Source organism: Pristis pectinata, chromosome 27 (genome assembly GCF_009764475.1).
Source record: "Pristis pectinata isolate sPriPec2 chromosome 27, sPriPec2.1.pri, whole genome shotgun sequence".
NCBI lineage: Eukaryota > Metazoa > Chordata > Chondrichthyes > Rhinopristiformes > Pristidae > Pristis > Pristis pectinata.
The window spans coordinates 20,673,224-20,734,171 of NC_067431.1; the positions used below are offsets into that span (position 1 = coordinate 20,673,224).

Consider the following 60,948-nt stretch of genomic DNA (forward strand, 5'->3'; position numbering starts at 1 on the left):
TTAGACACTGAGTCCACCCTGTGTGCCATGTTGTAAAGGTCAGTGCGAGCCTGCAGCTGCACTCGTCACTCTTGGCAAATTCATCTTGCTTTACTCGATGGAGCCACACCGGGCCATGATTTAAAAGGAAATGCTACGTTGCTGTACACCTAATGGGTGTCATGTTCAAAGACAAACCCGGGTAGCAATTTAACTCTTTCCATCAGCCTGTTTTGCTCAAATTAGAGTATGCAATCTATTATCTCAGTTTTTGTTGAGTGTCTGCCCAGGCATTCTGAAATGGGGCTTAATCCCCCAATCTCCTGAGTCAGAAGCAGATGTCCTTGCACTGAGTTTTAATGATGGGTTCATGATCCACTTGAGTAAAGTATCTACACTAGGACTCTCATGTGGTAGTAGGAGACTGCTGTGCTGTCAGGGATGCCACCTTTTAGATGACACATTAAACTGAGGCCGTCTTGGCAGACACTATTCGAAGAAGCCCTTCTCAGAATCCTCCCAATTATTTATCCTCCACCAAATGACAACCTTCTCCTTATCACTTTGCTGTGCTGAAATTGGCTATTAAATTTCCTATATCATGACAGTAAATACATTTCTAAAGTCCTTCACTGACTGTAGAATGCTTTGAGATATTCTAAGGCTATGATGGGTTTTAGAAACTTAATGCTTCTTTCTAATAATAAGCATCAAGTATGAAATGTTGACCAATTGACTGCAGGCTCTCAAAGCTCTGTCTTTTAGACCAGCTCGTTCTTTAGTCAGGATCTAACATATTGCTGGTTAATCAAAACAGCCAATAGCATTTCTCGATGTTCATTGAAGAACCAAAATTGTGCATTTGAAATTAATTGGAATTATCCAATTCAAAACCAACCAACAATTCATTCAAAACCAACGAATAAAAAGACCTCTCACTCAAATTGGTGTAAATTAACTTAATAATACCACTTGATATCAACTAATGAGTTGGAAGTAGGACTCACCTTGACTGCTTTCTTTTCAAGACACTGCAAGGCCTCACTCCTTTTCAACTATCTCTCATTCTACAACCACAGGGATGTCTGCACTCCCTCATTCTGGTTTCATGCACTTTGCTCAGTTTCATCTTCCTGCCACTGGCAGCCATGTCTGAACGCTAACCTCTGGTTTTCTTTCCTAAACCTCCCCACCTCCATCTTTCGATTCTCTTTCAAAAATAATCCCTAAAACAAATAACTTTCAACCAAAGTTTTAATCACCGATCCAAATAGCTCCTCGTGTTTCTCAGTATCAAATCTTGTGAAATGCATTGCAATTTACTTTCTTAAAAAATATACTTTATTGATAATGTAAAGTAAGTGCAATCAGGAAATGTCTTTCTCTACATTCACTGTACCATCAACTCAATGCATTCGCTTACAATATGTCAACATCATTCTTGTTATGCTTTAAATGATACACCTGTGAAACGTTTGAGAGGCTGTTCTTCAGGGTCCAGTGGCAACAGGACCCAAGGCTGTGCTCCTTCCACACAGAGCCATCAGCTGAATGCCTTGTATGAAAGCAAGTTACTGTTGATAAAGGAGGAAAGGAAGGAGTCACAGCAGTCATTTCACTTCACAGCAAAAGAATCATCATAAACTAGAATTCATGATCAAAGTATACGACTGTCTCTTGGTAGATAGTCTTACTTACCCAGCAAAATGTAATGAGCAGGGGATGGTTACACTGTAGAAATTATGTATGCAAGATCCTGGCTCAGCTGTGATTGACAGAGCCAGTTATCTCTATTCTGACCAGAACTATTGCTAACACCATTAAGCCCTATTAATAAATAGCCAGCAACATGTTAAATGGTTGAAATTACATTGAATGGTGTTAGTTAGACTGTTAATGCAAAAGTTCATGAGTCCTAATCTAAGTCTCTACCAGTGGTTCTGGGTCTGTTTACAGTCGACAGGCACAGTAGTGGAGGGGTTAGCATAACACTATTACAGTGCCAGTGACCTGGGTTCAATTCCGGCTGCTGGTTGTAAGGAGTTTGTATGTTCTCCCTGTGCCTGCGTGGGTTTCCTCCGGGAGCTCCGGTTTCCTCCCACATTCCAAAGACATATGGGTTAGGAAGTTGTGGGCATGCTATGTTGATGCTGGAAGTGTGGCAACATTTGTGGGCTGCCCCCAGAACACACTACGCAAAAGATGCATTTCACTGTGTGCTTCGATGTGCATGTGACTAATAAAGAAATCGTCTACTTCTCCAGAGCTATCATTGTTTCTTGTAAACTAGGATCATTGAGGTTTGTTTTTATCCCCAGCAGTGAGGCTCTGCAATTTGCTCTCTGTGTGAATGTGAGGCAGAGCCCACAAATTGTTCTCTTTGGAATTATGCATCCTGTTTAGTTATTACAATATTTATTTCAATGATGGGATGGATAAAAAAACAAGGTTAATGCAAGTTAAGTGGTTAAAGATTAGCTTTTAATGGTCCTCTGCATTGAAAGGAAGACGTTTTTTGTCCACCATAATCCAAAGATAAAACTCTCGCACATCACATGTTAGAATTGTCTGTCATTCCTGTGGCCAACAGCATCACAAACAATTGAAGTAACATTGAAGGGTATTGGTTACAGTTGTCCTAAAGCATTACGCTGATATCTAAAATGCTTTTTTCTGACTTAAATGCCTCTTCAAGTTTGGCATCTTTGCAGACTTGATCACTTTCCATTGAGTTTCTGTGTTGCAGTCATTTAAATTCGAAACTATAGTCACCTTGGAATCAACCCCTAGAATATCACAACTGGTGTTGCCTCCCACTCTTTTGTATGGACCTTACTAAGTTCAGGACCAACACATCATTGTACTTCTATTTGGTTGTCATTTTCTCAAAGAAATCAGGATTGTTGGCAAGGTACACTCAACCCCATTTTGGCCATTTATTTACATTGGGCCAAAGCTAATTGGAGACCAGGCCAGTAAGTCATAAAGGGGTGGGGTTGTGGGGGAGCACAGATTCTGGATGTCAGACCAACAATGGGGTGGGGCAGCTTTGCAAAGATTCCTTCCCAATGTTGAAACCAGCTACTGACAAACACAGGGATGGATGTGTTGTAATCCTGTTTGCACTTCACAATCTCCTCTGAATTACAGCAGATGTGATACATTCAGAGTTAATTCCATGAAGTAATCTTTGGCAACTTTCCTTTAATTGCATTATCAGTGCAGTGTATGGAAATTAGTTAATGCACGCATCAGATGGAGAATCAATGAGTAGCTATGCAGGTTATTAATGTGAGTCATAAATAAAATTATGACATCCCTACATGGATAATGGCATTTTGATGCCTTCCTTTGGTTTGGGGTTTGATTTATATCACTTCTTTTTGCTGAGTACTGCTTGCTTTCTTATGATTCTGTCTGATGAGGGTCATAATTTCAATATATATGCTGATCCTGAAGAGAAGATGATTGGACCCCAAAACTATCTCAAGCCTTTAAAACTCCTTAAGTCTCAGATAATGTGTTACTTGTTGGAGAAATATGGACAAGTAGGGAGAACGGTGAGGATTTCAGATAAATGGGTATTGGAGCAAGGGCCTTTACTGAAATTGTAGAATAAATGTTTTCGGATTCTCCACAGTTATAACAATGAGATCTTAAATCACCTTTTACACTGCATAACTTGCTGTTTAACATTTACATAAACTGGCAAGAAGATAAGCTTCTGCCATATTTCCTTTCAGACCCTTGATGGTATTGCAAGACCAACAGATTTCATTATGGTCCCAATGGTCCCAACAGTACAAAGACCAGCATGCTGTGCACTGTCTTCAATATCAGAAGCTAGGGTTGAGAGATTTGGTGGGACAGAAGAAAATGGTGGGTAGCTGCTGGGTGGATTTGCAAAATAAGGTCCTGAGGAATACAGTGAGAGGTTCTTTGGTGGGGAATAAGATCAATGAAGAACGAAAACATTGGAACTAATTTCTTTTCTGATTTTCTAAAATATTCTTAGCCAGACTCAACTCCTTTCATTTGTTTATGCTCCAAATTCCTTAATATTCTTCCTTAATAGAAATCTATCAATCTGTCTAAATGCCTGTTTCCAATCCTGTATTTAGATTATTCAGGAATTGGGCAGAGTTTAAAGAAATACAATTGAAGAAGCCTGCAGAATATGAACTTACCAAGCACAATTTAGGGGGTCTTATTGGAAACAAAACCAGAAAATGCTGGAAATGCTCACCACGTCAGGCAGTGCCCATGAAGAGAGAGAATCAACGTTTCAGGCTGGTTACAGGAAAAGTGAGAAAACAATTGTGTTTTAAATGGGAGTAAGGGGAGGGGATGTAGAGAACAGATTGAATATCAATGATAGGGTGTTAGACCAAAGTTGTCAATGTAATCATTAAATACTAGCAGTTAGAGACAGAAGAGAAACAAAAAAAAACAAATTGAGACCGAAACATCAAGCAAAATAAATGGCTGGTCATCTGAAGTTATTGAATTCAATATTGAGCCCCAAGGACTGCAACGTGCTCAGTCAGAGGATGGGGTGTTCCTTAAGCTTACATTGGGCATCACTGGAACAGGGTGGAAGGCCAAAGTGAGTGGGTCAGAAATAAAGGGAGAGGTGACTGGAAGCTCAGTGTCACCCTTACAGAATGGAGATGTCCTGCGAAAGTGGTCACCAATCTGCACTGGTTTCTCCAATGTAGAACGGTGTAGTTCTACCTCCTAGAAGTTACCATTCTTCATGTCCTTAGCACTTGAGCTCCTGCTTCTAGGCTGCCAATGGGTGAAGAGACAAAGCCCTATGTTAAACTGCAGAACACTTATACTGTTCCATTTTCTTGTATTGACTTTTGTCACTGTAAGAGTTGCCTGTCTGATCATTTTTTTGCAGTCCAGCTTGTGCATCAGCAAAGGTAAATCAGGGAGTATGTACGTCTGAACAGAGGCAAAACTGCTTTTTAATAGAGAACGTGTTATAACGTATACTGGGGATGTGATGCAGAACAGTTTGCTTTCTTTTCTTCTCTCTTACTCTCTCTCTCCTCCTTTCCCTTTCTCTCTCACTTCCTTTCTACCGTTATCAGGCAGGGATGAATAGCAGGCTGGAGACTTGATCCCGTTAACCATCTTGACAGCTCCATTATTAAAGTGTTGATGAGAACAATGTTCCAGTACAGGCTTATTATAAAAACGTACAAAGCATACTCAAATCAAATTACTTTTCAATCACAGTGTTACTGGGTGGGAGTTCAATGTCACTATAATTGTCTAGATTCCTTGACATAGTTTTTTTCCCGGTTCTTTCTGTCCTCTATTTGAGCCATTGTAATTTTAAATTTTACTTACAGCGTGGTAACAGGCCCTTCCAGCCCAACGAGTCCGCGCCACCCATTTTAAACCCCCAAATTAACCTACCCGTACATCTTTAGAATGTGGGAGGAAACCGGAGCGCCTGGAGGAAACCCACGCAGACACGAGAGAACGCACAAACTCCTTACAGACAGCGACGGGAATTGAACCCCGATCGCTGGTGCTGTAATAGCGTCGCACTAACCGCTACGCTACCGTGCCGCCGGGTCTCTCATAACAACCAGCATTTCCTGTGGTGTTTTTTACAATATCAAAATGTTCCAATGTGCTTTAGTTCCAATGAAAGCCAATAAAGCTCAGTTGCTATTGTAATATAGCAGCTTCAGCTGTCAGTTTGCTCACAACAAGCTCCTACAAAAAGAATTGAAATAAATGATCAGAAACAAATTATTTGATAGGGGCATAGAAAAGATGGATTGTCACAGTCTTCCCCCCAAGGTAGGTGGGTATATGGAACAAGCCGCCAGAGGAGGTGGTAGAGGCAGGTACAATCACAGCGTTGAAAAGACATTTGGACAGGTCCATGGATAGGAAAGGTTTAGACGGATATGGGCCAAATGCAGGGAAATGGGACTAGTTCAGGAAAACACCTGGGTCAGCATGAATGTTGGGCCGAAGGGCCTGTTTCCATGCTATATAACTCTATATAATTATTGCCTTTTGTGGGAAAAACAGGGAATATGTTTTAATGACATTGGTTGAAGGCTAAGTATGGGCCATAATGTTGAAGAGCTTGCTGTGCTTCAAACAGTCTCATGGGATCACTCAGAGCAGGGGGACAAAGGCTCAGTTTTAAATCTCATCCAGAAAGAGCACCTCCAACAGTGCAGCACTTCCCTGTTCTGTCACTGGAGCACCAGCCTAGATTTTGTGTTGAAACTTCTGAGAGCTGCCCCAAGTGTTTCACAGGAGTACAATCAGACAACGTTTGACACCAGTCCAAAGAAGAAATCATTACAGGAGCAACTTGGTGAAAGAGGTAGGATTTAAGGAGGCACATGTGGAGGTGAGAATGTTGCAGAGAGTGTGTTTGGTTAAAATTAGGAAGGTGGAAACCTGGAACTGAACTGTGTGGCAGTATTTATGCACAGACTTAATCTCAACACATTCAGCAATAGGATGGCAGTGGTGCAATTAGTAGAACTGCTGCCTCACAGCTCCAGTGATTCAGGTTCAGTCCTGACCTCCGGTGCTGTTTGCGTGGAGTTTGCCTTTTCTCTCTGTGACTGTGTGCATTTCCACTGGTGCTCCCACATCCCAAAGACATGTAGGTTGGTGGGTTAATTGGTCGCTGCAAACTGCCTCCAGTGTGTAGGCAAGTGGTACAACCTGGGGGGAGTTGATGGGAACGTGGAAAGAATAAAATGGATTAGGCTAGGGTAGGTAAAATGGATACTTGACGGTCAGCATGGATTTGCTTTTCCAGAGTGGCCTGTTTCCATGCTGCATCTCTCTATGATTCTAACATCTACAACAGTTTCTCCAACAGGAGGACAAAAGCCGGCTATAACTGAGCATTTCATCCCCCCTGTAAGGTATGTAGTGTGCGTACATTCAGTGAAGGTAGGATCAGGCTGGTTCAATATGCTCACAACCCTCTGCATCCCCATGCAGTCCTCGTGATGGTCACTGGTGAGACTCAGTGAGGAATGCAAAACAGTTGCAATTTTAAACGGTGACTGTATCCAAGGTCAGGTGGTGCCTTTGAGGGATGAGGAGACCAAACTGGTGACAGTAAGAAAATAAATTCCAAACACCACGAAGATTTATTTCAATCACATTTACTTTATTTTTAACTATGTTACAACTAACAGGTATCCAGAATCCCTGACAATCCTCTCATATAACTCTGGCAATACTGAAAACCTCCCAAAGGGGAAAACACCATGAAAAAGATATAAAAACTTCATCATTTCTCAAATGCAACCCAACTTGCTCAGCAAAGTAATTTGTAGTGGGTCAGTCCAGTAAGGAAGGTGACTGTTATGGGTGTGATCACAAGCTCGCTCTGGAGAAACTCATTCACAATTTTGCGAGCAATCGGAGGGGAGAGATATCTCATCGCTGTATCTCATCGCTGTATGTACATCGTCATGGGCAGTCACAGGGAGGGTTACACCACTGACAGAAGAGGAGGTTTATTGGATTACCTTACTCATCCAGGAAAGGGGGCTTACCAGCTGCTCTGGGATTGTCCTGGAATCTCCAGATTCATCTGCTGTCCAGTGTTAAAAATAACGGCCAACAGTCTCGTATCGACTAGTTGGATAATCTGAAGGGTTTTGTTTTCCAATGGGATGAAAGAAGGTGGGCAATTGTGAGGATGGATGTGTTAGGCACCGATGGAGGGGACATAGGGAGTGGCTAGCCAAGTTACAGATCATGTGATGAAGCCTCCTAAACTACGTGAATGCAAAGTGAAGTTAAAGTGCACGTCAGATTGATGTCAGGATCAAAAGCTGAGCCCAACTTGCCTCCAAATTATCTCTCGCCATTTGGACGATGGTCACATTCCCAGTCAGAGTTAGACCAACAGCAGACTGAAACAGGAACAGCAAACCCATTTTAAAAAAAATGATGTCCGGCTAGGAATAAATTCAGGGCCTGGACATGGAAGACTGATAACAGGGACTTAAGCAAACAGTGTTGGAAGTTTAAACATTAGTTGAAACACCAAACCTTGAAGGAGCAATCCAAGTGCAGCAGTGCAAGGAAGGTGAAAGGCCTGTAGACTAGTAACGGACCTCAGCAGTGTTAATCTAGACATGCTGGCGTGACACAAAGCATCATGGGAATGAGACATTGCCATGGTGAAGCAGAAGGTGGCTGGGGTGAATATTGTACAGAAACTCCAATGGGGGTCAGAAACATGGAGTTGCCATCTCTGGTTTGATGACAATACATTCTGATCACAACATTTGATATAATATAATACCTGACAATGTGATGGTGGATCACATGACAATTTATTAAATAATCAAATATTAACTCTATTCACTTTGAAATTGTTTCTCTCTGTACCTCAATAGCCATGTGTGGAGCACTATCCTATAGATTAATAGGCCTTGGTTAAAGGACCCTGCTCCTCACTGCCCTCTTATCTCAACCAGCTCAGCACCTTTCCCTCTTTCCTTACTCTTTACCCTTCACTGTTTGTCCATGGTCAGATCATCAGGTTTCACTTGCCTCCTTCCTGACTTCCCTGCTGGGAACTACTCCCACTCACCATGCTGTTCCTTCTGTCCCTCGTGGTTGATGAAAAGTCTCTGACCCGAAACATTAACTCTGTTTCTCTTTCCTGATTTGCTGAGTGTTTCCAGCACTTTCTGGTTTTGTTTCAGATTTCCAGCATCTGCAGTTTTTTAGTTCCCACAATAAAGCTTCTCTTTCCCAGTCCCTCCAAGCTCACATTCTCATCTCCCCAAGGTCCTGTTCCCCATCTCCCTCTAACCCCAATCTGCTTCTTCCTCTTCCCCAGTCTCCCTTCCTCCCCTTCTTACTCTGTTCCTCAGATAACAGGACCTGTGACCCTCCCAGATTGTTGTGGCTCTCAGAGAGCTATAACTTTGAACAGTTCCCAGAGCCTAGCTCAGCGGCTCAGGCTGGGAAGAGTCATAGAATCATAGTCATACCGCACAGAAACAGGCCCTTCAGCCCACTGAGTCTGCACCATCAAACACGCATTTACATTAATCCTTCACTAACCCCATTTTATTCTTCCCACATTCCCATCAACTCTCCCCTTCGCCCCACCACCCCTGAGATTCCACACACACCTACATAATCTGGGCAATTTGCAGTAGCCAATTAACCTACCAACCCACACATCTTTGGGATATGGAAGGAAACCGGAGCACCCAGGGGAAACCCATGCAGTCACAGGGAGAACATGTAAACTCCACACAAACAGCACTGGAGGTCACAACTGGACCCAGATCGTTGGAATGTGAGGCAGCAGTTGTGCTAACCAGGCCACCCAAATTTATAATGAGTGCCCATTTGACCTGATTCTGACTCCTGATGCCGTGGCTGTGAGTCGAGCCATTATTCACAGGGCCTTACCTCAGTGTTTGTTGCCCACTTTCAGTGACCTACATCACCAGTTATCTGGGCTATTGGAAATAGTGCCCAGGATAGACACACATGAATTGAAAACTCCAGGTCATTTTGGGAAGGTTAGGAGCCCTACCAGGAAACCTCGTGTCAGCCCCAGTGTTTAGAATAACATTTTTATTCCGTTTGTTGGCAGTTTGGGACTTCAACTTGTGCTCACAGTTACAAAGTTTTTTTTCTTTTATGTATGAAAATAAATCCTCTTCCAGTCCATAGCAAGCTCAATTTCTAACCACAGAATTACCCCACATTTGGCACACAGGAACTGGATTAAAAACTAGGCCATTTTGTGCTGTACAAAACCAATGTGTCGGGAATGTTCCCTGCCACTGATTGGCAGACATGTTGTAACTACCTCCTTCCAAGGGGGAAAGACATTAGAAGATATTTCACAATGATCCAGTCAAAGCCTCCATCTTGAGAATTCTCCTGATCTTGGATTAATTGTCAAGAAGTATCTCATGATGTATTCAGGATTCCTCAGGCACACCCAACCAAGAGATTGGAGTCTCCCAAATCATTACAATGGATATTTTGAGGCATTATTCTTTTCTTAAAAAAAAACACATACCTTCAGCAACTTTAACTGAACCTGTCTGTTGAAAAATGTATGGGATTGGTTGTAACACTGGTTTTTATATCACATGTGATTTTACTCACTACTGAAGGACAGAATCAGGTGCGAATGTAAAGATGACAATCCACCTTATCTGGTGAGACTCCTACCCAACAACACTGTGGGATCACCTACAACAGCAGGACTACAGCGGTTCACGAAAGCAGCTCACCAACAACTTCTCAAGGACAATAAGAGAAGGGTAATAAATGCTGGCCTTGCTGGCAATGCTAACCTCGCAAACAATGAATCAGAAAAACAGCTACATTAATAGTCCCCTGAATGAATAATGAAGCATGGGCAATTAGCCTGAGTGTACGTTATTTTTACCAGTAATGTGCCACCTAGCCATTGACGCTTAATTAAAGCATGCACAGTTAACACCCCGAGTTATAATTCACCACACTCATATGGAACTTGACATGACAATTAGCACTGTATTTACGCCAATGGTGTGAAGCTAGTGCTCGCATTGAATGCTGCCATGTTTAGTGGTATCACCTGCACACAGCTTGGAGGTTGATGGCATGCACAATGAATCTAACGCAGTTTCGCGGCACAGCAGAAGGTGCGCACTTCAGCGCTCGTGTTTAATGTGAAGCAGCATGGAGGAGAATCAGTAATATCCCATAAAGCATGAAGACCACCAGTTGTCAGCAGGGGCAGGTCATCCTCAGCCATGTTTCACCGTCCCTAGTGCCGTCTGCAAAAAACAAAACTCAGTAGGAACAAAGCTGCAAGGAATTTGAACCTCAATGCCAGAAACAATTTTACATCAAGTTTTCTGCTTCATCATTGGTTTACGATCAGCAGGAGGGAGTAAACAAGCTTTTACATGAATTTAGGACTTGGACCCTCAAACTCGCTCCACCCTTTAGTTAAATTGTGGCTGATCTGAATGTAACCTCAACGCTGCATTCCCATCTATCCACGGTAACTTCTACCTCCCTTTCAGAAAAAGTTCCAAAGATGTATGATCGTCTGAGAGAAAAATAGTTGCCTCATCCCACTTTTAAATGGGTGACACCTTATTGCTAAACTTTGACCCCTAGTTCCAGATTCTCCCACAAGAGAAAACATCCTCTTCACATCCACTCTGTCAAGATCCTTCAGGATCTTATTTGTTTCAATCATTTCCCCTCTAACTCTTCTAAACTCAGGCAGATATAATCTTATCCTATCCAACCTTTCCTCATAAGTAGACCCACCCATTCCAGGTCTTTGTCCAGTAAACCTTCTCTGGACTGCTTCCAACATGTTAACATTCTTCCTTATATAATGAGACCAATATTGTGCACAGTACTCCAGATGTGGTCTCCTCCACGTCCGATGTAACTGAAGGATAATCTCCCTACTTTTGGATTCAGTTCCCCAAACAATGAATAATATCATTGTTATATAATTCCTAATTACTTACAATACCTGCATACTTACTGAATCATGGACTAGATCCCTCTGCAATCTCTCACCATTTAAATAAGATAGTTCTTTTCTCACATTTTCCTTTATACTTCGTTTGCCTGATCATTGCCTCACTTAATCTGTCTATATTCCTTGCAATCTCCTCATGTCCTCCTCACAAATTACTTTCCTACATATCCATCTGCCATTAGCAAGTTTAGCAACTATATCTTTGGTGCCTTCATCCAAGTCATTTGCATAAATTGAAAAAAGTTAAAATCCCAGCCCCAATTCCTTGGCAGACCACTTGTTATATCTTGTCAACTAGAAAAAGACCCATTGACACCAACACTCCATTTCATGTTAACCAACCAATCTTTTATCTGCACCAATCTGTCAACTGCACTGTGAGCTTCCATTTTCTGTAATAAGCTTTGCTGTGACATCTTATCAAATGCATTCTGAAAATCTAAGTATAGTACATCTACCATTTCTCCTTTGTCTGCAATGCATATTACTTTTTCAAAGAACAATGAACTGGTCAAATGTAACTTCCCTTTCATAAAACCATGTTGACTTTGCCTGATTACCTTGAATTTTTTCTAAATGCCACGGCATTAACACCATACTTTTCACACCAAAGTTATGAAGGGTATAAACAGAGTGTTACGGACTCAGTGAAAGTCCCTTTAAGATAGAGAGTGTGTGTGTATGTGTGTGTGGGGCGTGCTTACGTCAATAGAAGATAAAGGACGTAATGACGTTGTTGAAGAAGTCAGAAGAAGAAGAAGGAGAGAGAGAGAGAAGGGAGAGAGACACCAGCCTGCTTGTTTTCTCTATCGATGGATGAGAAACAATAACTGTGTTTGCCACTGAAATCCATGTATGGAAGTTGGAAGTAATCCGGTGGAGTTCACTTTGTTGCTGACCTGTAGAAGGAAACAGGTATTTGTGTGTGGACGACCACGGTTCGGATGCTTTTCGGGGTGAGGAAGTCACTACCGAGTAAACACTGAAGTGTCGTTTAGGTTCCATCGTGGAACATTTGGATTTCGTATGTACTCTCTCTATGTTTTTCTACATCTACATCTTATCTTCAGACAACGGTGGTTGTTGAAGAAGCCCTTGCTCATGTTTCACCTTATGGCTTGCGGAACTGAACTTTAAGAACCATTCAGGAACTGGGAGTTTTGGACTTTGTCACACACACACACACGACGAGTTTAGTTTTGGGGTTAACGTTCGAGGTTTAACATTTTTGAATTCTAACATACTAACATTTTTACTTTTATTTTACGTATTATCATAAGTAGTGATTAATAAAATAGTTTTTAACACTAAATCATGCTCAGTGTGTTTCTTTTGTTGCTGGTTTGTGACAAGAGTAAATGCAAGTAGGCTCTTTCCACCTAGATTAAGTGAGTTAAGTGCAAGAGGACATGGCTTTAGGGTGAAAGGGGAAAGATTTAGGGGAACATTAGGGAGAACTTCTTCACTCAGAGTGGTGGGAGTGTGGAACGAGAATAAATTGGATAGATACATGGATGGGAGAGGTCTGGAGGGTTATGGACTGGGTGCAGGTCAACGGGACTAGTGGAATAAAGATTCGGCACAGACTAGAAGGGCCAAATGGCCTGTTTTCTGTGCTGTAGTTTTCTATGGTTCTACCAACCTCCCATTAGCAGTGTGATAATAACAATCAGATCATCTGCTTTTAGTCATATTGTTTGAGGGATATATATTGGTCTGTTATCAGGGTGAACTCCTCCACTTTTCATCAAAATAGTGTTCTGGGATCTTTTAGAACCACCCAAGCTTCATATTGGATTCCAGTAAGAAGCTTGACACCATCCAAGACAAAGCAGCCTGCTTGATTGACTCTCCATCCACCACCCAAAATGCTCATTCTGTCCGCTGCTTGCAGATCATGGCTGCAAGGTGTAGCATCTACAAAATGCACTGCAGCTACTCAGCTAGGTTGCTCTGCTAGGTTGTTCTAACGACTTCTTAAACTTGGGAACTCTACTGTCAACTACAAAGGCAGCAAACACCTGGGAACACCATGATCTGCTGATTTCTCTTCCGGTCATGCACTGTCCTGACTTGGAAATATAGTACCATTTCTTCCTTGTTGTTGGGTCTAAATCCTGCATTTCTAACACCTCAGAGCACTGTGAGATTATCATTACCTGAAGGACTGTGGTGGGTGAAGAAGATAGCTCACCACCACGTTCTCAAGGGCAATTAGGGATGGACAGTAAATACTAACCTTATCAACCACACCACATCCAATAAAATAAATCAAATATCTGGAGTGAGCCTTGAACCTGAGCCCCAGCTGACTCAATGATCCTTACTTTTCCTCTTCTTCCTGATTGCCTTCCCCATCTGTTTTTTCCTTCCTCCTCTGTTTTCTGATCTTCCGATTGATTATCCTGTTTCTTTTTCCTTCTCACGCACTTCACAATAACTAAAATTAGAATGACGACGGCGAGGAATCCACCCACGGAGGCGCCGATGATTACGGCGACGGTGGAGTCGCGCTCAGGAGCCACTGAAAGAGAGAGCACGGGTTAGGAACAGTCTACCTCTTTAGGCAGTCGGCATGAATATGGTAGCATTAGTGGACCTTTTCCCTATAGATAGAAGGCTGCGGAGGATATAAATATTTAAGGAGGGAGTAGATATTTTTTTTAAAGTTCATGGAATTGAGAGCTGTGGGGAAATGGTTCTAAAAAGGAGTTGAGGCCTGGGGCAGACCAGCCATGATCTTATTGAATGGTGGGACAGGTTGAAGGGGCCAAGTGACTTACTCCTGCTCCTATTTACTCGTGCCTTTTTTTTAAAGGAAGAAGCTGCCTTGGAGTTCCTAAATATCCACTCCCACCCCCACAGGCACACGTGTTGGTTTCCCTCTCTCTGTGGAAGGGATAAAATGGGATTAGCATGGATAAGTGTTAGATGGTTGATGTAGATTCAGTGGGCCAAAGAGCCTGTTTCCATGCTGTGTGACTCTGTGACAATGGCAAATGGTGGAAATGTGGAGAGAGATTGGCTCTGAAGGGTGAGAGTTTGGAGATGAAGTGACGAAGACAACTTTTTTTTTGACAATACCTTCCGTGACCACACTCAGATGGATGGTTCCCAATCCTTTGTGCCGGTCAGGAGGGTTCAAGACGTAACACCTGTAAACGCCCTCGTCACTGGTCTGGATGTCATGAATAGTGACAGAGACGTCATTCTTTTCAAGGTTCCCTGACCACTCCACCCGACCCCAGAAGCGGTCTGTCTTGGAGATGATGACTCGCCGACGGAACTGGACAAACTACAGAAGAAAAGAGAAGAAGGTCGGTGTTTGTGCCTGGAAACAAGATGCTGGGATCTGGAGTAAAAAAAAACAATCTGCTGAACTAACTCAATGGGTCAAGCAGCATCTGTGGAGGCAAAGGGATGGCCAACGTTTTGGGTCAGAACCCTGCATCAGGACTGAGATGTAGAGGGAAGATAGCCAGTGTAGCGAAGTGAGGGATGAGACAGAAGCTGGTAAATTAGCTTGTTTGTGCCTATTTGCTAAACTCATTAATTCTTCAGTAGAATTGCTCGGGGACATCCAGTGGATGTGGTGTATTTGGATTTTCAGAAGCTTCCAATGAGGTACCACACTGGAGACCCATCAACGAGGTTAGAGGATAAGGAGTTTGGGGTAATATACTGATATGCATGGTGAATTGATTATTGGACAGAAAACAAAAAGTGAGGGAATAAATGGATCGTTGTCATGGTGCCCGGTTCTGACTAGTGGTGTACTGCAGGGATTGATGCTTAGACCCCAGCTATTCACCATGTATATAGTTCCAAGTTTGCTGATGACAGTAAACTGGTTGGGATTGTGAGGAGGGAGGAGGTTGCAAAGTGTGTTCAACAGGATATAGACAAGCTGAGTGAGTAATCAATAACATAACAGATGCAATAAATATGGGGAAACATGAAAACATCTGCTTTGGTGCGCAAAACAGAGACACAGGTGAAAGATTAGGTGTCGTTGATATTCAAAGGGACCAAAGCATTCTTGTACTGAAAGCCAACATGCAGATGCAGCAAGTGATTCAGAAGTGGTATGTTGGCATTTATTTCATGAAGACTTGAGTAAAGGTGTTTTACTGCAAGTATATGGGTCTTAGCAAGACCACACCTGAGATAATGTCTACAATTTTGGTCTCCTTACGTAAAAGGATATATTTGTAAAAGTGGGAGCGCAGTGAAGATTCAGTAGACTAACTCCAGGGAATGGTGGGTCCCTGATCTCATTGAAGTTTACTGATTAGTTATAGGGCTTGACAGATTAGATGCAGGGAGGACATTTTCCCTCTGGAATCAGAGTCACAGTCACAAAATAAGGAGTAGGAGATCAGGATTAAGATGAAGATGTTAATTCATGCAGGGTTGGTGAATTTTTGGAATTCCCTACCCTGGAGTGCTGTGAAAGTTTATTCATTAACTTCACTCAAGTCAGAGGCCCCAGGGCCCAAATGTCCCAATCCTGCTCTTATTTTTTATGTTCTCTGCTTAGGAAGTTTGTTCCAACCTTATGGTCTGAATTGATCTGAAACTCTGCTGCCCGCATCCCAACTTCTACCCTATCATCTTTGGTGCTTGCTGTCTCTACATCAACTCCCTGCCCAGCCAAACCTTGATTTAAAAAGTCACATCTTTGTTTTCAAATTCCCTATGATCCTGATCCTCCCACTCTTCGGAACCCCCTCTGAAAAACCTCTCCTATTCCAAATACTTGGGTATCTATGATTTTACTCACCATTGGTTTATCTTGCTCATCCCTATCTTTCCCTCACAACTCTGTTAAGTTAAAAATAAGTCCTTAAAAGCTAGTCTTTGGCCAAGCATTTGGCCACCTATCCCAGCTGGCAGGATAAGGTGCACTGCCCAAAATGTGAAAGCCTGACCTCATTGGCCCTCTGGATAGGGACTAGGCCTCAGGGTATGTACTGAAAAGGTCCCATCCATGAAATACCCTCGCCAGGAGCAGACCGTCACCTCTTTCAAAGTTTTCATTGAATTTAACAGTTTTCACATACGTCTGACAGTCAGAGACCTTAAAAAAACTTTTAGAATTGAAATAATTAATAAATTTAAATTATTTCCTTGCTAAAAACATTAATAATGTTAGAAATAATTAAGAATATTAAACTAAGGCAAAATAATTAAACAAGTGTTTTGATTTCCTCTCCCTTCCCAATCTGCGGACATCTCCACTAAAATCAGTGGAGCCTCGGATCCTGTGCTTGGTCTCAACTGGAAATCCCAGTCAGACTTAGGCCTGTCACTGGGCTCCCTGATAATCCACTTGTGGCGAATGGTGTCAGGTTTGACCCGGCAATCAGTCAGTGTGTGCCACCTACAACGGAACCACCTACAACAGTCAACAGTCAAGATTCAGCTCAACAATTTCTCAGGAGCCTCGGTGTCCAATCTGGTCTGATAAGCAACTGACAACAATTTACTACATTAAAGGTGTTTTATAAATATAAATCATATTGGTGAGGAAATTCCACAGTTGACCTCTGAGATTCTGTAGACAAGGTCACACTGAGACATCTCTCCTTTTTATCTCAGTGCATTAAATATCTGACCTCTGCTCCCTGCCTCAACTTTGGCTTAGAGCCTGTTCTCAACACGCTGCTGTATCGATCCCAGACGATATACAATAACTTGAATTGATATTCAAACCTTCATTTGGTAAAAAGTTCAATAATGATACAAAAAATAGCACCACACTAATAAAGGGGACATTAGGACAGATGAACAGCAGCTTGGTCACATTCCTTTGGCGACTCGTTGCAAGCTGCTCTCTACACATCTACTCATTACCCTTACTATAATCGTTACCTCAATGCACTCTGTACTAACTCAGTGTAACTGCACTGTGTAATGAATTGACCTGTACGATCGGTATGGAAGACAAGTTTTTCACTGTACCTCGGTACAAGTGACAATAATAAACCAATTCCAATATATTTCATTTATTCACTCACAGGAAGTAGACATTGTCGGCAATACCAGCAACTTTTGTCCATCCCTTATTGCCCCTGAACTGGGGAGTCAGTTAGAATTCACCACATGGGCTTGACAGAGTAAGGTCTTGGTCCAGTGGTAAGGAGGTCCACACACACACACACACACACACACACACACACACACACACACACACACACACACACACACACACACACAGGATCTCACCTACTGTATATTCTTGGCCGCCACCTCTCAACCCCGCCAACCTGCTTCAGACCGTTTTCCCTCAGTCTTCCTACTCCCCTCCCTTTACTACTTCCCTCAGTCTCCTGCTCTCCTTCCCCTCAGCTCCCTCGTCCTTCACTCAGTCTGTGCCCCCAGCCCTCTTCCTTTTCCTTTCTGATCTTCCCCTCTCCCACATCCCACTCTCCATGAGTGAGGTTGTCCAATGACCACTGAAGCTCTTTGAGGCCCATCTGGGCCCAGCAGCCATGTCAACCAAAGCCTGTGGCCTAGCCCAGAGCCTCCTGAGCCTCTCCCAAAAACCCTCAGGAGAATGTTCATCTTCTTGCAGTCTCCTGGTGCTCAGTGTGTGGGTTAGTGGGTCGTGGTGCATCATTTCCCATCTAATATAGGTGGATTCATCCCAAGGAAGTGCAGCGTTGGTAACCATGGTTCATACGCAACCACAATGCATGTTTTTGTCACGAATCTAATTAGATGAACCAACAACTCACAACTTGGACATAGTTACTAATCCAGAGGCCTGAACTAAGAGCAAACTGAGTTCAGATCCCATCAGGGTGACGCAGTGGTTCAGCTGCTGCCTCACAGCTCCAGTGACCCGGATTTGATCCTGACCTCTGGCACTGTCTGTGTGGAATTTGCATGTTCTCCCTGTGACGTGATGGGTTTCCCCCGGGCACGCCAGTTTCCTCCCACATCCCCAAAAATCTGTGGGGTTGACAGGTTAATTGGCTGCTGTAAATTGCATCTAGTGTGTAGGTGAGAGGTAGAATCTGGGGAGAGTTGATGGAAATGTGGGGAGAACAGAATGGGTTGGGGTAGGATTAGTGTAAAAATGGGCACTCGATGTTCTGCATGAATTTGGTGGGCTCAATGGCCTGTTTCCCTGCAGTATCTCCCTATGACTCCATGAGCTTGCGAACAAAATTCGATAAATGTGGATTTAAGTAGCTAGTAACAGCAACAGTGACTGGGAAACTACCCGCTTTCTGCAAAGTTCCATCTGGTTCACTGATATCCATTGAGGAATGAAATTAGTGTCGTTACCTGGTCTGGGTCTGTATGTGACTCCAGACCCACAGTAATGTGGTCGACTCTTTTGAAAGTGGCTTGGTAGGTAAAAGCAAAATAAAACCTGCAGATGCTGGAAATCTGAAGTAAAAACAGAAAATGCTAGAAAATATTAACAGGTCAGGCAGCATCTGTGGAAAGAGAAACAGTTAATATTTCAGGTCTGGGCCGCTTCATCAGTTAGTCCAAGTAACAGAAAGGGCAGGGGAGGGAAATGAGTGGACGAAAGTGAACTTCTGTGATTAAGATAAGACAAGATAAGATTTCTTTATTAGTCACATGTACATCGAAACACACTGTGAAATACATCTTTTGTGTAGAGTGTTCTGGGGGCAGCCCGCAAGTGTTGCCATGCTTCCCTTGCCAACATAGCATGCCCACAACTTCCTAATCCATACGTCTTTGGAATGTGGAAGGAAACCGGAGCACCCGGAGGAAACCCACGCAGACACGGGGAGAACGTACAAACTCCTTACAGACAGTGGCCGGAATTGAACCTGGGTTGCTGGTGCTGTAATAACGTTACACTAACCGCTACACTACCGTGCCTGCCCCTAGGATTAAGCTCCTTTGTGTAATGTGTTGCTAATGTTGTAAAGTCTAAGTAATGCCTTGCAGGCCAGATTGTACAAATGGAAGGAAAAGGAAAAATAGGAAGGCAGGCAAAAATGGCTAGTCCAGTCCTGACAGAAGCAGAAAGGTAGAGCAAGTTATCTAAAGTTGGAGAATTCAACTCTGAGCCCTGCAGGCTGCAAGGTGCCCAGACGGAAGATGAGGTGTTGTTGCTCAGGCTTGCATTGGGCCTCATTGTAACAGTGCAGAAGACTACAGAGAGGGAGATCAGAGTGGGAGTAGGACAGTGAATCAAAGTGGCAGGAAACCAGCAGCTCAGGGAATCTACAGTGGACTGAGTTCAGGCGCCCCACAGAGTGATCACCCAATCAATGTTTGGTTTCACTTAGCAAGTCTCTCAGTTCAGGAAGCAATTCAGAATGAGCAATAAATTGCCTGTTTCCATGCTCCATGAGTCTATGTGTACATCTCTGTGTTTTAATTTTGGCTATATGACATCCTCTGAATAATAAAGAAATTACATACATTTCACCAGAGAAGTAGGGCATTTTGATGGTGCTGGCTTCATGACATTTTTAGTTCATTTGCTAATACACGATGAGATTGTTCCTATGGTGAAATATTTCATATTCTTTATCTTTTAAAACTTTATATTTCTTCTCTTATGTTTAACAATCTTACCAAATTCTTCATCTGGTGGGATAATCTCTTTCAGTCTTGAAACCAGTAATAGATATTCACTTAATCTTTTGACTCACAAGCAAGAACTGATCAACTGAAGCCCAGAGCACATCACCAGTAATTAAACATATTGCTAAGATTATATGTTGATATTAACGTCCTTTTATCACCAATTTTACTAGGATGAAATAGTAAAGTTTGGCAGCGAATTAGGAGGAGATGCATAACAGATTTCTGTTAGTTCCTTTTACAAATCACTTACAATTTCAAGAATTGGTTAGCAGGAAATTTTCACCAACCCATTTATTACTGGACAGAGTGAACACAGGAATTCTTGACATCTAACTGGGCATAACGTTGATTCAGCTGAAGGAACAATGCAGCTCTCAATCCAGGTGTCTTTCAGTTAGTTTTCAGTCATTTTAAGTGGTTACTGGATTCAGTAATCTGTCCCACTCTGTCTCACTGATTAAGACATCAATGTTTACTATTTAGCCCTTTTGAATCGAACAGTGAACCATAAAAGACAGAACACTTACTAGATCTTCTGTGCAGTTTTCACATTCCTGATAGGTCCAGTTTAAGGTGAAGTGCTTGTCATTGACGTCGTAACAAGAGTTGAAGGTGCAGGTCAATTTGGCTGATGTCCCATTCAGCTTGACAACATTGGGTGTAACCATGACCTCCATCCCAGATCCAAGGCGGACTACAGGGAGGGGAAGGAAAACAAGCCATCAGAAACCAAATGTCTCTTCTTATGTTTCCTAACTGCAGAACAAAGACAGCTTTCTCAATGAAGAGGAGATTTGAGTGACAGTTTAATTATAAGGTTGTTAACATCCTTTCAAATTATTTGAAGCTGGAACATGTTAATTATCTTAAATTAGCCAATCTGTAAAATCTGCCCCCAAACGCTACGCCATCAGGTTGCAGATCTCCCAGGACTGGAGTTGGCAGAAATGTTCCTTGCTCTCATCGCATGCTCCAGGTCTGTCTACACTTCCCACTGCCTTGGGAAGGCAGCCAACATAATCAAGGACCCCCCCCCCCCCCCCCCCCCCCCCCCCCCGGTCATTCTCTCTTTTCCCCTCTCCTGTTGGGCAGGAGATACAACAGCTTGAGATCATGTATGACCAGGCTCAAGGACAGCTTCTATCCCGCAGTTATCAGACTCTTGAACAGACCTCATCTATGTTAAAAGATGAACTCTTGATTTATCAATCTACCTCATTGTGGCCCTTGCCCTTCATTTGTCTACCAGCATTGCACTTTCTCTGTAACTGCAACACTTTATTCTGCATTCTGTTTTCATTTTACTCCTTCGAAGTACTTAGGATCTGTCTGGATAGCACACAAACAAAAGCTTTTCACTGGATTTTGGTATATGTGACAACAATTTACCAGTTACCAAGTAATTAACCAGCTTTTCCCCATCTTGTGGCATGATAAGCCATGTTACAGGATAGTCTAGTGATGGGGCTCCTTTCAAAGCAGATCCTTATGGCAAGGCAACAATGATTTTCCTCTGTATTGTCTCTTTAAATGTTCTCTAAAGACCCCTAAGGTATTTCACTTGGGGAAATAACTGAGCCATATAATGTGATTATTAGGTCTGATGACAAATGTTTGTTTACTTTATAAGTAGGAGAGAGAAGCAGCAATGACTGGAGAGATTAGTCTCTTCAAGGGATCTGGTTGGTAGATCACTCTTCTTGAAAAGGCCTCTGGCATCATCAGCCCTGACAATGCAGGTTCCCTTCAGCTGCCTGAACTGCACCAGTTTCTCTGCTCCTGTCATCTTGCAGTTGTGCCTTTTTCCTTTGCAGCTCTATTTGCATATTGCTGCACTTTAAAAAAAATCTATATTTCCAAACGCTGCATCAATCAGAGGCCAATGCAGCGAGCTGGATTGCTGACTCTGCACGACTCTTACTGAATGATGCTAAGTTGGGCCTATCCCAGGGGATGCTGCAACAGAACAGGATCCACTTCTCACAAAATATTTAAAGGAATCGCATCCTGCCTTTCAGCTCCTCCTGTTCAATTTGTAACTTCTCGATGAACAGGGCTTCAGAAAAGAGTTTTTTTTTCCAGGAGAGACCGAGGGGAGATTCTGGCAATGTTCATGCTCTTGTGAAGCAGAAAAAGTGAAAGATCAAGGACTTTGGATGAGCAGGTCTCATATCATCTGCAATGCTACTCTTAAGCCTAGGAATGTCCTTAACGAGCTAAGTATTGGAACCTTGTGTTCACACAACCTGAAAGGCTGTAGATGCACTTCATAGACGATTCGTTTTGTAATCCAGGGAAGTATGGACAAATAAAAGACGGTGCCAGGCAAAGCAGTATAAAGGACCTTAGGTAATGGATTATCCGTAACTGGGAGAATGGAGCTGGCCGAGAGTTAAGAGCAATTCTCTGTGAAGACACATGGGCTGTTCTCAACACTCATTCAAAAAGTGAATGCACAATAAGGAAACCACAGGAAATTATTTGAATGATGAAATACTGTCACAATCCACTTCCATGTCTGCTGGACTAAGAACCAGTCGATGGAGTCAATTGAACACGGAAACCTTCCTCCCAGGGAATGATGTCTACACTGAAAGCTGAGTCACAGAACAAATGGACTCACTTTCCTCTCGTCTTCCCTTCCTGTGCTGTCAGAACAGTCTCTGCTGACTGTAGAAAATTAAGTAAGTCGAAAGAATCCATTGCCGATGTCCTTGTCCTTAAATAAGTGGACAGCAGAAATGCCAAGGTAGGTGGAGGCACTGCCGAAAAGGCTAAAATGTCATTGATAATAAATACATAAAAAAAAGTTGTTAAGTTTTGTTGCAGTGATCTCTTAACCAATGATCTGTCTGGATGCTATCCTATTGGCTTGTTTCACAGAACATCATGACAGAGATTTCAACTCATAATCAAGTGTGGTACTGGGGTAATGAGGGACTGTAGCATCATCAGAGTTAATACGGAGGGATTACAGGGAACAGGGGTTTGATTTCAGGGAACTATGTACTTGTACCTCAAGGTCTTGCTGTTCAGTAATGCTCTCCAGGGCCCTGCCATTCACTGTGTATGCGGAAGGAAGTTATAGAAGGAGCGTCTGAGGGTGCTGTTCCCTCCCTGGAGACACTTGATGGGACAATGTAGAAGGGTGGCACAGCTGGTAAACCAGCTGCCTCACAGCTCAAACAGCCTCGGTTCAATCCTGACCTCTGTGTGGAGTTTGCAATGTTCTCCCAGGTTTCCTCCGGGTGCTCCAGCTTCCCCCACGTCCTTAAAATGTGCAGGTTGGTAGGTTAATTGGCCCCTGTAAATTGTCCCTAGTGCATAGATGAGTGGTGGGGTGTTGTTGGGAATGTGGGGAGAATAAAAATGGGATGGGATAGGACAAGGATAAATGGGTGGTTGGCGGTCAGTGCAGACTCGATGGGCTGAAGGTCCTGTTTCCTGCATCACTCTATGACCTAATGCTCCACAGATCTCCTCCAGTCCTTCTCTATCCAACCCTCCAGGAAATCCCCTGTTCCAGTTCCCCTCGAATATTCATTCTTCCTTTTATGCCATTCAGCTTCAGGTAGTGATTTGCCCTTTCTCACCACGTTCTGAGTAATAGATTTTCTCCACAATTTTATTCTGGAATTATTAATATTTATCTTATCTTAATGCCCACTAATTCTGGTTACCATCACTATGGATAAATCTCTGGGTCCACTTATCAAATCCCATACAATTTTAGGGATATTTACTTGGCCAACAATTAGCATTTCCTAGGAGTATTTAATGGGACTGGAGGGAGTGATTCTTGGTTAGGGCTTGGGTTAGGGTTCTGCTTGTGAGGAGGGTGGAGCTTGTGAGTGGAGTATGGTGAATGAGAGTGAATGAGAGGAGAAATGGGGAGCGGGGCTGGGGGTGAGTGAGCTTGGTGCAGGGGATGAGAGAGAGGGAGAATCCGAATGTGCAAGGAGGCAAGAGTGTGGAAGGGAGTGATAATGTGTGAGAATAGGAGTGGTGTCATAGAGTTATACAGCACAGAAACAGGCCCTTCGGCCCAACTCATCCATGCCGACCAAGATGCCCATTTGCCGGCATTTGGCCCATATCCCTTTAAACATTTCCTATCCACGTCCCTGTTCTTCATCTGAATGCAGAAAGTGAAAAAAAGAGCAGAAAGCAAGTGATCAGCTGCATTGAGCCTGGTTTTAAGGAGCCTGCAGAAGAGTGAGCTATCATATTCCAGACACAAGCACGTACACATCACTGAACGTCTGGTGAAGAGTCTCCCGTATGTTCCTGCAACTGGGTTCCCCTGCATTGTTATCTAGCTTCCCCTGATTCCACTGACTGCCTGAATTATTTCCCATGGGAGCAAGTTCCACACTCTCAACACTCGCTGGATAAGGAATTGTTCCTAATTATACTTATCGGTGATTACCTTATATTTAGGGCCACAGACATATCTGGGAGCATTGCCAAGTGCAGACTAAGACAACTTTCACATTGCAGGAGCAGCCTCTAATTGGCCCACTGGTATTGAATGCTCACATATGATTTGGAACCTCTGGTTTACTGGTCTCAAGCACAGGCTTGAGTCTGAGTTGGGGGCAGGTAACCCAGATTGCACAGAAAGGACCCAGAGTTTCAGCAATTTTCATAAATAACCAGAAACTCCAGGACAAACCCAGACCTGGTTCCACTTCAAACCACCAGATCTGAACTCCCCAAAATCTCTCAGTCAACTTTATCCAACTTATTCATAATCAAAAAGATCTCTATCAAGTCAATCCTTAGTTTTACCCCAGGGTGCTCTGGGCAACAATATAGGGATCCAGTCTGTACATCATCCTAGCAATAGAGAAGAAGGGAATAGATCTAGAGTAAAGGAGCTTGTGAATATGATAGGGTGAATTTTTAGGGCAGTACAGTGGTGCAGCTCGTAGAGCCACTGCCTTACGGTGCCAGAGACCTGGGTTCAATCCTGACTTTGGGTGCTATCTGTGTGGAGTTTGCACATTCTCCCTGTGACCGTGTGAGGTTCCCCTGGGCGCTCCAGTTTCCTCCCACCTCCCAAAGACCTGCAGGATGGTAGGTTAATTAGCCGCAGTAAATTACCCCTGGTGGGCAGGTAAGTGGTAGAATCTGGAGAGAGTTGATTAGAATGTGGAATGAATAAACAATGGGATTAATGTAGAACTAGTGTAAATGAGTGGTTGATGGTTGGCACAGACTCAGTGGGCCGAAGGGCCTGTTTCCATGCTGCATGTTTCTATGACTCTATGACTGTAGGGGGGAGAAAATCCTTGGGAGAGAGAGATGGTGGGAGTGAGTGTGGTGGAGAATAGGAGGGAAGGGGGCAAATTAAGTCTGGTGGAGTGAGAGAGGAAACGTAGCGAATGTAGTGGAGACTGGTAGGTAGCAAAAGTGGAAACATGAGACTGAGAGTTGGAGCAAAGGTAGGGGAGTGAAGATGTGACGATTAAAGGAGGTGGGTGGCATGGAGGGAGAGAACCTGGGGCAGGAGCACAGGGGCCGTGGGGGATGTGAGACTGAACATGGGGTGCAACTGAGTTCAGAGGGAATGGAGAGGGAGGGAGGGAGAGAGGGTCAAAGCAACCTCCCCGTATTCTGCTAACCTTTCTGTTCCTGCTTATCTCCCTCCAGCAGCAGTCTCTACCTTCACCCTCCCCTCCCCCCTCCCTGACCCCATCTTCCTCTTTTTTTTCTCTGCATCAATCACCCACCTGCCTGTGGGTCCCAACTCCACCTCTCCCTCTCCCCTACCTGGTTCAATCTGCGCATCATCTAACCCCCTCCCTCCCAGTCTACCAATCATCTCCGTCTCACCACTCCCCTTCCCCTCTTTACATTGGCCATCTCCCCTCTCCACTCTCAGTCCTGATGCATGGTCTTGACATGAAGCATTGAGAATTCCTTCCCACCACCACCACCCCCCCCACAGATGCTGCTCGACCCACTGAGTTCCTCCAGCAGATTGCTTGTTGCTTCAGATTCAAAGCATCTGCAGTCTCTTGTGTCCTCCCTCATTCTGTGGCTAAGCTCCAATGCATTAGCAATCAGCGTTTATTTTTTGATTTCAGCATTGAACTAATTATATCTACATCCTGTTTATGTAATAAAAGCAATGGCAAGTGTTTCACTTGAGAGAGCCTGGGGTGGGGGCAGGAAGTTGTAAAGTTCAGCACGGAGCAAGTGAATTCCTTGTCCAGCGAGTCTCTGCCATTGAAGGCAGCGTCTTTTAAACACAGAAGTCTGGGTGAAGGGTTTGGCTGATCACATGGGACCTGCAATGATGTAAAAAGAACAAGTAACTGAGCTCGAGTTTTAAAAACCTGAAGCAGAAGGGGTAGCACCAATGTTGATAACTGTACTCCATTATCCATCTGTTCCCTACCTATCAATGTAACTGGGTCACCCTCAGACCTCCTGTGTTTTAGTGACAGCTCTCCCCATCACATCGCTATAACTGGGCTTCCCTCTTTGTCTGTAACTGGAACCTTCTGTGGTGACTGTGGTCCCCTGCACGTCTCATAAAACTGGATCCCTCTGTTCCCCTGTGACTGGGACACCATATTTGCTGCTACAGCATATAGTAACTGTGTCCATAAAAGTTGTACTACCATCAAATGGTTATACAGTATTAGCAAGCATTCAGAATTGGTAGGTGAGGGGATATTGCGCTGATGGCAGATGACCACATCACAGGCTCCCGAGCGGATCAGAAATAATCTTGTAACATGATTCATCAAGAACCTACAGAATGTGACAAGGGGGTATCTTATTTAAAGAAGATACAGCTACAGATGATATTACAATCCAAGCAATATGCTGCTGCTGCTTGTCACTAAACTTGTTTATTATCATCCCTTGGTCTCTTTCCATGAATCTTACTAGATCCCGGTATTTCATAGTAACTAATTCTGCTGTGTCTATAACTGGGTCCCCACGTGACTATGTAATGGGGTTCCACTCTGTGACTGTAACTGGTCTCCCTGATTATGCAGCTGTTCCCTTCTCTGTGTCTCTCCATCTGCATAAATAATTAATTTCATTGTTTTTATTGCTTCCTTATGTTGGTGTGAATGATGGAATCCAGAATTACCGATAACGCCATCAAAAACATACCGACAATTTTCTCTTCACCTCTTGCTCTTGAGCTTCACTCTTCCTGGGCCAACATTCCACAAGAACTGCCCACCTCCACAGCTTCATCCAAGAAGCCAACCCTTGGACAATAAGTGCGGATGGGAAATTCCACTCTGCGGGTCATCACCCAAACGGATCTAGTCCTGAGGCAAGGATATTCATATCTCCAGTCAGAAAGAGCCAAATTTGGTAAGATTGATGGCCAATCTTACTTTCTTTTTTTTTTGAATATTCATTTTTTGGTATCCAAGTAAAACCAGAAATTATTTCCCAGCCCTAAGTACCTTTCAGGTGTTTTCCCAAGTTGTCTTCCTAAACATGGTCTTCTCCAATTACTATTGGCAAGGGAGTTCCATGACTTGGATCCAGCAACAATGAAAGAATGATGTACAACTTGGATGGGGATTTGGAGGTAGTGATTTCCAGAGTGCCGGAAACCCTTCTTGTTGTAGAGGTCACAGGTTTAGAAGGTGCTGATGGAGTAGCCCAGCTGAGTAAGTGCAGAGCATTTTGTAGAGGATACAAATGACAGCAACTATGTGCTGCTGGTGGAGGGAATGAATCTTTGGGCTGAGGGTGGTGGAATCTACCAAGCGGAGGGCTTTCTCCTGGATGTTGCTAAACTCTCTGAGAGCTGTTCTCATCCAGGTAAGTGGAGTGTATTCCATCGCACTCCTCTGACTTGTGCATTCTCGGTGGTGGAAAGACTTTAGGGTGTCAGGAAGCGAGTCACTCGCCACAGATTACCAGGACTTTAACCTGCTCTTATACTTACCATGTTTATGTGGCTGGTGTAGTTGACCCCAGGATGTTGATGTTGATGGACTCAGCGATTGTAATGGCTTTGAATTGTGGGTGATTAGATACTTTCTGATTTGAGATGGCCATCGATACCTGCCACATATCAGCCCATTGCTGAATATTGTCCAGATTTTTCTGCCCACAGTCATGAGTGGGTTCCTTTGCTGAGGAATTGTGAATGAAAGTGAACACTGTGCATTCATTAGTGAACATCCCCACCTCTGACTTTATGATAAAAAGGAAGATCATTTAAGAAGCTGGTTGGGTGTACGACCTGAGGAGGTCCTGCTGCAATATCCCGGGGGCTGGAAGTATTAACTGATCCTCCATTTGTGTAAGGTATGACTCCAGCCATTGGATTGTTATCCCTTTAGTGCCCACTGGCCAGTTTTATCAAGGCTCCTAGATGCCACAGTTGATATCAAGGACAGTCACTCTCATCTCACCTCTGGAATACAGCTCCTTGATTTATGTATTAGTGAAGGTGTGAGAGGTCTGGAGTTGAGAGGATTGAGTGAACCCCAGACTGGATAACGGTGAGAAGTTACTAGTAAGTTAGTGCCACTTGATAGCACCAAACAATCTGCTGGAGGAACTCGGCAGGTCGAGCAGCGTCTGTGGGGGGAAAGGAATTGTTGACGTTCTGGGTTGAAACCCTGCGTCAGGACTGGTAGCACTGTTGACAACTTCTTCCATCACATAGCGGTGACTGGGAGTGGATTGATTGGGCTGCAGTTAGTGAATGGTTGGCTCCACTATTGTGGAGCCAAAACCAGTCAAGTAATTCCTAGGGTGATTTGAAAATGTTGGTTACAGAGTAAAGCAGCATCTTACATTGGCTCCCTGCCCACCAACGTTTCAAATTTACACCACCCTCTCAATTTTACACAAATCTCTCTGATCTTGCCTCTCCCTTTCTGCAGTCTCCAGTAGCCCCATATCCCTCAAACCCTTTCATTTCTGGCCTTTGGGGCAATTTTAATGATTCCAGCTTTGGTGACCCTGCCTTTGGTTAGCAAGGCTCTGCTCTGGAATTTTTCCCTAAAATTCTCTGTCAGTCCATCTGTCTCCCTCTCTTTTTCTCTGCACTCTTAAACAGCTGGTTTACAATAAGCCTCTGAACAACTTGTTGAGCACTTACTTATACCATTTTTCCCTTCCATTGGTGATGGGAGCCGTTGGCATTCTCAGCATTTATTGGGCCATCCCTAATTATCCTTGAGAAGGTGGGGATGAGTTGACTTCCTGAACCACTGGTGACAATTATCCCACAGGCCTGATAAGCAGGAAATGCAGATTGGGACACAGTGCCAGTGCAGGGTCAACACTAATTTCCAAATCAAGATGGTGGGTCACTAGAAGATGATGTCATTGCCATGCACCTGATGCTCTTGTTGTAAAGGTTACAGGTTTTGGAGGAGCTGTCGAAGAAACCTTGGCAAGTTACTGGAATGCATTTTTAGATGGTACACATGCTGTCCATAGTAGAGGTAGCTAATATTCAGGATGGTGGATGGGTTGGCAATCAAGTGGGCTATTTTCATCTGGATTGTATCAAGTTTCTTGAATGTGTTTGGAAATGCACTTCATTAGAGAAATGGAGAGTATTCTCACACAGTTCTGACTTGCCCCTTGAGGAAGGTAGAAGGGCTCTAAGAAGTTGCATCACTCATCATTATCAGACCCAGTCTCTGACCTGCTCTTGTAACTATTGTTTTTATCTTTGTGTTGGCATCCACCTCTTTGTCCAATTTGGTTCTTGTAAAGTAGCTTGGGGTATTTTTACTAATGTAAATTGATGAATGGAAGATAATGTCACCATGTGTTATTCTCCAAGCAGTCTTGTAAATGAGTGGTTTGATCAGTAAAAATGGTTGTTGTGGAATGGAAGAATGCCACATCCAGTAGTCTTTGTTGTCCCTGATGAGCACCACCGAGGAGTGTATAAGGCTTGGCTAGGTTCATTCCCTTTGTGGGTGAGTACGTTGAAAGGACTTTCAGTAAACAAACCTGGGTCAGGAAATGGAGAAAGGAAATGGATCCCCACTCTTGAGTGATATCAATTAGATAGGCTGGTGTCCAGGAGGTGCATTATTGAGGGCTGGAGTGATATCAATAATTTAATTCCATGAAGGAAATGACGAGCATTAGAGATAGATGGCTAGATCAGAAAATATTGTCGATATTCTTTTACAGACCTGAAACTTTAACTCTTTTTCTATCCATTGATGCTGTTGAGTACTCCCAGCATTTTGCATTTCTATTTTAGATTTTTGCTATATTTTGTTTTTTTAATTGATAGACCTGATTACTTCCTGGAGGGGGGAGGGGTGGGGAATAAATGAGAGTTAGAAGGATATCAATAGATTAATTAGTACGGCATAGAAGTTACTGAGGGTGAGAGAGAGATCAATAGATCTGATGATTTCTCGAGAGAATGAAAGAGTGTCAAAGAGACATCAATAGAATAGATTAGTCCCTGGAAGAAAATTATGGTGCGTTAGAGAGAGAGATCAAAAGATCAGCTAATTTCCATGCAGGAATAATTGAGGGATAGAGAGAGACCACTTGGTTAGATTATTTCTGGGAAGGAAAGGGTTAGAGAGATATCATTAAGTGGTGAGTGTATGACTGAAAGCAATTTATGTGGATTGTAGAAAGAGTTCGGATTAATGGCCGAATGCCTAATGTTTATTCCAAGCTTTCACAAATCCTTTACAGAATTACCAGTGATAATTATAATCAGATTCTACTTTCATAATCTATACAGCATATGTAAAAAACATGCACTAAATTTAGTAATTCTGTGTGCAAATCCCCTTATTTATCTATTTATTTATTTGTTAATAAATGATATAGGGACTGCAGTCAATGGAAAATTCCATTGCAACTTTTTGTTGAAATACTTTTTTAATAAGACACTTGACTAGCATTTGTGCCCTGGATAGTTGGATGGTGCCCGAGATGGCAGTGTTGGTCTTCTTCTTGTCACTGAGTTCCTGTTGAAGCATCCTCATAATGATGTCAGGTTGGTCAGCCTAAAGGTTCTTTTTCAGCTTACAATGAATTAGGAGTTAAAACTGCAACTACTCTTCCAATCCAGTAGATGGAAAGCAAAAAAAACTATAAGCGCTGGAAATATGAGCACCATCCACTTGGAATGATTTTCTGTTTCTCTCTCCACAGATGCTGAGTATCTCCAGCAGATGGAGCTGCTATCAACTTCTGGGAAAAGGACTGCATTTCCATGGTATTTTCCTTGACCTCAGGAGAATGTGAAATGCTTGATGCCTTACAACATAATTTATAAGTGAAACACAGCAGCCAGTTTTCACACAGCAAGGTTACATAGACACAAATGTGATAATAGTCAAATCACCTAGAAATTCATAATACTGAAGACACTACATAGTCACCATTGTTCCCTTGACTTCCAAAAATAGGCTAACTACCATATAAATCACCAAACAACTGGGTATAAATGTCTAAGCAAATTTGTTTTATTGCTGTTAGTTAAGAGACAAAGATTGGCCAGCAACCATGGAACAAACCTCTCTGCTCTTCTCCAAATAGTGACATGGGATTTTTTTTATGTTCACCTGAGAGATAACATCTCATTGAAAAGGCTGCAACACCACAAGATTCACTGAGTACTGCACTGGGAACATCAAATTATATTATCTCTGAACTCAGACCTGAATGACTTTGGATATAGTTTTATGGGGAAAAATAGGATTTATTACCTGGATTTTTAAAAAATATTGACCTATATTTTCATATTACCAGAACTCATATTAAGAATGAACACATTTTTTCAGTGACTTGTTTTTGTCTACTCAGGTCAATGGGTGTCATTTATAAGAGCTCATTGGTCAACTGACTGATCAGCTGGGTAGTCAAGCAAACCTAGTCACGAGCTGCCTGTTAACAGGCCTGATAGATTTTAGCAGTGATGCATATATTTCATTAATTCCCAGGAGCAATATCAAACATTTGACACCATTCCATACAAAGAGATACAAGGACAAATAAAAGCTTAGTCAAGGAGGAAGGATGATTTAGGGTAACTGTTTCAGGTTTTGGCTGTTAAAGGCATGGTCACTAAGGTGGAGTGATGAAAATTGGGCTTGCAATAAAGGGCAGAATTGCGGGCTGTACAGATCCCATCTACCCCTTCCAAGTCTGGAGGGACTCACTACATGCAATGAGCCAGCATCAATAGAAGATCTTCAACTGGCCCATAGATCCTTGGTAGCCTCAATTCCACTGCATTGTTAAGTTCTCCCCACTTTGTGAAGGTCTTGGCAGAACCTGATGTAACAACTCCAATGCCAAACTACCACGCCCAAAAACACGGAAGAAAGCCACAGATTGGTAAAGAATGTAAATTTCCCTGAAGATGCATAAAAAGCATTTGATCCCTTTGAAGACTGGATTCTCCCTGTTTACCATGAATAGCCCCGTAACAGTAACTACCTCTCTCTTGGATGGGCCAAGGAAGGGTCCACATTTGAACACGGAAACACAGGTTTAGTTTCATTGCCAGTTTCCCAAAGATGGAAGCACATAGAAGGAAGGAAGTGATGGCCAGGATGGAAGATATGTTTCATTAACCATTTGTTTCCTCTGCACAGATCAGATGGGCATTTCAATTCCTTTTTTTTCCAGATTCCAGCACTGACAGGAATTACTGTTTTATTCCCTCTGTTGTAGAGACCCTGTCAAGGCATGCAATCATTCTCTCCCACTCAAGGGAAGATAATAATTCAGGGAGAACAATTAGTGTGTTTTTTTTAAAAATCACAGCTGACTGCAGCACTAGGTAGCTTTCCTGGAGAAAGGTTCGTGACTAGGATGAAGACATTTTTTTCACATCAGCCTGAGCAAGGACAAGCATTCCATTTCACCGTCTCTCTGTGTGTGTATACAAAAAAAATCAAATGGTTCACATCAACAACCTCTCAGAGTCAAAATCGAACATTTGATGTATGCAATGATCACCGGAATCTAAGAATAATGAATATGTAAATATTGCAAGAAATTAAATAGAAACTAGATAATTTAATTAAGGCATTGCCATCTGTATGGAACAGGATTGTTGACACATTCCAACGTTAGATAAAAACCTTTTTAATGTTTTTTCTTTGCTGAAAGATTGAGGTATGATAATATCTATAGTTTGCTTGTATTCCTTCAGAGTCGATATTATTTCAGACCCCCTTGTCTCTTCACACACATCACCCACCCACTCGTCCCCCTCTCTCTACCTCCCCCCCCCCCAATCTTTCTTTTCTAGAAAGCTTATAAAATGCAATGAATGGTTTGCAACTCACCCCAGTCGTTAGACAGCAACATCAGCCCGACCAAGCCGAAATGGAGGAGGGGTAGAACCGGTCTGGTTTTAACTTTCATTGTGAATTTCCCAAAGATGGAGACGCTGGAAATGGAGGCAGCGGTGGTGAAGCGAGGTACGGAACTCTGAGCGTTGGGCTCTTCAGCAGAGGATGCTTTTGCCCGAGTGTTCAATATGGCTGGATGTGTGCTGGCAGGGATGGGAAGGGGTTCATTCTGAGCTGTGGAGGTGAGGGGCTGGAGGCGAGAGGCAAGAACAATTCTATTTACTGAGCAATGAATGTACCGCAGGTCGCGGGCTGATATAACCCGGGTAGCAAGCAACACATGTAAACTGGGTCCGCTTTAATTAACGGGAACACTGCCACGGTGAACCAGAATTGTTTATCTCTTCACAGATTTCATCTCCATATTTGGGCTCTTGAGTGGGGGGAAAAAAACCTAGGAAATTAACTGTTTAAACTATACCTGCATCGATGCATGCAAGAAGGTGCTCAAATACACCGGGGAGAAGGGAAAGGAGAGGGTTATATAGAACGGGTTAACTATAGGGTACGGTTGAAGAGACTATTACTGTGCCATATGTAACACATTTTATAAATAAAAATACACAAACTAATTATTTCCCTTCCATTCAGAGTTTATTTTTTACAACCCCTCCTCAGTTTATTGAGGATAGCTGGTGGTTCTTGTCCCGGGAGCTAATTCCATATTTGCATTCTCTCCGCATCCCTCCCTATCCACCCACAGCCTTCCCGTCCCCACACCCTCCTCTTCCATCGCCCTCACCTATTTATTCTATCAAAAGCCCCTCACGATTTTAAAGACGCCCATCGAATTTCCACAGCTTTCTTTGCGAATATGCAAATAATCGCAGTAGTGGATAAATATTGAATACCTGACTAACTCCCAATATTCCTAGCATCATCCTTACCCATGCTATACACACTTCATGCTTTCAATGTTCGTACTAAAGTAGATATTAAAGCCTGCACGCATTGACTGCACCTTTGTACGGATTTAACCTCATTTACTGTTTGTACCCCATTGATGAAACATTTCATGATTATCCACCCACAGTCACATCCTTAGCTGTGTGTATGAATTCGTGTGTTGACTATCCCTTGACTGTTTGCTTCTCATTATTTGGTTTCCTCCCCAAATGTCTTATGTCGCATATCAATTTGCATCTGCCCCCTCCTTCCATTTCCGTGACGTTTGTGTGAATCAATCCTTCCCCCAACCACCCGCTACCTACAGCAGGCAATTCAATGCAGTGCGCTTTATTCCTAGATCCAGTCCACAGAGTCATAGAAAAACACAGCACAGAAACTTCCCAGGAAATTGAAAATGCTGGAAAAACTGAGCAGGTCAGGCAGCACTCTGCCTGCCAAGTCCACACAGACCATCAATCTCGCTCGCTCACACACACACACACACACACACACACACACACACACACACACACACCACCCTATACTAATCCCATTTTATTCTCCCCATATTCCCAACAACATTCCCCAGATTCTACCTCTCACCTATGCACAAGGGAGAATTTACAGTGGCCAATTAACCTACCAACCAGCAGATCTTTGGGATGTGGGTGGAAACCAGAGCACCCAGAGGAAACCCTCACAGTCACGGGGAGAATGTGCAAACTCCACACAGACAGCTCCTGGGGTCAGGAATGAACCCGGGTCTCTGCCGCTGTGAGGCAGCTGCTCTACTAGCTGTGCCAGTGTGCCGCCCATGATCTGAGCTTGCCAGGGAAAAGTTTTCCCAATCCATTTTCCCCACAACCTTTCCATCAACCAACTCTTCATCCATGCAGTTTGTTACATTTTCTATGTCCCAGAAGCAAATTTTATAAGAAGGCCTTGAGAGACTCCGAAGTAGGCAGAAAAGTTTACATTGATTACGTTTTCCTGTCATTCTTTTTCCTGTCATACGTTTTCAGGCCTGTCATTCTTTTTTCTTCAAATGTATAAACTTATCAAAAACAGCTTGCCTTAAATATAAATGAAAAACCCACTCCCACCCTGATATCACTGTCTGTGACATTCTGCACAGTCACCACGAGGCCCAATGCATGCTCAAAGAACTTCACTCATCTTCCATCTAGGCACGTTGTAGCCCTCTGGAGTCATCCAGCTATACAGCACAGAAACAGGCCCTTCGGGCCTACTGGTCCATGCCAACCAAGATGCTCCATCCAAGCTAGTCCCATTTGCCAGCATTTGGCCCATAACCTTCTAAACCTTTCCAATTCATGTACCTGTCCAACCGTCTTGTAAAAGTTCTTATTGTACCTGCCTCAACCATTTTCTCTGGCAGCTCATGCCACATACATACCACACTTTGTGTATAAAAAAATAGTTGCCCTTCAAGTTCCTATAAATCTTTCCCCTCTTACTTTAAACCTATGCCCTCTAGTTTTTGATTCCCCAACCCCAGGAAAAAGACTGAGTACAGTCACCCCATCTGTGCCCCTCATGACTTTATACACCTCTATAAGTTCACCTCTTAGTCTCCTATGCTCCCAGGAAGAAAGTCCTAGCCTGCCCTACCTCTCCCTATAACTCAGTCCCTCGAGTACTGGCAACATTCTTATATATCTTTTCTGCATCTTTTCAGTTTAATAACATCTTTCCTGTATTTCCTGGACTTGACACTGAATTGTCCAACTTTCAATAACATGCTCTTTCCTTCTGTCTAAATAAGAATCATTTCCACCAGCCATCATTTTTTTTCTTTTCCTCCCTGTGTATCATCTGGCCTGCTGAACACGTCTCAGTTTGCCAGAACCTCATCAGCCGCAAATTGTGCAACCCTGGTTCCTTATCCTATCTGCCAAATGTGTTCACTCCACCTGAGAAATACCCTTGGTTTTACTCACATTTGGCTGCTACCCAGGCTGACTTATTTCTCTCTTTCTTTGGTCTGATGAAGGGTTCCTCATCTGAAACATTAACTGTTTCTCAATCCACTAATGCTGCTTAGTTTTTTCCAGTGTTCCATTTTCTGTGTTTTTCTCATCCAACGACTCATTTCACAGGCTCAGTAGCTTATTGTGCTGAAAACTGTCCCTATTAAGCCATTTTGTCTCATCCTGTCGCAGACCGTCCCATTGAGCTACATGTCCCTCCCCCACCTTCCCTCCCACTGAAAACCTACTCACATCTCTCTCTTTCCCAGTTCTGATGAAGGGTCACAGACCCAACACACTGACTGTTTTTCTTTCCACAGATGCTGCCTGACTTGTTGATTTTTTTCAGCATTTTCTGTTTTTGTTGCTTTTAATATATCGATATTAGTTGCCCTTGATTAACCCTTTAATTTGATGGTCATTAAATTGACTAATAATGGATTCAATTATCATTAATAATGGATTCGGACAAGATCAAGATTAGGCCCAATGTATCTGGATTACCTCCCCTATTGGTAAGATCAATAAGATCATTGAAGTCCTCTTCCACAAACTATGTACATATTTAATATTGAATAGTGCCCTAACCTGATCCAGTCACCAGTCAGGTGTATATGGTCGGATCTCAGTAACCTGCCCACCATGAGTTCTGCTATATTTTGCAGAATCATTTCCTTTTCTATAATTATAATCTTATCCTTTTCTGTACGTCTCTACTCTCACTTCCGCCATTATTTGTAAAAAAAAATTATGATTGCTGGTTTACATTGATTTAGTTAAATTAAGAATCTGACTGCAACAAATGACATCAGTGTCAATGTAACTGAGAGCAGTGACGCTCCTTCTGATTGCTGTCCAGTGACTTTGTCTGAGGAGGGAAAGTATTGGGAAATGTCATTAATGGCCCAGCGGAGAGCATTCTCAGTCAAGAATTCATCCCATTCTCGACACTTGGGCAAACACTTCCAGTGCTATTCTGAGGAAGTGCTGCACTGTCAGACATGCTGTCTTGAAGATCCAATTGTAATCCAGGGCACTTTCTCCACCTTCAGGTGAACAGAATTGATCTCGAGGTACTACTTGCAGGGAGATGGGGTTGTGGGACTGAGGTCTCACCTCTTCCCTTTCATGTTGACCCCTTGCATGCTGATCTACACTAGCTTCTGGTTAAGGAAAGTGTTAATTTTAATATTTTAATTCTTGTTTTAAAATCTTTCAATGGCCTAATCGATCGCTAATTTTTCTTTTTGTATCTGCAATCTCTACCAGCCCTGAACACTCCATGATAACTTCACTCATCTAATTCCATCCACTTCATCATTCACAAATTTAATTGCTGCAATTCTCTGGAATTCCTAAAACCTGATACCTGTCTACCACTCTCTCCTCAATTAAGACACTTCTTATCCCTTTGACCAAGCTTTTAGCCATCTGACCCAGTGGGTCCTGATGTTATATTTTGTTAGATCGCACGACCGTGAAGAACTTTGATAGGGTTTGAAGCACAATAAATATTTTGCTGTTCTTGTGTCCTGGCTAATACCTATTGTGGAACCAGCAATATTAAGGTGTAGATTATTTTTTCTTATCACAGGAGCTTGCTGTGTACAGAAAGTCGACAATACATACATTTCAAATATATTTCTTTGACCATAAAATGCATTAAATGATCCGAGGTTAAAAAGCGTGTCACGTAAAAGGAAGTCTTTCGCTTTTGGCAGGGGAGAAATCTAAAGTCAACCGCATTTTTTGTGTGTTGCTCAAAAGATTATAATGCAGCTCTGAGACAAGAACTTCCTCTTTGAGGTTTACACTTGCAATCCACACAGATCAGCATAACAGTGAAAAACTATATTACGGGGTACAATTTTCATGAGTGCCAGCAATACATTTTTGTTTGTTGTTTAACTGTCCAATGGAATAGAAAGTGGATTGAAAACTGTTATTGAAACACACACAAACTTGAGCCAACTTGTCCTCTCCCCCAACTTCTATACAATAAGAGAATAATTTCTGACTGGTTTTAAGAAGATGTCACCCACCCCAAATTCAAGAAATAGATGAAATACAGAGCATTGATGAATTTGTAATTATTTCTTCACAAGCACCACAGTTGAAATTTGTAAAAGTTGGACCCAGGAGTGCTTTTTTTCTTCTTCAGGCAGTAAAACAGAAACAGTTTGATTCAATGTGACTCGAAATAAATCTGGAAGTTTGAGGAACTAGACTTGAGAGAAAGAATCTCTCACTCACTGTGTCAAGCTATTCCTACATGTGTTCTTGAAGAATTGTTGGTAGGTTTCTTGTGTTACTAAAATCATGAGTGAATAGTGCCTCAAAGTCCCAACAATCAACAGGAAAACATAAGAGTAGAGCACTTAGACTTGATCGGAATATTCTTGTTGTATCATTGTTGTACGTCTGGATTAAGAAGCTGGTTTGTCTGATTTCCCAGTTCCTAAGAATGCATGCTGGAGACAAAAGAAAGACAGCATAAGAAATTGGCTAAGGCCTGTGACGATGTAACCAAATCAACTTCATCTTTTCCGATCTTTGCATTGATTAATTGCATTAATTACAACAAATAATCATACACTTCCAAGACATTAATTATGAATAAATTACAGATTGCTCTGTGTAAGAACATTGTTAACTTGTGGAATTAAGTCAGTTGCTGCACAACTTTAGCATCACATGCACTTTGAACGATGAACGAAATGATGGTCTAAATAACCTTACCCAATGAGCCATCTCACATTCTACTGTCACTACACCATATCCTTGAAAATTTGTGTAAATTGAACTCGAAGTCTTGCTGCCACAAAGAAATCGATAAATCACAATAAAACAATTAAACTGCAGGAAAAATGAGGAACTCCCAGGGCTCTGGTGATCAGATGAAGGAAATGTATGTACTGAAGAGCATGTGTATGGTATTATAGTGGCTAAGTTACTGGACCAGCATCTAGAGGCTTGGGTTACTGATGGAGACATTAGTTTGAATCCCACCATGGAAGTCGGTGAGTTTAAATTTGGGTGATTTAATAGATCTGGAGTTACAATTTAGTATTGGTTATGGTGACCATGAAACTATCAGATTGTCGTAAAAATTCACCTGGTTCACTAATTTCTTTTAGGAAAAGAAATCCACCATCCTTTCCTAAAGGTCTGGTTCCTAACTTCTCTCCGGATGGTTTAGCAAGTCACTCAGATTGGGGCAATTAGGGATGGACACTAAATGGCAGTCTTACCTGTGATGTCCATATCCTTGGAATGAATAATTTATTTTATAAATGAACAAATTCATTAAAAAATGTACCCAGAAAGGGTATAGAGTTATAAAACATGAATACAGAAGTGAGATGAACCAAAAGAGGTGGTTAAGGGGAATTAGCTGGTGTAAAAATCCACCACTTCTGAGCCTCTGTCCAACACTGAGATGGTAAAACGTGCTGTAAACTATTGCATAAGCTGTTATAAGAGAATAATGGTCTCTACTTTAATGCAGCAAAGTTGCTGTAACGGGACTGGTATCACATCAAATCATTGTCTTGCTCTTCTCAGAAGTTTGAGGATTCAAGTTCTACTTTAGGAAGAATTGAAAATTCAGGCCACTGCTCCACTTCAGTCCTGTGGGAGGGCATCTTCTGGATGAGACGTTAAACTGATACCTCCTTTGCTTTCTCAGATAGCCATTAAGTATTTCATGGTACTATTCTGAAGAAACACAGGAATAGCATTCCTGTCACTGGTTATCCCACAACTAACATTGAAGGCAAAGTAAAATGTCTAGTAACGATCACATTACTGTTGTGTGAGCTTCCCGTGAAAATCTATCTGCTGCTTTTTCTACTGTGCAAGAATGAACTCTGTTCAAAAAGTACTTCAGTGGCAGTCAGGTAATTTGTTTTGTTTTGCGACTGTAAAAGGCAATAAAGGGATGCAAAATCCTTCCCATTCTTTATCTAAATATCCATCCATGTGGTCAAAGAGGCTTGCACCTGCCCCACCATTCCCCACCATTTCTGTTATTTTTATAATAATGATATTTATCCAAAAAGGTGACCATCGATTTTTTTTACTCTCAGTGATGTTTCTCTGGTGTTTCTCAAAGTGGTTAATGTTTAAATCATAGATACTCCAGAACCACCTGAGAGGGATGGGAATCCTAGGTTTGGGGAACTATTTTGTTGTCCATTCAGAGGGTACACAGGTAAACGCCATTGGTAATTCTTGCTTTTCAGAATGGGTTCTTACTAAATTGAAGTGGTTTGATTTCTTTGGAAAAGGAAAAGCTTTGAGGTAATTTCACTGAAATCTTTGAGATAATAAAGGCAAGTGACAAAGCATAAATTCTTCATTGGTTTAGATCCCAGAGAACACAAAATGAGGAACTGAGGACTAAAAAGATATGGCAAAGGAAACTTCCAAGTTGTATAATATGTATCCAAGCCAGGCCTTTGGATCACACGATGTAAATCATTTCCAGAAGTCCTGGGGCACATTTTGGAGAAGGAAGTTTGAAGGATTTGATTGGAAGTGATACATTGGATTGAGTTAGAATGAGATGGGTAGGATTGTGGGAAGAGATGAAGTGGCTATGTGGGATTTTGGAATTTGGTAGGAAAGTGGGAATTAACTATAGGAGGAGAATGTAGCAATATGGAATTGAGATCTTTTATTAAAATGTCTTTAAACAGTGTGTGCATCCAATGGTAAATTGATAAATTGGTTTATTATTGTCACATATACCAAGGTACAGTGGAAAACTTTGTTTTGCATGCTATTCATACAGATCATTTCATTACAACCGTGCATTGAGATAGTACAAGAGAAAACAATAACAGAATGCAGAATAAAGTGTTACAGTTGTTTGGATTATATTAGAGAGCCACCCTGTATAATGTTTTCTACTACACAGGCTAAAGGAATTATACCTCTCACCATCTTACCATTGTTACATAGATTTCATCTTCATCTTTTTTTGTTTCCTCATTTTGCTTTTCCTCCGTGGGTGTACTTTCTTTGTTGCTCAGAAGTGCCGGTTGCCTAGTCACAGTGAAGTAACCATCTGTTTCCTGATTGTGGGTGAATATATTTGATTAATCAACTGGCTTTTCTTCCTTCAAATTCTAATTTAATTCATACTGGTCCTGACTTGTTTTGCTCAATGAACAGAGGCAGCACGGAACTTGTTAGTGTGGGCAAGTGAGGTTGCACTTCCATCAGTGGTCTGGGCTGACGTAGCTTGTTTCAGCTGGGGCGGAATTAGTCACACATTTGACTTGTGATCCCTGTTTGGGCAACATCATTCCTTCTGGCCAGCACATATCAGTTAAGGGTAGGTTTAGGGTCAGTTGTTATTGCATGGACAGCTAACTTGCCAAATTCACTATTTAGGCTGCTTTAGTGAAGTACCCAGGCCTTTGGCCCCTGGGGACGAGGATGTTCAGGAGATATATGTGAGGCAGTGAAACAACTATCTCTGAATTGCAATTATTTCCAATGCCACCCAAGATCTGAGGAAGTCAACCAAATATGACTAGTGGACAGTTCTCAAAGACTTGGGCTGCAAATATATTATAACCTGAATAACTCACAATACTTGATCATATTTTCATACTAACATAGTCAAAGAGAAAAGACCATTGGACTAATAAAGCCTAACCCTTCATTTCCTTAAATCACCCCTCCGAGTCCTGAGTTCTGGCACTTCAACTCTTGTAGTGAATTTCATTCCTGTAGTAGCTTAACCCAAACACTTTAACTCTATCATCGAAGCCAAGCCCTTTAAGATCCTTATTCTTCCAGTGATCCCTGTCCCTCTAGTACCTTAACTTCATCATTTAAATGCCCTTTCACTACCCTAAGTCTCCCACTTAAGTCTGTGTCTGGTTTCCCACCTCTTTGACGGAAGGCCTCTACTTCTGCACTCTCATTCTCCCACTGAAATGTGACACACCAGTACCCCACTGAAACCCATTCTGCTGTTACTAAAATCTCTCTGCAGCTCAGCTTGGCCAATCATTCCACTTATTTTTCAGACTACATTACAATTATTTCAAATAGATTATAAATATATAATCTCTGTCTTTGTTACTCTGATTTTATTTGAAGTAACATTCTGGGCTCATCCTTTCTACTTGGCATTTTATTGGTTTCATTGTATTCAGTGAATGGCAGGGCCCTGGGGAGTGTTGTTGAACAGAGAGACCTTGGGACACAAATACATAGTTACCTGAAAACTGGAAGACAGGTAAACAGGGTGGTGAGGAAGGCATATGGCATGCTTGCGTTCATCGGCTGAGCCATTAAGTATAAGATTTAGGACGTCGTGTTACAGCTGAACAAAATGTTGGTTAGGTCTCACTTGGTGTATTGTGTGAAGTTCTGGTTGTCACACTAAAGGAAAGATGTGATTAAGCTAGAGACCTGGATAGGAGGGCTTGAGTTATCAGGAGAGGTTGGATAGGCTGGGTCTTTGTTCCCTGGAGTGAAGGAGGCTGAGCAGTGACATGATACAGGCATATAAAATTATGAGTAGATGGCCAGTGTCTGTTTCCTATGGTAGCGGTGTCTAAAACTAGAGGGCATAGGTTTAGGGCGAGAGGGAGGAGGTTTAAAGGGGATCTGAGGGTAAATTTTCACACAAAGTATAGTTGGTATCTGGAATGAGCTGCCAGAGGAGGTGGTGGAGGCAGGAACAGTAACAACATTTCATAGGCATTTGGACAGAGACTTGAAGTAACCAGGGCGTAGAGGAATATGGGAATTAATGCAGACAACTAGGATTAGTTTAGATAGGCATGAAGGTCAGCATAAATACGTTGGGCCGAAGGGCCTGCCTCTATTGCTGAAAAACTCTATTACTCTATGTATCCCATGGAAATTAACCTTGTGTTCACTGAATTAACTCTGGCTTGGGGGATTCTGAGGCCTAATGGATGTTTCTCCAGACCTCAGAGTGCTTGGAAGAACACTCAAGCTTTGTTTTATGTTGGTCTTAAACTTTCAGAATCTGAGAACATAACTGAATATTTAATGGACTAGATATTCTGCCGAAAAGCCAGTGGATCTGTTGGCTTTTACTCACTTAACCAGCTGGAAGCTTGGGATGTCCAAGCATAGTCCATTCTTCCCTGTAATTAAGTGTCACCCTGCTGGTGGAGTCCTCGTGGATCCAACAAGGCAGTGTAAACTTCCTCACATTCTCCAGCTCTAAGGCTGGGAATTCCACCCACGTCTCCTGCCCTGGGTAGTCCAGCAGGAAGATTGATTTCAGTGGGAAGCAGTGTCTACCAGAGAATGGTAGGTTTGTTAATTTCCTTTAAATTTTATTTATTTTAACAATCATATTCTAATGCTTCTTTAATATTTTAATTTTTAAAGTATTTTTATTAGTAGTTCATGAAGTTTTTGAATGCTTGAATGTCAAAGACAGCCACAAACTTAATAATAGCTCTGACAATGAGCCTGAGGGTAACTAATTCAAAGAAAGTTGAGCTCCAATGGATGAAGACTACCAAGTTCAGGTGGCTTGCCAATCACTGGAAGAACCCTCTCATTGTTCTGGATTATAATACACCTACACTCAAATTATATTTGTTAAAACACCTCTTACCTTAATGTTTTCAAGGGCACCTGTCTCATTCCTTCCAGGTGGATCACAGATACTGGGGAGAAAAGTTCAGCATTATACATTATAAAGAAGCTGGAATGATGCAACTCCATCAACATCCCTCTCCTGAAAGAGTATACCTTTGATTCCTTGGTGGTGTGCATGATGGATGTTTCCATATGATTATGAGGATTACAGAGAGTGCAATGAAGATGGTGGAAATCCCAGCTGATGTATATATAATATTTTTTGGTATCACTTCCTTGGAGACATGACTGTTCATGGCTCGTGAGCGCATACTGTCTGTAGGGAGTAGAAATGCCTAAAGGTTAGAGGATCATAGACATTTACCACGCAGGAGATGCTATTGGGACAATCATAGATACAGTGTCCAAGATATTTAGATGTAAAAAGAGCAAAGATTCTCCAGAATATAAAATCATGTGGGGTGTAGGTAATGTGGATGGTCGTAGACTTTTTCCCAAGGTAGGGAAGTCTAAAACTAGAGGGCATAGGTTTAAGGTGAGAGGGGAAATATTTAGAAGGGACCTGTGGGGCAACCTTTTCACGCAGAGGATGGTGGGTATAGAGAACAAGCTGCCAGAGGAAACTGTAGAGGTGGGTACTATTACAATGTTTAAAAGACATTTAGGTAAATGGATAGGAAAGGTTTAGAGGGATATGGGTCAAACGCAGGCAAATGGGAGTAGTTCAGGTAGACAACTTGGTCAGCATGAATGAGATGGGCTGAAGGGCCCATTTCCATGCTGTATGACTCTATGACTCTAAGACAAGAAACAGAATTATGTCACCTTTCCCGTAGTGACCAATGATTCAAACTCCACTGCGGAGATCTAAGCCTATAATTTTCAGTGGCACTTCATTGCCAAATGGAGGAACTACTGCACTTTCAATATTTCTATCTTTCGGAGAGTTTAAACTGAGGACCTTGTATAATTGCCCAAGGGAATGTACAAAAAGGAGCAAATTGTCCTGGACAACAACATACCCCTCAACCAATGATGCTCCTACCAATTAACTGGACCAATTTGTCTCAGTATTGTTTGTGCTACTTTGTCTAAAAATTAGCTGCCACTTTTTCTCAAATAAGAGCAAAGTCTGGCCTTCAAACTAAATTCACTGGTTGCGAAGAGCTTAGAGATACCTTGAGGAGGTAGAAGAGTTACACAAATGTATATTTTTATAATAGTTATTGTAATTTTATGATAGTTAGCAATCTTAATAAAAAGACAGATTTTGTAATCTCCAAACACTGATGAAGGGGCACCCATAGAATATAGAACAGTACAGCACAGGAACAGGCCCTTCAGCCCAAGATGTTGTGCTGAACTAATTAAGCTAATGACACCTAATCCCTTCTGTCTGCATATCCCTCCATTCTCTGTATATTCATGCGCCTATCTAAGAGCTTCTTAAATGCCTCTGTTGTATCTGTCTCCACCAACACCCATGGCAGCTCATTCCAGGCACCCACCACTCTGTGTAAAAAAAAATCTTGCCCTACACATCCTCTTTGAACTTTCCCCCTCGCATTTTAAATGCCTGCCCTCTAGTATTAGACATTTCAACCCTGCGAGAAAGACACTGGCTGTATACTCTATCTATACCTCTCATAATTTTATAGACTTCTATCAGGTCTCCCCTCAGCCTCCACTGCTCCAGAGAAAACAACCCAAGTTTGTTCAACCTGTCCTTACAGCACATGCCCTCTAAAACAGGCAGGATCCTGGTAAACCCCTTCTGCACCCTCTCCATAGCCTCCACATCCTTCAGGACAACCAGAACTGAATGCAATACTCCAGATGTGGCCTAACCAGAGTTTTATAAAGCTACACCATAACTTCCTGACTCTTGAACACAATGCCTCGACTAATAAAGGCAGGCATGCCATATGCCTTCTTTACCACCCTATTGATTTGTGCAGTCACTTTTAGGGAGCTGTTAGGAAATCGTACAATGCCCCTCAGAGTTGGCCCAAATCCTTTCCCATTCACTTCTTTGTATAGAATCCCAACAGAATAATCTCTTCCGAGGCAAGCTCATTCTGTAGAATCTCATTCATCAATATGGTTCTCAATCATCCAATCAGTTCTCCTTCATCCAATCAGATTTCATTCACTCCCTTTGTTTAGAATCCCAATCACACAATCCTTTAACCCTTCACTCCCATGTAATAGACTCCCAATAGACCAAAACCTTCCCATTCACAAACACTGTACAGACTCCCAAAGGCACACATACCCTTCGCACTCTATAGTTTCCCAATAGACCAATTTCATCTCATTCACTTCCATTATTTAGAATCCCAGAAGACCAATCCATTCCTGTTCATTCCCAGTAACAAAAAACGATTCGAGCAATTCCTTCCCATTCACTCCCATTGTACAGAATCCCAATGGCACCAATTGCTTTCCCATTGACTCATGTTGTAGTTTCCCAACAAACAATCTTGTCATATTCATTCCCACTGCTGTTTCCCAATAGATTAATTCCTCCCCATTCACTTATTGTGTAGAATGCCAAAAGACAAACCCTCCTCATTTTGTTATATACTAATCACTTTGCACTTACTGTATGTCCCACCATACAGAATTCAAAAGCATTCAACTCCTTTACATTCACTCCAGCTGTACAGAATTGTAGTGGTTTTGTTACCTTCACACAAAACTATTAAATGGGTTTTGCTTTTATAGACTTGGCTCGACACTCTAGGGATCCGCAAATCACAGATGAAATTGCCGTTGTCAGTACAGTTCATGTCGCTTATGAGAATGGAGCCATTTTTCTTCCTGATATCACCTACCCACTTCAACCTTTGGGTGAACTTGCTGTCTTGTGCCACTGTACTGAGGTTTTGGTAGTAAAAGAAAATCTGTGTTGGAATAAAAAAGGAAAATAACTAAAAGCAAACATGGTTGTATAAAAACCTTCCCCTGCATTTTACCGATGAACATTCCACCCTTGGGATGCAGAGTTGAATTCTCCCTCCCCTACCCTTTTAACTTTCCCCTGAGACGGTATCTTTTTATGTGATATCCTGTAGATGCCACACTGCCAAGTCCTGTGTGTATTGCCCATTTCCAATATCCCATAAGGTGTTAGTGAGCTGAATTTATACCCAGAATTACGAAGGATGTTGATATATTTCCATATCAGGATTGTGTGTGAGTTGGAAAGGAACTTGCAGGTGATAGTGATCCCATGTACCTGCTACCATTTCTTCCTGGATGGTAGAGGTTTCAGGGGTTTGGAAGGTGCTGTGGAACCTTAGTGAGTTGCTGCAGTGTAAACCATAGGTAAATTGGTTTGTTATTGTCAAATGTACTGAGGTACAGTGAAAGACTTTGTTTTGCATGCCATGCGTACAGATCGTTTCCTCACATCAGTGCATTGATGTAGTACAAGGGAAAAGTAATAACAGAATGCAGAATATACAAATACTGTTTAGTCATCATTGATTACTAATAGAATCAAACATCCAATTTTGTCAAGCAGATACACTGAAGAAAATTTCTGTGCATGTTATCTCATACTAGTGGTTATGGGGGTGAAATATATTTAGTGTGGAGTCAGGATAATTTGTCCTAGGTAAGGTTGAGTTTACTAAATGTTGGAACTGCCATCAGCCAGGTATGTGAAAAGTATTCCATCATAATCCTGATGTTTGTAGATGGTGAGAAGTTTTTAGGGAGCCAGAAGATCACTTGAAACAAAATAGCCAGCCCTGATCAATTTGTATCATCTCGGTATTTTATTGAATTACTAGTAATGGAACTCATCAGATGTAAAACCAAATTATGGATCCTGTATTCTAGAGGATGGACATGGTTTCAAAGCCACATGCCTTGCTTTAAACACTTTTCACCATTTTCTCCTATCTAATGGCTGGAGAAAGCACATCTCACCAGGAACACCAAAAAGATAGGGCTGAGCAATCAACTCTCTGACATAGCTTGTTTCAGTGCTCAAAGGTGAAAAGCAAGGACACTTACTAAAAGAAGGCCACTGACAGAGTGGGTTAAGAAAACATAGATCTCCATTGCTGGTGTCACAATGTCTGATTCTGCCAAGTATAAAGGTATGTCTGCACTGTCTTGTATAATTTATGTTCTGTGTGTTGTCTGACCTATGTGCCTGTAATGCTGCTGCAAGTAAGTTTTTCATTGTACCTGTACCTCACCACACTTGTGCACGTGACAATAAACTCAACTCAACTTGACTATAGTGCTTACCTTTCTGGTCCAAAAATCCAGAGGAATGTATGATGTCCGAGAAGTGATTCAGTCCCATTGTTGGGATTTCAATGTAAAATATAGACTGATGCTCCAGTGCAAAACTGAGGGAGTGATTCACATTAGATATTCCATGTTTCAGAAGCAAGTGTTAAACTGAGACATTCATTGTCCTATTAAGTGGGTTAAAATATCCCACTATTTGGGTGGGTGCTCTCCTTGATGTGCAGGCTAATACTCATCTTTCATCTACACCTAAAAACAGATTAGGTTGCTATTTGGGGGAGCTTGCTGTGTGCTGATTGGCATACATGTATCAAAGAATGAAAGGTTTGGATTTATATAGAGTCTCTCTTGTCCTTTTCAAGCACTTTAGTAGGCATTGTTGTAATGTAGGAAACGTGACACCCAATTCATGCACAACAAGTTCCAACAAACAGCAATGTGAGAACAATGATAAAATCTGTTTTGAAGGAAAATATTGGCCAGGACACTAAGGATAACTTCCTTGTCCTTCAAAATAAAGCCATGGTGTGTTTTATATTTGGCTGACTTCCAGTACACAATTGTCTGGCCCTAGAACATGCAAAAGATGTTTCCCAAGAACCCATGGTGACCACGTTGCAGGAGACGTACCATCCAACAGATGAGTACCAATGCCTTATCTCCATGGACTTTACAGGGAGCCATTCTTTTATCTTGACCTCGCAGAAACAATGTTTTCACAGATTACGTCTCCGCAGGTCCTTGTTCACACCTCAGAAATCCTCAAGTAAAAGGCCAGGGGCTTGCTTGGTTTCATTTTTGACAAAAATTGGCATACACTACCCCGACCTTACTGTGCACCTTTCATAGATTCTGAACAGTAAAAGATGCTAGATTTATCCTTCATGCCTTTCAAATTAAAATCAGGGCATATCATCAATTGATTTTTTGCTCTCTCCCCATTTAGAGAAAGCATTGTTGCTCAGATTCCATGGTTTTGGGGCCAAAACTCCTCGAGGAGCTTTAAGGTCATAAGGTCAATTTTGACCACCTCTGGCTAGCAACATCTTAGTTACTCTGAACTGGCCACAGACAGTTTTGAGCTGAGGCACTGTTGGTAACACCCTGAATCAGAAGGTTGTGAAAACCGTCCTACTCCAGAGCTTTAAGCCCAAAAACCTGGGCTGATGCTCCAGTGCAGCACAGAGCAAGTTCTGCATGGTCAGAGGTGTTTGTTGTGGATGAGGTTGTTAAACCAAGGCCTCATTGCTCTCCTAGGTGGATGGTTTAAATGATTCCTTAGCACTAACTGAAGAAGAACTAGTTGGTTATCTTTGGTGTCCTGGTCAATATTAATCATGCATTCTATATTACTAAAAATAATGTATTTGGTCATTTACAAATTACCGCTTTTATGAGGTTGCTGAGTGCAAATTGGCTGCTACATTTCCTATATTACAACCAGATCTACACTTCAGAAACATTTTGTTGACTGTAAAGTGCTTCAGGTTGTCCTTAAAGAGGTGTGAGAGATCATGTACAAATGCACTTCTTTATTAAAGATCTGGCATTGGAGACTTGTGGGGGTATGTGTCAACTGAGGATTGGCAGAGGGAACCAGGATGTAGACTCACCGAATTCTCTTCAGTACCACCTTTAGGGATGTAGAACCATTCCAGCTTGACGTTGTGCATTTGAATATGTTCTTGGTAGTCAAATGTGCAGTTTAACAGTAGATCCATTCCCTGGTTCACAACCAGATACTCTGGGTCGAGATACTAACAGGTAGATCGACTGGATATCTATAAGATAGAACAAAACCATCTGAACTTGGACAGTGATAAACATCTCAGTATTAGAGTTGAGTTGGGTTAATTTACACCAATGAAGATGCTGCACCAAGTACCTGTCATTCTATATATAGGGCAATCAAACCTCCCGATTAGATTTCAACTGGTAAGTCACTCCAGGATATCTCTTACTCTATATATAAAGACCAAAACTTAGTTAGCCTCCAGCTTTTTCCATTCCCAGCTACCTGTTTTACTGTATTTACACATAAACTCCTGAATTATTAGTCTGTAATTTACTCCTAAACATTTTTCATTGATTATATAAATCCCTTAACTTCTCTATTATATTCAGGTTGGTAATACAATCCAGAGTATTTGTTATTAGCAGCCTGTTTATTTCCCAGATATCTGTTATCCTATATATATAAATGACTTAAACACCTTGATTCCAGCCAGTAACTTGCCACTGATTAACCATCATTCTATGTGTAAACCAGACAAATCCCAAAATTAGATTCCAAGCTGTCACTCACTCCCAGATATCCATACATAATCCACCAAAAGCTTGGTTAGACTCCAGCCTCAGATGTTTGATGGAAAGACTTGCAATTCCAAAGCACTGAATGAACAATTTCTCTGAAGAGTTGTCACATTTCTCCTTGGGTCTGAAAAATGACAGCTCACCCTATGTAGCCAAGCTATCATTGCCACTTTAATTGCAGGGATTTTAATTTTGCTAATATGTCTATTAAATAGGATTTGGTCAGACATCTGTGAAAGACCATGTGTATAACCTTAAATTTACTATCATTGTCAACTCTCTCCATTAGCCATCAAAAAACTCTATTGAGTCAGTTGACACAATATGTCTTTAGCAAATCAATTCTGGCTTTGGTTAACTTATTCCTTAATTGAGAATCTGGGTAGGTTGTCTATACCATCAGTCCTGGTAGAATCAGAAAAAATCTCTGCAGAGGTGGCAGAAGTAGATAGGATAGCAATGTTTAAGAGGCATTTAGACAGACACATAAACAAGCAGGAAATAGAGGGATATGGACCATGTGTAAGCAGATCATATCAGTTTAGTTTGGCATTATGATGGGCACCAGCATGGTGGGCCAAAAGGCTGTTCCTGTGCTGTACTTTGCTATGTTCTATTCTAGATATAAATTAAAGACAGCTGGAATCCCCTTGCACAGAAGATGTTTAGCTTCCAAACAAGGCTTCCCTTGAAGAAATATTGCCTCCTATTGATTTTAGTAAGTAAAATTGGGCAACATATCAAATGTACATGGTCCATTCACACCAGTTTCCCAGATGACAAATTAGGTTAAAGTTAATTCCAGAAAGTTTCCAGTGGCTGAGGAGTCCAGAATATGAGGCTATTGCAGACATTCAAGGAAAGAGATTTAGGACAGAGAACGAGAGAAACATTTCTTTACATCAGAGAGTTATGATGCTGTAGGATTCATGACCAGAATTAATGATTGAAGCAGAGACGATATTAGAACATTCTATCTAAAGCCACTTCTATCCCCTTCTTGGTTAATGTCCAACATGGAAGATGGCATCTCTACCATGGCAGTGTCCCATTGTTCTACACCAGAGATTTGGCCTAAAGCATGTCCTTAAGGTGTTCAAAGTCATGATGAAGTTCAATAGAGTAAAGGTAAAGAATTTATTTCAAATCCACATTTTTGATATCTAAAGGACACAGGTTTAAACATAATGAGCGAAAAAACCAGTTGTGGAATAAGGTAACTGCTTCTGGTTCGGTGAAAGTTCATTGACCTGAAACATTAGCTCTGTTTCTCCCCCCATAGATGTTGCTTGCCCCCATAAGTATTTCTAACATTTTCTTGTCAGTACTCGTCAGTTTAAAAGTTAAATTGCTTTGCAGTGAGCTATTTGCTGTTGGTAAGGTCCAGGTACATGCAAAGGAAATTGCAGGTAGTTTGTGGTTGGGCAAGAGGAACAGACTTAGTGAAGCGATTTCTTATTTATGGTAAATTACTGTTGCTGCTTTGCTATGAAGTGTGGAACTATATATGGTCAAAGCATCTATTTCATTGCGAGTCTCCATACCTTCACAGTTGAGATTGGATCGATCATCATCTGAGTGGAACAAGAGCCATTCTACAAGGGATATTAAGCTTGAAACTCAAGCACCTTTAACATTTTCCATCTAAAAACTAGTGGTTTTGTTTTATAAGAAGAGTGAGTTACCCTATGAGGGAAAGATTGAGTACACAGACTGTACACAGTACAAAGATTGGGTTATATTTCTGGAAATTAGAAAACTGGAAGGGGATCTTATTGAAATATTTAAAATTTTTCATGTTTTGTGAATATTGAAAGATGGTTATTCCTGACTGGAACATTTGGAACTACAATCTCAGATTAAGGTGTCATCCATAGAGGCAAAATACCTTTGCTTAGAAGACCATAATCTTCACCCAGAAGACTATGGATAATGGACCAATAAGTTTTTCAAGACTGAGATCAACTTATTCTTTGGCACCAATGGAATCAGGCAGGAGAGCAGAATTGATTAATTGTGATCTAACTGCCTGGTGGTGCGGGATGAAGCAGTGGAATGGGACACACCAGCTTCTACTTCTTATGTTCTTGTGCAGATTGAAGAGATATAGGTCGGATTAATCTGATATGCCCAGAGAAAATCCTACCACATTAGGGGAAATGTTGCCTTTACATCCAATGCAATATTACCTGCCATTGATTTTTCTGGAGAGCAAAATTTGGGTTAAGTCAGCACTGCTCCCAATCATGTCAGCTTCTCAGCAGGCAAGTAGATTTCAAAATTAGTTCCAGAAAGTTTCTGGTGGCTGAAGAGCCCAAGATAAGGGGCCATTGCTGACATTCAATGCAAGGGATTTATGATATTCAGTAGATAATAGTTGTGATTCACTCCCAGAATTAATGCTTGAAGCATAGACCAAGTTATATTTCAAAATTGGTTGGATATATAGCTACAGGGAAAGAGGTAAAGGGATATGAGAATGGGCAGGTCTCATATCCCTTTACATTGCACGTTAACCAAGAAGGTGATAGAAGTGGCTTTAGATAGAATTTTGTAATATCATCTTTGCTTCAATCATTAATTCTGGTAATGCATTAATGGTGAGGAGGGTGGGGTTAGCATGCTCACCCTGAAGTCAACATTACAAGCTCATGACCAACATTACAAGCTTGTGACCAATATCTACCAGAATGTAAAATCTCAGCCAACATTCCTTGTAGTCTACAGATTAAGCAGGGCGGTGATGGAGGTTACATGAGATACTAAAGTGAGGATCTAATTGACTTCTCAATAGGATGTAAATGACGCTGTGGCAACATTTGAAGGAGAACTGGGGAGGTTCTCCCCATATGCCAACCACCATTTATTCTTTAATCACTTGGTGGTGTTGTGGATAGTAAGGAGAGTTGTACCAGGCTACAGCATGATGGAGATCAGCTGGAAAGTTAGGCAGAGCAATAATAGATGGAATTCAATCCTGACAAATGTGAACAACTTTGGGAGGGAAAATAAGGCTAAGATATATAAAGGTAGAAGTGTTGATGAACAGAGGGACTTTGGGGTACAAGTCCATAAATCCCTGAAAGTGGCAGCAGAGGTGGAGAGGGTGGTGAAGAAGGCATATGGGATGCTTGCCTTCGTTGGCTGTGGCATAGAATCCAAGAGCTGGGAAGTTATGTTTGCAACTTAATAAAGCATTGGTTAGGCCACATTTGGAGTATTGTATTCAGTTCTGGTCACCACACTATAGGAAGGATGTGATTGCACCAAAGAGGGTGCAGAGGAGATTCACCAGGAGGTCACCTGGATTGGAGCATTTCAGTTATAAGGAGAGATTGGATTGGCTGGGTTTGTTTTCCTTGGAGAGGAGGACGCTGAGAGGAGACCTGTTAGAGGTATACAAAATTATGAGTGGGACAGATAAGATAAATAGTAAGAATCTTCTTTCCCCGTGGTGGGGGTACCTAAGACAAGGGGGCATGTGGTTTAAAGTGAGAGGCAGGAGGTTTAGAGGGGATCTGGGGGTGAATTTTTTCACACGGAGGGTGGCTGGGGTCTGGAATGCACTGCCAGAGGAGGCAGGTACAACACTTAAGAAGCCTCTAGACAAGTCCTTGAATCACCGAGGCATAGTAGGCTATGAACCTAATGCAGATAAAGGGGAATAGTATAGATGGGTGCAACAGTCAGTGTAGATATGGTGGGCTGATGGGAGTGTTCCTGTGCTGTAAGACTTCATGACTCTATCACTGGAAAAGCAGATTACCTTATAATTTCTGTGTGGAAGCTTGCAATGGGTACATTGATTACAACAGTTACTGCACTTCAGAAGTACTTCATTATGTCTCCTGTGGTTGTGAAATGCGCTGCATTAATGTGAGTTCTTTCTTTCTTTTACTTCTGCCTGGGCTGTGGTCAGCACAGAGTCATAGTTGGAAGCTGAGACTTCTTTGGTCTGCATGGCTTCATGCCATACTGCCAGCGTCTTTCTGCACTTCCTATTCTTCTGTGCCTGGCTTCACACAAGGCAACCCATTTCTCGAGTCATCGACCTGAAACTTTAACTCTGTTTCCCCCTCTGCAGACATTTCCTGACCTGCTGAGTATTTCTAGAATTTTCTGTTTCTATTTCAGATTTCCAGCATCTGAAGACTTTTTGCGGATTTTCCTTCATCCGCGGCTGTTTTGCTTTTCATCCTATTTCTCCCTCTGCCTCTGGGCAGGCTGGATTAGACGCCAACCTGTGGCTGAGAGGCACTTTTCACTTGCTGGCATTTGAAACCAGCAGGTCTTCAGGATAAGTGGCTGGATACCCAAGATGATGTGAAGGAGAAACTCATTGGAATCTTTGAAATTCCTTGAATGGAAGGCAGTTCATGGTCAATTGTTGAGTATGTGCAGGATCAAAATTGATTGATATCTGGATATTATAGGAAACAAGTGATACTTGGAAGTGCTGCATACATGGAAATAAATCAGACATGATACTGAATGGCAAAACAGGCCCATGGAGGCATATGGCCTATTCCTGCTCTTGTTTCTCATGTTATCAACAAGCTCTTGTCTGCTGATTTAATATTAAATTTTTTTTTATTTACAGCGTGGTAACAGGCCCTTCCAGCCCAACGGGTCCGCGCCGCTCATTTTAAATCCCAAATTAACCTACCCGTACATCTTTAGAATGTGGGAGGAAACCGGAGCACCCGGAGGAAACCCACGCAGACACGGGAGAACGTACAAACTCCTTACAGACAGCAATGGGAATCTAACCCCGATCGCTGGCGCTGTAATAGCGTCGTGCTAACCGCTACGCTACCGTGACGCCAACTTCCAAAGTATCCACTGTTCATGTACAGATTCAAATGCAACATGTATGAATACACTTTGATTAACTGCATGTGTTTCTCTATCAAAAGCAACCAAATGTCAGATATAATCAAAACTCTCTTTATGCTATGAGATAGTTAGCTCGGAGGATTAGGGAATGGTGCTCTGGAATATTTTACAGGAAAGTGTCTTGCAAGTTAATGGTTATCAAACCTCAAGTGTGCTTCTTACTCCAATTAGGGTTGCTAGATCTCAAAGATTGTTCTATAATCTCCAAGATATAAACATAAGTCTTCAGTAGATAGCCAGGGTGAAAATTAAGCCTTCTTTTAATTTCAGTCATTCAAAACATAAAAATGTGGGTTATGGGTAGTGAAAGGCCATTTGCTGTAGAGTTAAGGATCGTCTGATGGAACATTGAAGTGTCTGGTTACTTCCAATCAGCAGAGCAAACAGAATGGATCAATGGCTGAAGTGTAAAGCTGGGTCGCTGGAAGCAGGAGGGTCATCTGATGAAAATTAGAAGGAATATGACCAAGCATCTACGGCACGGTAGTGTAGTGGTTAGCGTGACGCTATTACAGTGCCAGCGACCCGGGTTTAATTCTGGCCACTGTCTGTAAGGAGTTTGTACGTTCTCCCCGTTACTGCGTGGGTTTCCTCCCACATTCCAAAGACGTACGGGTTAGGAAGTTGTGGGCATTCTATGTTGGCGCCGGAAGCGTGGCAACACTTGCAGGCTGGCCCCAGAACACTCTACGTAAAGATGTATTTCACTGTGTGTTTCGATGTACATGTGACTAATAAAGATATCTTATCTAGCCCGATCATAATGGTCTGAAGCCTTTCCTTGGTACAGTAGTACCTCATCTGTTGCTGTCCAACAGAGCGCTGATTTGTTACAATGCTCTTGGTCTTCCAGTCCAAGCAGTTGCAGGCACTCACTTGTGCCTTGAAAAAGACATGTACCTGGGCTCCATGCTGCTTTGCCAGGAACCCTATGCGAGTCTCTGCTCTCTGTTGGCAACATTGCAGGAATGAATCACCCACCCAGTGTGGGAGGCTGTCAGTGAGGGCTGGTGATGGGTGAGATGGTGCAGTCGCTGGGCACTGAGATATGGGGCTCAGGATGTGACCTTGAGTCACTGAACCACTCACTCCAGTCCTGCCCAACACCAGTCCTCACAGACCACCTCTCCATATTGAGCTGGGCTGGTTTATTGCTGGTGGCACGCCAACTGAGGGCAAGGAGTGTGCCAGGTTGCTGGCACAGTAAGGATGTCATTGGTGCACAGATTCTTGGCAATGCATCCCAAGTACTGAGCAAGGTACCAGTGTATAATGCAGTGTTCCACTATCTCTATTTTCAATAGACAGAGCACTTACCATTGGATATGAAAAACATCAGGAGGAAGAGCAGTCCCATTCTACTATTCATCATCTACAGAGAGAAGCACAGGAGGCCGCAGTTAGTGACAGCAATTATAAAGCTTAAAATCTTGCAAGGTGCTTCACAGAACAAAATGTTTCACTCATAGAGATGTTAGGTGATGCAACCAAAAGCTTGGTAGGTTTAAGAAGCATCCGAAAGGAGGAGGTAGAGGGGTGGTGAGATTTAGGGGAGCATTGCAAGGATTGGGAATGAAGAGCTGAAAGCTGCTAAGGTCGGTGGAAAGGGAATCAAGGACTTAAGTCCAAGTCCAAGTCCAAGTCCAAGTCCAAGTCCAAGTCGAGTTAATTGTCATATACACAAGTACATGTATGCACAGGTGCAATGTAAAACTTACTTACTTGCCACAGCATCACAGGCACATAGCGTTAGAGACACAACATTCAGAAGAAAAACATAAATTAAGCATAAGTTATACAAAATTATTGAAGATATGCATGAGACTGTGAAAACAGGAATGCCTAGATCATAGAGTGTTATGGGGCAAGAGAAGATTACAGAGGCAAAGAGGGCAAATCCACAGTGGGGTCAGAAGACAAGGATTAAAGTATTAAAACTGAAATGACCCAGGTTTTTTTTTGATTCAATTCAGTTTTGCACTTGTTCTGTCCATAGTCTAATTGTTGTGAATATCCAGTTCACCATTGAGGAAGCCTAACAGCAATATCAGACCAGAAGTTGTTACGTTAGCCTTTTTAGAGAGGAACAGGGAAAATATTTTCATGTTTAAAAAGTTCTTCTGCATTCTGAATTTAACAATCTCTTGAGAACTGTAGAGAAGGTGCTGAACTCACAATTCATCATATCACTCATTAATGTCAGAAAGTGGTCAATTTAGTTTAAAAAAGACATCCATTTTGAAGAAACTCTTAAACTAAGTATAGTTTTGCATTAAAGGAATTTGTGACCTGCCTCATTCTTTAATTGTGAGCATTCGCCCAGTGTTGATAATTTATTGTTCACTTGTTCGTATTGAAGATCTTATTCTGTCCAACCAATATTCCAATCTCTCTTGATCAGTCTCACACCGGCCACCTTCCATGAACTCATCTGACACTCTGCGTCTGTACTCTAAGTCGATCAAGTCTCCTTCACCCATTACTCCAGAGCCCACCGGGTTTCATCAGCTCACAGTCTGGCAATGCTTTGATTTTCAGCGTAATACCATAAGATCACAAGATATAGGAGCAAAATTAGCCATTTGGCCCATTGGGTCTGCTTCGCCATTCAATCATGGCTGATTTTTATTTCAAACCCATTCTCCCTGTAACCCTTAACCCACTTACCAATCAAGAACATATCAATCCCTGCCTTAAATACACCCAATGACTTGGGCTCCACATCCTTCTGTGGCAACAAATTCCACAGATTCACCACCCTCTGGCTGAAGAAATTCCTCCTCCTCATCTCAGTTTTAAAGGGACGTCCCTTTATTCTGAGGCTGTGCCCTCAGATTCTTGTCTCTCCTACTAATGGAAACATCCTTTCCATGTCCACTCTATCCAGGCCTTTCAGTATCCAGTAGGTTTCAATGAGATCCCCCCCCACATTCTTCCGAACTCCTGGGATCATCCTTGTGAACCTCTTCTGGACCCTCTCCAGGGCCAGCACATCATTCCTTGGATATGGGGCCCAAAATTGCTCACTATCTGTTCATCCTTATATCTCCCCCCCCCCTCCTACCCCCCATCCTCACACACCTCTCTGTCCTTCCACATTCCTGGAAGATCGCCCAACTGTACAATCTGCAGTTTTCCTGCTCAAGATTTATTGGCATGACCACTCCTTCCTCCCACTGTCCGTGTCAGTGCTTTCAAGTTCCAAGGCCCAAAGCTCTGAAAGTGCCTCCAAATCTTTCTGGCTCTCTACCTCTTCTTAAAATCTTGACCAATGTTTTGGCCATCTGTCCTAATTTGCAGCCAGTTGGTAATTTTTGTTTGACAACAGGCACCTCAGATTCCCTGGGAAATTTTTCTGTGTTAACATTGGTGTACCAGAGGAAATCCATCATATTTTGGAGCATTTCCATACAAAATTCAAACACACTAAGCTTTAACTTTGCAATGTTTCTGATACATTAAAATATATATTAATATATATTAAGAAAAACGGTGTTGACTATTTCTCTCTATTTCTTCCTATCCATTGTTCTAATCATGCTGCTACAACCCCCTTTATTGCATGGTCTTCAAACCACAATGACAAACCTTTGTTCCATTAAACACCCTTGAGACATCCATTTTTACTGCATTGACCACATTTTCCAAAGAGAGAAGTAGTGAAAGATTGTTTACTGACTTGAGGTCTTCAATGGCGTTCTCCAGAAGTCAGTGCAAGGACCACTGTTTTTCTTAATATATATTTTAATTTCCAGTAATTGGGTATACAGGGTGCTAGTAGGTAATTGAGGCTTGATCACACAATTTGTTTTGACCCTCAAGTTTAGTCACCAGGCCAAGATAGAACTCTACTAACAAGGGGTTTTGGGTGAATGTTCGTAACGTCCTGAAAGAGGCAACACAAGTAGACAGGGGATTAAAGAAAGTGAACAGCATATTTGCCTTCAATGCTTTCAAAATCTTTACCAATATTTTGGCCATCTGTCCTGATTTGTAGGTAATTGTTCAATTTTATTTGGTAACAACCATCTGAGGTTTTCTGGGATATTTTACTGCGTCAAAGCGGTTACATTATTGGTGGTACCAAAGGAAATCCATCATAATTTAGAGCATTTCTACACAAAATTCAAGTACACTGAGTTTTAACTCTTCAGTGGTTATGATACTTTGAAATAAAGCCTTATAACTAAATTAAAAACTTATGTAATTAAAATAGAAGTCTCTAGCCAAATGGTGACTTTTTTTTACTAATCATGTTTCTTTGTTTCACTAATCATGTTTCTTTGTTTCAGAGCAAGGAAGTACTTACAAGAGGTTGATCACTCCACCAACAATCTTGCTGTATAGTTTCGTCAATCAAATCCTGCTTAATACTTCATCTGTCCAGCTGGAGCCTGGATTTTCTCCTGGGCAGCGAACTGCTCTGTTTTCTTCAGAACATTAATTTGCCACCTACAGGAAAGCCGGTAGTGTCACTGTGTTTCCGTTACAGGTTCTTGGGTCCAGGAAACCACACTAAAGTAGTGAAGTAGACTTTCAACTGCTCTTTCTGCATTTTTAAAAATGGCAGCCTCTTTATTGAAGAGTGCAGGTGTTCAGAAAAAAAAAACTTCTTTTTAATTTGTTTAAGAAAACCAATTCAACAAATTAACAGCTAATATTTATGTGCTGCCTTCCACTTCCCTATGAGAATGTTTCAAAATGTGTTACAGGTAATGGAGTTTTTTTAATGTGTTACAATATAGGAAACATTGCAGAGAGTTCACAGGGAGCAAACTTCAGGATGTCCCAAGGCAGTTTACAACCAATGAAGTACTTTCCAACTCCAGTCACTGTCATGATGTAGGACACCTAAGATAAAGATGTAAGGACACCTGCTAATTTGAGTGGCACTGCAGGTAGTGTAGCAGTCTCATAGCCCCAGGGCTAATCCTGAACTCCAATGCTGTCTATGAGGAATTTGCTTGTTCTCCATTAGACTGTGGGTTTTCCCCACAAATGCTTCAGTTACCTCACACACCCCCAAGGACATGCTGGTTGTCCGGTTAATTGGCCACTGTAAATTAGCCTTTAATGTGGGTGGAAGAATTAGGGGGCAGTAATGGGTACACACAGAGAGAAGAGCCTAAGGGAAATAACTGGGGGAATGGGACTGATTGGAATCTATGACAGCTGGTGTAGACTGGACAGGCCAACTGTTCCTCTACGTCATAAGGAAGTATGAAGATTTGGGCATAACAAACGCCCATAGTGGCAATGTGATAATGAACAGCCAATCAGTGTTAGAAATCTATTAAAGGATCAGTGTTGGCCAGGACACCAGGAATACTTGCATTGCTCTTCTTTGAAATAGTGCCATCTTCTACTTTAGCTTCAAGTCCCTAAGAGTGAACGTCACCAGTAACCTGTGTAATGAATTTATTTGTATGAATAGTATGCAAGACAAGTTTTTCACTGTACCTCGGTTCATGTGACAATAATAAACCAATTCCAATTCTGAGGGAGCCCGTGGGCC

The 60,948-nt window shown here is 42.0% G+C and overlaps 2 protein-coding genes across 3 annotated transcripts; both read right to left on the reverse strand.

Moving 5' to 3' along the window:
- Nucleotides 1–13,847: 13,847 nt before the first annotated feature.
- scn2b (sodium channel, voltage-gated, type II, beta) lies at nucleotides 13,848–33,921 on the reverse strand. The gene is given in 5 exon segments (XM_052040113.1): nucleotides 13,848–13,889; nucleotides 13,891–14,048; nucleotides 14,609–14,819; nucleotides 20,638–20,804; nucleotides 33,403–33,921. Coding segments are annotated over 5 exon segments (657 nt in total). The 5' UTR covers nucleotides 33,482–33,921.
- A 4,522-nt stretch (nucleotides 33,922–38,443) lies between these two features.
- On the reverse strand, nucleotides 38,444–59,858 carry LOC127583778 (myelin protein zero-like protein 3). Of its 2 annotated transcripts, none has more exons than XM_052040111.1 (8): nucleotides 59,743–59,858; nucleotides 56,751–56,805; nucleotides 49,838–50,005; nucleotides 46,642–46,858; nucleotides 44,106–44,268; nucleotides 43,969–44,020; nucleotides 41,300–41,425; nucleotides 38,444–38,818 (listed from the first exon to the last, which is right to left on the reverse strand). In XM_052040111.1, the coding sequence occupies exons 3-8, from the start codon at nucleotides 49,943–49,945 to the stop codon at nucleotides 38,774–38,776; spliced, it is 711 nt and encodes a 236-aa protein (XP_051896071.1). In that variant the 5' UTR covers nucleotides 49,946–50,005; nucleotides 56,751–56,805; nucleotides 59,743–59,858; the 3' UTR covers nucleotides 38,444–38,773. The 2 variants fall into 2 exon arrangements, with proteins under 2 accessions (XP_051896071.1, XP_051896072.1); XM_052040112.1 differs by lacking the exon at nucleotides 59,743–59,858 and adding an exon at nucleotides 59,113–59,215.
- Between the last annotated feature and the right edge of the window lie 1,090 nt (nucleotides 59,859–60,948).

Coding starts and splice junctions, on each gene's coding strand:
- LOC127583778 (XM_052040111.1), bottom strand. CDS start 49,945: ATGGATCTACTGTTAAACTGCACATTTGACTACCAAGAACATATTCAA. Junction 44,021..44,105: donor ACACCACCAAGGAATCAAAG/GTATACTCTTTC, acceptor TTTTCTCCCCAG/TATCTGTGATCCACCTGGAA. Junction 41,426..43,968: donor GTGCCCTTGAAAACATTAAG/GTAAGAGGTGTT, acceptor ACCCACAATCAG/GAAACAGATGGTTACTTCAC.